At 40.0% G+C, this 72,089-nt stretch overlaps 1 long non-coding RNA gene across 1 annotated transcript; it reads left to right on the forward strand.

Moving 5' to 3' along the window:
- The first annotated feature begins 23,539 nt into the window (after positions 1-23,539).
- Positions 23,540-44,353, forward strand: LOC142162701 (uncharacterized). The gene is made up of 2 exons (XR_012693982.1): positions 23,540-24,262; positions 41,274-44,353. It is a non-coding gene; the product is annotated as an uncharacterized LOC142162701 (long non-coding RNA).
- Positions 44,354-72,089: the final 27,736 nt, after the last annotated feature.

Raw genomic sequence — 72,089 nt, forward strand, 5'->3', positions numbered from 1 at the left:
GAAACACCAACATCGGTGCCGTAGTCAAAGCCGTCTTGAGCTTCTAAAAGCTCGCCTCTCACTCGTCTGACCATCTGAAAGGGGCACGCTTCTAGGTCAACCTAGTCAATGGGGCTGCTATAGATGAGAACCCCTCCAAAAAGCAACGATAATAACCCACCAATCCCAAGAAACTCCGGATCTCTGTAGCTGAAATGGATCTAGGACAGTTTTGAACTGCCTCAATCTTCATAGGATCCATCTGAATACCCTGTGCCGACACAACGTGCCCTAAGAAAGCGACTGAGCTCAACCAAAACTCGTATTTTAAAAACTTAGCATATGATTAGCTATCTCTCAGAGTCTAAAGAACGATCCGAAGATGCTGCTCATGTTCATCTCGACTGCGGGAATAGATCAAGATATCATCAATAAACACAATCACAAAGGAATCCAAATAGGGTTTGAACACCCGATTCATCAGATCCTTAAATGTTGCTTGGTCATTTGTCTGCCCAAATGACATCACTAGAAACTCTTAATGCCTATATCGAGTCCGAAAAGTTATCTTAGGGACATCGGATGCCCGAATCCTCAAATGATGGTAGCCATACCTCAAATCGATCTTTAAAAACACATTGGCACCCTGAAGTTGATCAAATAAGTCATCAATCCTTGGCAATGGATACTTGTTTGTGATGGTGAATTTGTTCAACTGACGATAATCTATGCACGTCCTCATCGATCCATCCTTCTTCTTCATAAATAATACGGGTGAACCTCAGGGTGAGACATTAGGTAATCTTGCAATAGCTCCTTCAATTCTTTCAACTCTGGCGGGCCCATACGGTATGGTGGAATGGAAATGGGCTGAGTTCCTAGGGCCAAATCTATGCATAAGTCGATATCTCTATCAGGTGGCATCTCCGGTAGGTCTACAGGAAGCACCTCTAGAAATTAACGAACAACCGGTACTGAATCCATGGAAGGATCCTCCGGAGTAGAATCGCGTACATAAGCCAAATAAGCTGGACACCCCTTCTCGACCATATGTCGAGCCTTCACATTATAACCCTGCTAGTAAAATAGTTAGGAGTCCCTCTCAACTATAATCGAGGAAACCCCGGCAAAGATAATGTCACTGTATTGGCGTGGCAATCCAATATAGCATGATAAGGTGACAAACAATCCATACCCAAAATGACATCAAAATCGACCATATCGATAAATAGGTGATCTACACGAGTCTCAAGACTCCCAATAGTAACCACACACGAACGATTAAAATGATATATAACGATAACATCTCCCACAGGGGTGGACACATACACAGGAGCATTCAAACAAACACGAAGCACAACCAAATATGAAGCAAAATGAGATGACACATAGGAATAAGTAGAACCCGGAGCAAATAAAACAAATCTTTACCGCAAACTAAAACTGTACTTGTGATAATTGCATCAAATGACTCAGCCTCAGTTCTGTCTAGAAAGGCATAACATCAGGCTGGGCCCCACCACCCTAAACTACATCTCGAGAATAGGCCCTGGCTGGCTGGCCTCCACCTCTAGCGGCCTAACCTCCACTTCTAATGGCCTGACCTCTACCTCTAGCTACCTGACCCCTACCCCTAGATGGCTGAGCAGGTGGTGAAGCACATGGTGCCGGGACCATGGCACGAGAAACCTGATACTGAGAACTGATTGGCGCTCGAGGGCAAAATCTAACAATGTGCCTCGGATCACCACAAGTATAATAAGACCTCTACTGTTGTGACTGCTGACCCTAAATCTGACCCTATCGCCCTGACTAACCACCCTAAAAAATCTAGAGTGGAGGTGCACTAATAGGAGCTGGTGGTGCATTGTAGTCTAGCTGATTGGAATAATGTATATAAAGGCCACGACCACCTGAAGCACCGTAGGATGCCTGGAGTGCTGAATGAAATGGCCTGGGATTATGGCCTATACCAAAAGTACCCTACCTCCAGATGAGGCACCACTGAATCCACCAGAATGATGAGGTATCTTATCAGATCCCTGACTACTCCCCTTAGCTAGTACCATCTCGACTCACCTGGCAACATTGGCAGCCGTCTGAAAAGAAATCTAACTCCCAGTCTCCTTGGCGATCTACAACTTGATAGGCTAAGCAAGCCCCTCAATATACCTTCTCACCCTCTCTCTTTCAGTAGGAAGCAAAAGAATATCATGATGGGCTAAAACTCACAAATCGGGTCTCGTACTGAGTGACATTTGTCGCGCCTAGTTTTCTCGTGAAAGCATGTTTCGACGTCATAACAACTCCTTTTGGATGGGAGATAGAGTGCAAAAGGAGAAGATTCACCACCTCATGATTTTTAAGGTGCGTTAGGGCACCTATTAAGTAGGTAACTCTGTTTGACTAGTCAACGCCACCAAAGATTGGGTAAGGGCTCAAATTACCTCAAAAAGAAGGTGTCAGAAACTCTTCAAGGTCAACAACTGTGGGTCCCGGCCAAACTTAAGATTATGTGGATTACAATTAGGCTATGTGATCAAATAAGCAAAGGGAATATAAAGGTCAAAGAATTTCATTATAACACGATCAGTACAGATCTTAGTACGAATTTAGGGATACAACTATTTAGATTTAATAGCAACATATAAAGGAGGTGGGGTCCTAAGTTTTTTAGCCTTAAGGATCACCCCGTACAACATAAATAATACTTTGCAACTCCCTTGAGTTAAGGAGTTACTCATTGTTTACCTCAAAAAATGGGAGTAACAATTAAATGTAATTTGTGGTTCTAAAGATATGTGATTTATTCTAATACTAGTGAATATACAAGTAATATTAAATTTAAATAAGAAAAATTGATGAACCAAACTAGTGTTGCTACAACAATGATAACCTCGAGCTTGACTTTCTTGGGGGTCTCGAGGTCAACTAAGAACAATAAAGTATGAATAATAGAGTAAAGGCAATAAAGCCGAAGAACACGTGTTGAGCACGTTAAACAAGAAAAACAGAGTAAAATATTCTATTGTAGTGAATAATGTGAGATACAAATGATTGGAGTCCCCTTTATATAGGAGGAGAAAATCCCAATGTAGTACATCCCTAATTGAGGTAAAGAATTCTATTGGTACAGGTGAATAACAACCTAGTACGGACCTGTACAATTTCATATAAATCTTATCCTTTAATTTATACCCAGATCCACATGTCCTTGAGAAATTCCCGCTCTTTCTTGATTGCCCTCGGGAATGTACTATCCTCTATGTAGGTCATGCTAGGCCTTTGATCTGCTTTCTCGAGGTGTGTAACCTTTAGCCTGGTCCGACCCCCACTTCGAGTCGCCCAAACTCGGACTCACAACCTAATTTAGGACTTCAAAATCGAGCTCCTTGGTTTCGACCGTACACAGATAGTCCCCGCGTTTCTTAGAATAAGATGATAAAAACCATTTGAACCTCAATTTTCCTGAGCCTCTCGCGATGATGTCATGCTCCTGACATGGGCGCTTGAAGTGATCGTAACATCCTATCGGTCCATATCCCCAAAAGCATTGAATGTCCCGCTGGTCTATTTCCCCAAAAACATTGAATGTATGCCAGTGTTGGTCAGCCGCTAGTGCCGCCGAACCGTCATTAAATTTCTATAAATAGGGGCTACTTGGCTGAACAATTACTACATTCACTCCTTCTTCATCAACTTTTAGCCCTTTCCCTTCTCTATATCTTCCTCTAATCACCTATTTTTATGGTACAAACCTGTGAACACAAGGTCACATGGTAGCAACTTTACCAGTTACGCTAAGGCTCCCTTTTTTAAAGCTTTACCCCACTACGTGGGATTATACTAGGTTGTTATTGTTATGGCTGTTGTTTGCTTGAAACAATGAGATAAGGGCATCAAATTCTTCCCGCGTCAGAAAGTTCAAGCCCGACATGAGTTTGAAAATCAAGGAAGAAGTCACTAAGCAGGTCAAAGCTAAGGTTCTAAGGGTAGTAGAATTCCCAACATGGTTAGCCAACATCGTGCCAGTGCCAAAGAAGGACAGGAAGGTCAGAGTCTGTGTCGACTACCGGGAACTCAACCAGGCCAGTCCGAAACACGACTTCCCTTTGTCGAACATACACATCCTGATTGACAATTGAGCCAAGCATGAGTTGCAGTCATTTGTATATTACTTCGCTGGTTATCATCAAATATGGATGGATGAAGAAGATGTAGAGAAAACGGCTTTCATTATGCCGTGGGGAATGTACTGTTACAAGATGATGTCGTTCTGCCTAAAGAATGCAGGGGCCACCTACATGAGGGCAATGACTACCATTTTCCATGATATGATACACAAGGAGATAGGGGTATATGTAGATGATGTTATCATCAAGTCCAAGAAGGCCACTGACCACATGGAAGATTTGAGAAAGTTCTTCAATACATTGTAGAGGTACAACCTGAAACTGAACCCCGCAAAATGCGCATCTAGGGTTCCTGCTGGGAAATTGCTTGGGTTTATTGTGAGTCGCCGATGGATAGAACTAGATCCATCAAAAGTCAAATCCATTCAAGAACTGCCACCGCCAAAGAACAAGAAGGATGTGATGAGTTTCTAGGGGAGACTTAACTACATCAGCTGGTTCATAGCACAATCTACAGTTATCTGTGAGCCAATCTTTATGATGTTGAAGAAGGACGCTGCTACCAAATGGACCGATGGCTGCCAAAAGGCCTTCAACAGAATCAAAGAGTACCTGTCAACACCACCAGTTTTAGTCCTGCCCGAGCCAGTAGACCCCTATTACTGTACCTTGCAGTATTAGATGGAGCTTTCGGTTGCGTTCTGGGCAGCATGATGGAACAAGGAGGAAATAATAGGCCATTTATTACCTCAGTAAGAAGTTCACCCTGTACGAGGCCCGATATTCTCTATTAGAGCGCACCTGTTGTGCTTTGACCTGGGTAGCTCAGAAGCTGAGGCATTACTTCTGTGCCTTTATTACATATCTCAAATCAAGGATTGTTGGCCCAAGAACAGGTGAAGTTTTGAAGATTGACAAAAGAACTCAGTCATGGACCAAGTCCATCTTGTGAAGCAACAGTCATGATCAACCTATACATGTGAGATGCACGTAAAGGAGATAAGTCCTACTAATCAAGCAGCAATATTTCCTTATCTGATCGAAAAGGTTGCATATTGGATAAGGGGAGAATGTCTCCTTATATGAAGAGAAAACAATCTAGGATGAAGATAGTGTTAGAGTTTGAGATCATCATGAACTCTTCTACGATAGAAGAGCAGCAATTGAGTTCCAATCAAACTCTAATTACTAACCTATTAAATGTAAGTGTTGTTCTCTTTTACAGGCAATGCACATACACAGAAGTTAAACTAAATTGAGAGCAAAAGAGCAAGGAGATTTTGCAAGCAATTTATGTGTGATTTGAGTGTGCACTCCTGAAGCTACTTTAACAAGATAGAAGAACCAGTTCGATTGTGTCTATCTTTTATTCTAGTTCAATTGTAGTAGATGGTTTAAAATTGTACATTTCAGCTTTCCTAGAAGCAATTGTATTAGGTACCTAGAGTATTCAAGTTATAGCTAACTTAAAGTTATCGCAACAGTTGATACTATGTGCCACAACGGGATTAGGGTTAATCCTTAGGTTTACAAAGAGTTTTTGTAAATGTTGTTTTGGCTTAGTGATTTTAGTGGATGTTTGGGAAAATCCTACTGAGTAGTAGGTCGTGTTTTTTTCACTTTTTTGAGCCAGGTGTTTTCCACGTAAAAATTTCTGTGTTCTTTATTTTTTGTATTTATTATTCCGCAAACAGTAGTAGTTGGAACACCTAGAAGAACCAGGTTCTTCTATAGTTCAGTTAAGCGAAAATTAGGTACCACACAAATCACCCCCCCTCTTGTGTGGTATTGACGCTTAAAATATCAATTCGTATCAGAGCGAGTTGTCCTTGAAGAGGCTAACACCTTAGGAAAAGATCAAAATGAGTGCACCACCTGAAAACTGGGAAGGGCAATCCACTGCTAGGCCTTTACTCTTTAATGGTCAGTACTATTTTTGGTGCAAGAACATGATGAGAGATCATATCGTAGGAGACGACTGAACTCTGGGAAATATTCACTGATGGTCCTTTGGCAACTACAAAGAAGAATGCTGAAGGAGTGGATGTGCCAAAGACAAGAGCTGACTGCACTGCTGAAGACTTGAAGAAATGGGAAAAAATGTCAAGGCCAAGAAATGGCTTGCGTGTGGACTGGATCCATACTAGTACAACATGATTCAAAGATGTACCACTGCAAAGAAAATATGGGATACTTTACAAGTGTCTCATGAAGGAACTCCTCAAGTAAAGAGATCAAGAGTAACACTGCTATATTCTCAATACGAGAATTTTAGTATAAAGGAAGGTGAATCTATCCAGGAGATGTACACAAGATTCACAACACTAACAAATGAACTTAAATCTCTTGGGAGAATAATCCTTGAAGAAGAAAAGGTTAAGAAAATCTTGACAAGAGTCTTACCAGTGACTTGGGAAAGCAAAATCACTGCTATTCAGGAATCAAAGAACATTGCTATCCTCAAGCTGGACGAACTGATTGGAAACCTCACTGCCTATGAAGTGATAAGGAAAACCATGAAAATGGATGCACCCAAGAAGGAAAGAAGTCTGGCTCTCAAAATAGCTGAAGGTGCAGATCTGGAGGATGATGAATGGCCATGATCATAAGAGATTTCAAAAAGTACCTGATGAGAGGAAAGGGTTCTTCAAGAGGTAAAACCTTCAAAAAACCAAGGGTTCCTGAGAAAAATACCAACGAGGGTTGCTACAAATGTGGTAAGACAGATCACATGATCAAGAACTGTCCTCAATGGGAAATTGAGTGGAAGAAGGAAAGGGCTGAATGAAGGAACAAGAAGAAGGAACAGGTTTAACCCAAAATGAACAAAGGATCAACAAAGGCTATGGTTGCTGCTTGGGAGAAACATCAGATGTGGACTCAGAAGATGAAGCTGGAGATGAACAAGCACTTATAGCCATCGGAGAATCAGATGATGAACAAAAGGTAAGTGTCCTTCATCTTAAAGACAAGATTAAATTCCTGTCTAAAGAAAGGTTGTCTGAACTATTGCTAGACTTCATCGGTGAGTCTAAGATAATTAACAATGAGAAGGAAGATCAGTATAGGGAATGTGTGATCTTAAAAACCAAGTGCAAAAATCTAGAATCTATGGCTAATGAGAGTAATAGTAAAAAAGCTGAGTTGAAGAACCAGGTTCTTGAACTTGACATCAGTGTCTTAGAACTTAGGTCTGAGAACTTAAAACTGAAACTAGGAACAGGTAAGAAGAAAGCTGATCACACACATCTCACCCTAGAAGAAAACTTAGGAAAAATAAAAGATGAGTTGTACATAAAGGATGAATAGATAAAAGTCTTAAAAGAAGATCTAGGGAAGGTAAAACATGAATTATACAAAACTTGCAAATGGAACAAGGCTTCTGATGCACTTTCCTAGCTACAAGAACATCACAATAGCAACAAAAGAGGACTTGGCTATAGGACTCAAACACCTAAGTGGGATCCCAAAAGAAAGTACCTCACTCTTCCTGAGAACGAAATCTGCACACACTATGGCATGACTGTCCATTACAAAAATGAATGTAATGCAAAAAAAAGGCCAGTCAAAAGAACAAAGCTTTTGTTCAAGAGAAAAGTAGGCCGCCTGGGTGGGCTAAAAGAAATTTGATTTATCCCTTTGCCTATAGAAAGGGACCCAAACTAGTTTGGGTTCCTAAGACTAACCCTTGATTTCTTTTATCAGGTCCAAGTGAAGGGAAGTATCCAAATATGTTACACGGATAGTGGCTGCTCAAAACATATGACTGGAAGCAAGAACCAGTTCCTTTCACTTGAGGACTTAGAAGGAGGTAATGTCTCCTTTGGAAATGGGAAGAAAGGTGAGATTATTGGGGTTGGAAAGGTAGGTAAGATAGACTCACACTCCATTGAGAATGTCTACTTCATTGATGGCTTAAAATATAGCCTAATCAGTGTGTCACAACTGTGTGACAGAGGTAACCTTGTAGCATTCACCTCTACCAAATGCTTTGTGATTAACCTTACCACTGACAAGACTGTTTTGTAGGGAAAAAGAGTTAACAATATTTACATTGTAGATTTGTCTACTCTTTCGGAAAATGAGCTCACCTGCCTAAGTGTGTTGGATAATGATCCCCTCCTGTGGCACCAAAGACTTGGTCATGCTAGTATAAATCAGCTCAACAAATTAGTCTCCAAGGACTTGGTGATAGGCCTACCTAACATCAAGTTCAAAGAAGACAAAGTTTGTGAGGCCTGTGCAATGGGGAAGTAGGTAAGATCATCCTTCAAAATCAAGAAAATGGTAAGCACAACCAAGACGTTGGAACTGGTCCATATAGATCTCTGTGGTCCAATGAGAACCTTGAGCAGAGGTGGAAAGAAATATGTGATGGTACTTGTTGATGATTATTCTAGATTTACATGGGTACTATTTTTAACATCTAAAGATAAAGCATTTGACATGTTTACTGCTTTTGTTAGAAAAACTCAGAAACAATTAGGTAATCAACTTGCATCCATTAGGTCTGATCATGGAACTAAATTTGAAAATGCTAAGTTTGCTGAATTTTGTGATGAGCATGGTATAGATCATAACTTCTCTGCCCCTAGGACTCCTCAACAAAATAGAGTAGTTGAAAGAAAGAACATGAATCTTGAGGACATGGCTAGGACTATGCTTCTTTCTAGTAAACTGCTCCACAGCTTCTGGGCAGAGGCTATAAACACTGCATGTTATATTATCAATAGATGCATGACTAGACCTCTTGTAGAGAAGACTCCCTATGAGTTACTTAAAGGGAGAAAAACAAATATATCCCATCTTAGGGCATTTGGATGCAAGTGCTTTGTGTACAATAATGGAAAGGACTCCCTAGTAAGTTTGATCCCAGAAGTGATGAGGGAGTATTCTTGGGATATTCTTCATATCGCAAAGCATATAAAGTGTTCAATAAAAAAACTTTGTGTGTAGAAGAAAGTGTGTATGTAGTGTTTGATGAAACTAACATTCTCTCTGAGAGACAGGAACATAAAGATGAAGCCATTGGACTGGTAAAGGATTTGACTGAAGTCTCAGCACAAGTTAAAGTGGCACCAAAAGAAGGAAAATGTGATGGAACATGTTCTTCCATCCAGGGCAACCGGACAGGGGGAACTGATCAAATAGGAATTGAAACTAATCCTCTAAAAGAACCTGTTCGAGACCCTATTCCTCAGCAACAGAACATGGGAGAAACATTTAGCAGAAATCAGTTGGTTGTGAAACCTCACAATTATTAAAGTTCTCATCCTATTGAGAACATAATCACTAATCCAACATCTGGAGTCCAAACTAGATCACAATTAAAGAATCTGTGTACTTTTGATGTCTTCTTATCTCTTATTGAACCTAAAAATGTTGTTGAGGCTTTGCAGGATGCAGATTGGGTGAATGCAATGCAAGATGAACTCAATCAGTTCGAGAGAAGTCAAGTTTGGCATCTAGTTCCAAGACCCAAGGACATGTCAGTTATTGGAACAAAATGGGTCTTCAAAAACAAACTTGATGAATATGGAACAGTTACAAGAAACAAGGCAAGACTGGTGGTCCAAGGTTACAACCAAGAGGAGGGTATAGATTATGATGAGACTTCTGCTCCAGTTGCAAAACTAGAGGTAATAAGATTCCTCAAAGCTTTTGCAGCACACATGGAATTCACTCTCCATCAGATGGATGTCAAAAGTGCCTTCCTGAATGGCTACCTGAAAGAAGAAGTGTTTGTGAAATAACCTCAAAGGTGTGAGAGCAAGGAATGTCCTGAGCATGTGTACAAATTAGACAAGGCTCTCTATGGAATCAAGCAGACTCCTAGAGCATGGTATGAACGACTGTCCAAATTCCTGCTTGAACATGGCTACAAAAGAGGTAAAATTGACAGTACCCTATTCTTAAGGGAAAAAGGTAAGTGTCTCCTTGTGGTACAAATATACGCTGATGACATAATCTTTGGGGCCACCACTGATAAACTAAGTAAGGATTTTGAAAAATTAATGGGGAGTGAGTTTGAAATGAGTATGATGGGTGAGCTTAACTTTTTCTTAGGCTTACAGATCAAACAAAGCCAAAATGGAACCATGATCCATCAAGAAAAGTATGCAAAAGAGCTGATCAAAAAGTTTAAAATGGATGAATCAAAGGAAATAGACACTCCCATTGCAACTGCCACTAAATTGGACATAGATGAACCTGGTTCATCAGTTGATCAGAAGTTGTATATGGGTATGATTGGTTCACTCTTGTATGTTACTGTCAGCAAACCTGACATAGTTTTCAGTGTAGGGCTTTGTGCTCGCTTTCAGGCTAATCCAAAAGAGTCTCACTTGACTGTTGTCAAGAGGATACTAAGATATTTGAAAGGCACCACTGATTTGTGTCTTTGGTATCCTAAAGGTGGTAATTTCAATCTAGTAGGATATGCTGATACTGATTATGCAGGTTTTCTTGTGGATAAGAAAAGCACCTCAGGTATGGCTTACTTTCTTGGTTCATGTATTGTATCATGGGCCACTAGAAAGCAAAATTCAGTAGCCTTATCCACTGCTAAGGCTGAATATGTTGCTGCTGCCTTTTGTTGTGCTCAATTGCTATGGATCAAATAGCTGCTAGTAGATTTTGGCATTGATGTTGGTTGCATTCTTATATTCTGTGAAAACACTAGTGCTATAAGTATGATAAAGAACCCTGATCATCAAAAGAGTACTAAGCACATAGATGTTAGACACCACTTGTTAAGAGATAACTATGAGAAAGGATTGATCTCTATAGAATTTTGTGCTACTGATAAACAAATTGCTGATATCTTCACTAAAACACTGAGTAGAGAAAACTCTGAGAGGAACATGTTGGAATTAGGGATGATTAAGATCACCTAATAGGTCCAGCTTTAGAATGCACAATGAAAAAAAATATGAAAAAAATTGAAAAATGAATAAAAAGGATTTTGGCTAGGAATTCTGAACTTGTGTAAATATCCAGATTAATTCTTACTCAGCTTCATACTTTAATTAGTATACTACTTTGACATGTGTTTATATGACTCACTGATATCTTACAAAATTTTCTCTATTATGGCATTTGAGGCATGTTCAAGAGACTTCTAAATGAAGAACCTGGTTTATCAGTATGAGTTCATATGAAAGCTAATGTATGTTTTCTATACTCTGCACAATTAGAAAGATTAATAATCATGAGTAGAAGTCCTATAGTTTTTTAATTCCTAGAAAATTCTATCTGTTAGCTTTGAACCAGTTCCGTCTGCCTAGAACTCTGAACCGAATATTTTGCCTAAAATCTAGGGAAGATAAACCGATCATTCAAAATCTGGAATTTTAGATGGATTAGACCTCTAATTGTCCACTGCTAAAAGTTGCTGTTACCTATTAAATGTGTATTTCTCTTTAAATACACGTCATTTCTCTTGCCATCTTCATAATTCCAAACTGTCAAAAATTCTTCTTCACTTTCACTTGCCCTCTTCTCCAAAAATCTAATTCCCAAATTCTCTCAAGAAACCAACGATCATGACTAATGCATAAGACAATCCTGGAACTCCTCCACCACCAATTCCCTCAAAAACATCCACACCTCCTCCACCCAGTACATCTCCAAAACCTAGACTGCGAATGGTGAAAATGCTTGCTCGAAAGACTATAGCGTCTGGAGCTCTAAGGAAGAAATTAAATGAGAAGTTGAAGGCAATCTAGGCCCAAAGCTCCGACTCCAGATCTGATTCTGAAATCTATCAATCCACTACTAAGGGGGAAGAACCCGGGTCTTCTGACTCGAAAAGACTCAAGAATCTCCATCTAAGGTAATTTCTTCTGTGTCTGAAAATCTAGAAACTAGGTTTCTTCTGGTTAGGTCTGTTAAGGATGTAGAATTACTAGGGTCACGAAGGAGTGGAGGTAAAAAGAATTCTGAAAAAGAAAAAGAGAGAGGGTGTATGTGGCAAAGAGAGGGGAAATGGGAAAAGGGTTGTGCCTGCTATCCGTGGGGTTGTACAAGAAAGGGTAGAAGAGAGTGGCATGAAGTCAGGCAGAAGTGGTTCTGGGAAAGCTGTTGATGGGTTGGTTTATCTGAGCACACAGAGAGATGAACCTGTTTCATCTACTGAAGAGACCCTAGCAGACCTGCTAAAAAAGGTTGGGGCAAGCTATGACCCAAAGAAACGCAGAACTCCCATAACAAAAGCCCTAAATGTTCCTAAGCCTTCCAAGAAAAGAAAAGCTTCATCCCGAACACCTACTGCCTCTTCATTGCCAAAGGGTAGAGCCACAAGAAGCAGGGTGAAATAGAGTGAAGCTGATCTACAAAGGGCTTTGGCTGAAAGTAAGAAAAAGAAAATGGATAAAGGAAAGGGAAATATTGTAGAATCTTCAAAGGATGTTGAGGAAGAGGAGATGGAACTGGTCCATCAAGAAAGGGGTACATCAGTGGAGGTTCCTACACCCAAGCCCTAAAAGCCCAAGACTTTCTCCAAGAAGTCTTCCTCTATGTCTGAGGCTGTTGAACCTACACTAGCCAAGAGGACAAGATCTGCAGTAAAAAACAAATAATCGAAAATTTCTGAAGATGATGACTGGAGTGGAGAAGACGAAGAAGAAGAAGAAAATGATTCTAAGAAGGAACATGGTAATGTTGCCATGTTTGGCAAAAGAAAGATTTTAAAGTGTAGACTGTTGAAAGACCTGGTGGAACCAGGAATGATGAGATTGGTGGATGTTTTAGCTGCTCAGGGATGGAAGGACATGGTCCTTCAGATGGATGGTAGGCTAGCTAGAAATGAGCTAATTGAATTTATGGCAAATGTTGCGGTTAAGGATAGCAATGTTAGTAGCCTGGTGAAAGGAGTTCAAGTGTAGTTTGATGCAAAGAAACTGGGAGAGATCCTGGACATACCCTCTGAAGGGTTTGATGACTATACAAGGCAAAGGTGGCCCTGCTTGGACTCTCTCCCTACTGCTCTTGCAATCACCAGGAGGTTTTGTGATTTAGAAGATGTAAATGAAGCCAGGGCTGTGCAAAAAAGTGAAATGAGGCCTAAGCATAAGGTCTTGTTTGAATTTGTCAACAAGTGTTTATTGCCCAGACAGGAGAGAAGGCACATTGCAAATTACATGGATCTAGTTCTTATGGAGTGCCTGGAGAGTGGAAAGAAAATTAATTGGCCTGCCTTCATTATCAAGTTGCTAGACAGGGTCATAAATGGCTCCAAGGCTCATGCTACTCCCTATGGCTTTATTCTAACCACAGTTCTGGACAGGCTTAATGTGCCTCTGAAGAAATGGGAAATGGCCTTGAGCAAGGATCACTTTGGCATCAATACTTTTCTTGCTTGTGACTATGCAGTCAATGCCATCCCAAATGAACCTGGTTCATCCCAGAAGGCACCCATCAACAACAAAGTTAGGACTATGGTTCAGGAATGTGCAGTCAAGGATGCTGAAATAGCTAGGCTCAAGGCTCGTGTGACTGAAGTGGAATCTAAGAGAGATGGTCTCAGAGCTGATCTTGCCAAAGAAAAGGAGAAAAATGATGGAATTATTCACAACATGCTGAATCTTCTCCAAACCCAAACCCAACCCTGTAGTTCTTCCAAGCCTTAGGACTCTTAGCTTTTGTCTCCCGAACATGTTTAGTGCCTCAGTGACCCAGATTAGGGATTTTTTCTATCTTTTGTGTTTGCTCATGGTTTGGATGTTTTTCTTTCTTTTTGTGGATTGTTGGTGGAAACATATCTCTGTCAATGATAACTATTGTTTTGCTCTTGTTCAATGATTAATCTGTCCTTGATAGTTTAAATATGTTTGCTTGATTACTAATGATTACACCATGATTGCACTTGCAGTTGCCCCAGTGGCCATGAGTACTTATTAAAATATGGGAATCACACTTTGTATGCAACTTTTTGATGATGCCAAAAGGGGGAAAAGGCATTGTGCTTTACATATTATGAAATAAGTGATATTTATAACCTAATTAACCTGGTCCTTGATGATAAGTGAATTTTCTAAGTTTAGTATTGATGGTTAAGCTGAGTTCTTACAGGTTCCAAATCAGTAAAAAGCACAGAGTTTGTCATCATCAAAAGGGGGGAATTTGTTGGCCCAAGAACAGGTGAAGTTTTGAAGATTGACAAAAGAACTCAGTCATGGACCAGGTCCATCTTTTGAAGCAACAATCATGATCAACGTATACATGTGAGATGCACGTGAAGGAGATAAGTCCTATTGATCAAGCAGCAATATCTCCTAATCTGATAAAAAAGGTTGCATATTGGATAAGGGGAGAAAGTCTCCTTATATGAAGAGAACACAATCTAGGATGAAGATAGTGTTAGAGTTAGAGATCGTCATGAACTCTTCCACGATAGAAGAATAGCAATTGAGTTTCAATCAAACTCTGATTACTAACCTATTAAATGTAAGTGTTGTTCTCTTTTACAGGCAATGCACATACGCAGAAGTTAAACTAAATTAAGAGCAAAAGAGCAAGGCGATTTTGCAAGCAATTTATGTGTGATTTGAGTGTGCAATCCTGAAGCTACTTGAACAAGATAGAAAAACCGGTTCGATTGTGTCTATCTTTTATTCTAGTTCAATTATAGTAGGTGGTTTAAAATTGTACCTTTCAGCTTACATAGAAGCAATTTTGTTAGGTACCTAGAGTGTTCAAGTTATAGCTAAGTTAAAGTTGTTGCAACAGTTGAGGCTGTGTGCCACAACGGGATTAGAGTTAATCCTTAGGTTTACAAAGAGTTTTTGTAAATGCTGTTTTGGCTCAGTGATTTTAGTGGAAGTTTGGGAAAATCCTACTGAGTAGTAGTTCGTGGTTTTTTCACCTTTTGAGCCAGGTGTTTTCCACATAAAAATCTCTGTATTTTTTATTTTTTGTATTTATTATTCCGAAAACAGTAGTAGTTGAAACACCTAGAAGAACTAGGTTTTTTTATAGTTCAGTTATGCGAAAATTGGGTACCACATAAATCACCCCCTTCTTGTGTGGTATTGACGCTTAAAATATCAAAGATGGACCCCTTGAACTACATTTTACAGAAGCCCATGCCCACTGGCAAGCTAGCCAAATGGCAAATCCTGTTAAGTGAGTTCGACATTGTTTATGCAACTCAGAAAGCGGTCAAGGGACAAGCAATGACATACCACCTTGCTGAGAAACCTGTGGATGGAGAATACGAACCCCTGAAAACGTATTTTCCTGATGAAGAGGTATCATTCATAGGAGAAGATATTGCAGAATCATATGACAGTTGGAGAATGTTCTTTGATGGAGCAGAAAATTTCAAAGGAGTTGGGATAGGATCAGTTCTAGTATCAAAAACCGTTCAGCATTATCCAATGTCCGCCAAACTCAAGTTCCCGTGCACCAATAATATGGCTGAGTACGAAGCCTGCATCTTAGGGCTTAAGATGGCCATTGACATGAACATTCACGAATTGCTAGTAATTAGAGATGCAGACCTACTCATACATTAGGTGCGTGAAGAATGGGCAACCAAGAACTCCAAGATACTCCCGTATCTACATCATGTATAGGAACTGAGGAAAAGGTTCACAAAGACGGAGTTGCAACATGTTCCAGAGTCCAGAATGAGTTCGCCGGTGCATTGGCTACCCTATCATCTATGATACAGCATCCAAACAAAAATTTCATTGATCCCATTCTAGTAAAGATCTATGATCAGCCAGTTTACTGTGCCCATGTTGAAGAAGAAGCATACGAAAAGCCTTGGTTTCATGACATCAAGGAATATTTGGCAAAAGGAGAGTACCTAGAGCTTGCAAATCCTACTAAATACGCACACTTCGGAGATTGTCCAACAACTTCTTTCACAGCGGAGGAATCCTGTATAGAAGGACTCCTGATTTGGGACTATTAAGGTGTGTCGACGCAAAGGAAGCATCCAGGCTACTAGAGGAAATTCATGCTGGGACCTACGGTCCACATACGAACGATTTTGTCTTAGCAAAGAAGATACTCCAAGACGACTACTTTTGGTTGACTATGGAGACGGACTACATCCAGTATGTCAGGAAATGCCACCACTGTCAGATACATGCAGACATGATAAAGGTACCTCCTAATGAGCTCAATGCAACGAGCTCACCATAATCGTTCGCCACCTGGGGAATGGATGTTATCGGACCAATCGAGCCTGCCGCTTCAAAGGGGCACAGGTTTATCCTAGTAGCAATCGACTATTTCACCAAATGGGTCGAAGCAGTATCTTACAGAGCAGTAACTAAGAAAGTCGTGGTATACTTTCTCCGCGACCGCATTGTTTGTCAATTCGGGATTCCATAGTCGATCATTACTGATAATGGCTCCAACCTCAACAATGACTTGATGAAAGCTATGTGTGAAACCTTCAGGATCAAACACAAGAAATCCATAGCCTATAGGCCTTAGATGAATGGAGCTATAGAGGCTGCCAACAAGAATATCAAGAAGATACTGAGGAAAATGATAAAGAAGCATAAACAGTGGCACGAGAAGTTATGATTTGCTCTATTGGGGTATCACACCACAGTCCACACATCAACCGAGGCAACCCCCTATATGCCGGTTTATGGTACGGAGGCTGTCATTCCCGCTGAAGTATAAATTCCTTCCCTAAGTATCATACAAGAAGTTGGGCTCGACAACGCAGAGTGGGTAAAAAGTCATTATGAACAACTAGCACTTATAGACGAAAAGAGAATGAATGCAGTTTGCCATGGTCAACTCTATCAGAACAAAATGTCCAGAGCCTTCAACAAAAGAGTCAAACAAAGATAGTTCACACCGAGGTAGCTGGTGTTAAAGAAAATATTTCCGCATCAAGATGAAGCCAAGGGGAAATTCTCTCCCAACTGGCAGGGTCCATACATGGTTTACCGGGTTTTGACAGGAGGAGCCCTCATACTTGCAAAGATGGACGGAGAAATCTGGCCAAAGCCAATTAACTCAGATGTAGTCAAGCGTTACTATGTGTAATCTTTATGCTTCCCTTATATGATGTAAATTGAACTACGCCTGACCTGATTCCCGTTTAAGAGGGGATACGTAGGCAGCCCTGTGGGTTCGGTCACAATGCAATAAAAATTTTCATTTCCCCCACAATTGGAAACTGAGGTAGAATTTTGAGGAGGACCCTCAAAATTCCAAAGTAATTTCAGCCAATCGCCACGAGCAGCAGTCAGAAACGTCAACTCATCAAACTGGGGAAGAATTTTGAGGGGGACCTCAAATTTCCATAGCTAGAGAGGTTGCAATGTCCCGAGCCACGTCATAGACATCGGTTCATCTAAAAGCTATTTCTGAATTATACACTTATGTCATATCTTTACAAAACCATGCATGTTTATTACTGAAATTGCTTTGTTTATCAATGCTACACCAATGATACATACAGTATCACCAGATCAAAGCCGAGCAAGACAAGCAAAACCAGCGGAGATACGAGCAAACCTCCCCCTCTACAAAACTCACAATTTTTTTGGATGCAGGAACCAGGATTGCAAAATCATTAAACATACTACACACTCATGGACAAACATTATTCAGGAACACGACTCTTCGAACCGTTACACTTGCAAACATTTGCTATCAACATACACTAGTGACGTTCCGTCTATCATAATGCTCTCAGTAATCATGACATCGCAATATGCTCTCAGTTAAGAAAACTCTACTATCATTCGTTATTTCATTTTTGCATAAGGCTACCATTCTGCCTTTCGAGACTAAACGTTATCTCCATCTGCACTCCTGCATAAGGCTACCATTCTGCCTTCCGAGGATAAACTCTACCTCCATCTGCATTTGCATTGCATAAGGCTACTATTCTGCATTCCAACTTACATAAGGCTACCATTCTACCTTCCGAGACTAAACGCTGTCTCCATCTGCACTCCTACATAAGTCTACCATTCTGCCTTCCGAGGTTAAGATCTACCTCCATCTGCATTGGCATTGCATAAAACTACTATTCTGCCTTCCAACTTGCATAAGGCTACCATTCTGCCTTCCAAGGTTAAGCTCTACCTCTCTCCACATTTGCATCATTGCATAAGGCTAGCATTTTGCCTTCTGAGGCTAAGCTCTACATCCAATTTTCTTTGGAACTAAGCACTATCTCAAGCATCGTTTATTTTGTTTCTTTTACACGCTAAGCTCTGCCCTTCAATTCGCAAGACTAAGCTCTGTCTTGTCCGCATCATGCTACTGCATCTCATGGGTTGAAAGATTGCCTCATACTGTATCTCATGGGCTAAAAGATCGCCAAATTATCCAAAGGCATCATCATTCGGAGGCACCATCTTCAGATCCCGAGAACACCATGTCATGGCCTAATGATCCTTTTTAATCGTTTGCATATCATTATTCAAAGGCACCATGGTTCGGAGGCACCATACCCATAGCCCGAGAGCATCATTTCATGGCCTACGAATCCTTTATTGTACGCTTCATGGCCTAGGACATCATGGTCTAAGGACGTCATCCTAACCGTCCGAAGACAACATTCATGGTTCGACGGGAATCTGCATCATGTTTAAATTTATGCACGGTATACGCTTGTATTGCTTCTAATTACAGGTACACCAATTAGCAATAATCATCCCGGTAGGAGAAAACCCGCTCCAGTTCCCACAGTCATATCAAACATTAACCATTCCCACAAGCCGCCCACTCACCCAGCCCTAGATATTGCGTCCGTTCTTGAAAAAGCCTCCATCGGCATACTCCACCGATGGATTCTGAGCTACATATGGCCTGATTCCAGTTAAACCAGGGATATGTAGGCAGCTCAGAAGCCAGGGTGCGGCCTATCTTCTTCAAATATTTTCGCTCAATCAAAATTGGCCATCATATCTTTACCCGACAACTCTTTCATCCTTCCCGGGTAAAGAAGGGCAATTGTTGATACCCAATTTTTCCTTATATATTTTCAATATGGAAAAAATAATTTCAAAATAGCATATATATGCATATGTAAGCATATCCAAATGTCTTATTATTTTTTCATAATTTTTAAAGGTTTTCAAATTAATTTATTTCCCTCTTTTATCCATAAAAAACCCCAATAATTATTTCCAAAATTATTATTTTGGTAATTCATTTGTTGGAATTTTATATTTATGCTAAAATATAGCTAAGGTAATTTTTGCATATTTTAACAAATTTATTTAGTATTTTTAAGCTAAATTGCATATAATTGCAATATTAGCCCTTTTAAGATTCAATCGTATTTTATATTACTAAAATTAAGTCCTGTATTTTTAAATTGATAATTATATGTTATAAATTATTTTACTGCTATCAATTTATTTTCAGAAATTTATTTACTATTTTTTATAATTTAAAAAGGGGAAAATTCGCTATATAAATAATAGCCCATTGGTATTTAAATTCTAGCCTAAATTAAACGTCAAATCAGACCCAATTTCCCGGCCCAATTTCAATTAAACTCGAACCCAACCCAATTAAACCAACCCAAACCCAGATTCCCCACCTACCCTTTTAAATCTAGGCCGTTGATCATTTGGATAAATGGCCACCTTTCCCCCTTACCATTTTAACCTTAAACGACCCTTTACCCTACCTCATTCTTCACCAAACGCATCCCTTGAATCCCCCTTGTCTCTCAACTCTCTCTGAAATCCCTCATGAACCCTAACCGCCGCCATCTAATCCCACCCTAATCTACCTCAACCCCTGCCTAATCTATGGCCGCTCATGGTCATTTGAAATGTGTATCAGCCTCCTATGGCTCTTGGGTATTTTTTTCTATGGTTTCATGGCCAGACCTCGAAGGGATCTGGTCCAATCCTTGCTTGACTTCTATTCATGGCCTTTCTCCGGCCATTCATGGCCTTTCAAGGCAGGTCCTTGACTTTCCTGGTTAGATCGGTAACTTTCAAGGTCTTTCTCACCTTTTCTGGGTTTTCCGAAATCCTAACCTTTAAGGTCTTTCAATTTTCTTTCAGATCTACCTTAGATCTGTACTTACTATGAATTTCTTAAGTGCTTTCTCGAAGGTTCTTCAAACTTTTCTTTCAAAATGACCCTTTATTTTTCGATTAGGGTTTCTCTTAACCTCTCTTTTAAAGATCTCTTCCCTGATTTTGGTGTTGTTTCATGATTTTGCTACGTTACCTGTTTATGCTTTCCTTCTACTTGAGTCAGCATGTTTAAAACCCTAGTTCCTTTTAGTCTTATCTGAGTTCTGAAATTATTTGTTTAAATATGTACTTGTTCGATTAAGTTCTTCGTTCTTGTTTCACTTATTTGATTCTGAGTTTTACCATCTTTTAAACTCGATTATTGTGGAAAACCCTAGATTTTTTGGTCTGAGACTGCTTGTTTGAATTTATACTTGACTCGATTAAAGATTCCTTGTTTCAGACCCTCTTTTCTTTATGTGACTTATCTGATTATGAGTTTTACTATCTTTTTAACTCGACTATTGTTGAAACCCTAACTTCTCAAAAGGTTTCCTCACCTTGTACTGTGAGACCTTTACTTGTTTTTGACTCTCTTCTTGGCTTTGGCTAATACGTGTGAGCCCCGACTACTTGACTCTGTTCACTACTGAATCTTGGCTTATTTTTGCCACTACTGTATGTTTGTGCTATCTCTATTGGCAATATGTTTGGCCTTACATGTCTGATGTTCCTGTTCGCTCTATTTATATGCTGAAGTTTCTTCCTTGATTGATCTCGATTTTGTGACTGATTACAAAAGCTTTTCTTTTATGAACCCTAATTTCACTCGTCTGTTTAAAATTAATTGATTCCTTTCCCTTTACTGTGATGTTTTACCTTGCTGAATCCTTTCCCAAAATAAGCATATTTTGTACTTAGACTTGATTGTTTGTTTCATGCTTTTATTGCCCCTTTTATGGCAATAATCAATATGTCCCCAAACTGATTTTCTTTCCTTAAGTAAACCTGCTTCTACCCGTTAAACAGGGATTCCTTAATTAAAGGGAATCACTTGTGGTAATTGATTCTGACTTGTGATTGTTTCCATGTTTGTGTTAAGAATTTACTTATTACCTTACTCTTCACCTGTTTTCACAATTATAAATACCCACCCTCTTTTCTTTCAAAGACACAAACAATTGAGTTCAAGAACTCACACTTACACTCAAAAACTTTCTCTCTTTTCTCTACTACTACTTGTGCTACTACTTTGTCTAGCCGGCTGAAAGCCAATGCTAGACTGTGGAATTTTTGCTTACTTTTCCTTTCTGAACTTTGTTTCTCTATTGGTATGTCCTAGTTAATCTTCAAGAATCAACAACAACATGTTTCTTTAGCTGTTTCAGTTTCCTTCACCCTTGCCTGCTTCTGCTTATGTTTATGCAATCAAGTTACATTACTAAGCATGTTGTAATCTGCTCCCTCCCTTTCTAAATTAATGTTTTCCCTTATGTATGCACTCTGTCAGTCAATTGTTGTGTGATTTACTGACTTATGAATCCCAAACCCCCATATACCCCTATGTGTTTGTGTTCTCTGGCTAGTTTGTAGGCATGCCAGCATCATCTATTGTTGTACATGACCAAACCTGACCCTTTCTGGGGTCATATGCTTTGTGCAACGTATTCCCAAAACCACTGACCCCTTTGTGTAACTGCTGATTCTGTGTAGTTTGAGTTTTATTACTACTATTTTCAAATCACCCTTACCACTTAATATTCTCAATCCAGTTTTAAATAAATCTTTGTGTTCTACACTTCCACTATACTCTTAGAACCTAGGTTCTGCCCCTCTTATGTGAGCCTTGCCTTAGGACCCTTGAGCTCCCTCTGAACTTGGACACATAAGGGATGGCCCTTCCACACTACACTCATCTCTATTTGGTAATGCAAACCTAGGTGTAAGTACTGCTCGGGGTCCCTTGAGACCCTTAGGGAACTTTGACACACTCAGGTCTGAAAAAGGCTTTGAAACGAGTGGCATTTGATGTGGTTTATTCCATAACTCATAGAGGAAGTCAGAATCAGGCTTCCTATCATTGTAACTTCTTACTTTACACTTTTCTGATGTAATTCAGTATTTGGTCTGTAATTTTGTAACAAATATTGAGGTTGGCTAGTGAAAAGGGATGGGGTAATTATGCATGTTTTAGCTATTAGAAGGGTAGAGAACATGCCTATAGGATCTGCTCTATTTTAATTCAAGTTCTGCATGCTTTACTTTCACACAAATAGAGATCATGCCCATAGGATTAAAGTTCATTTTAATTGAAATTATGCCTATAGGAATTTCGCTTTAATCAAATAAATCCTGCCTACTTCACTACATGTTCAATTAGATACCATGCTTATAAGATCAAAATCAGCCTTTAATACTTAAATACCATGTCTATAGGAATTAAAATCAGCTATAATAGAGATCATGTCTATAGGATCTAAAACCAGTTTAGTTAAAAAATCAGGTTGACTCATACTGTTCTGAATCAGTTTAAGCAACATACTCCTTTTAGTTAATACGGTTTAGAAAGAATGCCTATAAGATCCAAATCACCTGTTTTGAAATTAACCACTGTTCTGCTTCCTTCTTAATTAGTAATAGATATCATGCTTATAAGACATCACCAATACACACTTAGGCAAGCCATAGGTAATTGCTTGATAAAACTGAACTCGCCTTTGTTTAATTAGCACTGCTACAACCAGCAAGCAAGCCTGATTCGGACTTCTTATCTGAGTTATGTAATAAATTGGTCTGCTTCAACAATTAAAGCACCCTGCTTTAGTACCTTTAAATTCTGACCCTAAATGTGTTTAAGTCATGCTATTTATGTGCTTTATTTGAGGAGGTATATATGAGCCTCTTAGTTGTTTATATGTTTTCCCTAATATACTGTCCTACATGTTTTGTATGTCGCCTTAGTCTTTTTACCTTTAAAAACCAAGAGTTAGCCTAAAATCCTCCCTCTTATAGGAATAATAGTCCTAAATCCCTCCGGGACTGATAGGAATGGGATGGGTAATAGCATTCAATAGAGGTCGAGACCAATCCACGCTTTAATATCTTAACGGGGTGGGAAGGGTAGATATGGATATGACGATCGCTGCGCTAATACCATGTGTATCCCCTCTTTTGAGGAGTGTCATACCGGGTATCGCATTTATGTGATTCATATTATAAATAAACCTGGGACTCCCCTCCTTTTTATATTCTCAAGTATTTGTAGAACTGCAACTCCTTTTCAAAATTCGCCTTTTAATAATTTTTTTTAAACTCTTATGTGTTCAAACTTTAATCCCCTACTATTTGAGCCTATATTTGTCTATCTGCTACTTGTACAAAATTCACAAAAACTGTTTGGTCGGGAACCACACTAGTGGATCCTGAAGGATGCCTAACACCTTCCCCTTAGGATAATTTCAAGCCCTTACCCTATCTCTGGTTATCAAACAAACTTAGAAATGAACCTTATAGGTGTCCTAATGCACCTTAAATCATTAGGTGACGACTCTTCAAATGCAAATTCAATTCCCAAAAGGAATGAGTTATCCCATATCCAAAATATCATAAACCTGATTTTCCGATGCAAAGAGGGAAAAAGGGGGCGCGACAGCAGGCAGCTCAGATACCAGGGCTCGATCACATTCTCCATTTTTGAACAAAAGAACCTGAAGACCAGCACATTCTTCTCGATGAAGACAACCAAAGAAAAACCTAGACCTAAGGGATAGAACCAACCGTTCCTTCAGTTTTGGACAAAAGACCCTAAGCTTCATCATCTTTCTTTAACACAAAAACCATAGAGAAGAACAACCAAGACCAGATCCAGCGGTCATCTTCTCCAAGAAGCAGCCCCCTTTTCTCCTTCTAAAACCAACCCAATCCAGCACCAAAATCGGAACTGAAACTCAGCTGAAAATGTTCCAAAATCGCCCCCAAAGTTTTGTCCATTTTCGAGTCTGCCGTCATCGATTTGAGGTGATACTGGTTTCGAAGTCTGAGTCGTCGTTCGAGTACGGTTCGTGATTCTTGTTTAACATTTGTTGTTGTTTCCTGTATTGCCGAGTTCCCATTGCCGAATTTCTTGTCCCTCGATTAACTGTAAGTTGTTTTGGAAAGCGTTACTGTCGAGCAAGCTGTTTAAAGGTACGATTTCTCCACATTCTATTTTTGACTAAGAGATTTCCACATCTCAGTGTTTTATCTTGTTGTTCTTTTAACACCTGCGTATTATTGGCTGATGGTTCTTATTATTGTTCCTATTATTCAGTGTCACTCTATTTGCATTCTGCCATTCTTACATAGACTTTTTCATGATAACGTTACTTCATTCTTTAGTATTAATGGGTCATATGCTTTCACTTTAAAACAATGATGATTGGACTTGGGATTAATTCTTGGTGAAATTGTTTCGATAAGGGAATTTGTTGTCTTTCGTCTAGGGTGATAACATAATGAATTCTACTAATCATAGTTGGGTCTAGCTATAGCTAGTCTACTTTAAATGAGGGTTCAGAACCCAATTGTATTTCTTTTGGACTCAAAATACATAGATAGGTCGGAAAAAAAGATGACATTTTTATATATAGTGCCACAATACTTGACGCTATACATTAACGTTAACTGTGCCGTTAATATATAGCGCCAAGTATTGTGGCACTATACTAGAAAAGCTGACACGCTCAGGTATAGCGCCATAATACCTGACGCTATACCCTTTTAGATAGCATATCATTTGACGCAGATTACGAGGTTCACTATAGTGTGGTACTCGATATACACCTGGCGCTATATCCTTTTAGATAGCATCTCATTTGATGCAGATTACGAGGTCCACTATAGTGTGCTACTCGATATACAAGGACAGGTATGCATTAGTATTACCTATTTTTAACTATTTATCCAAATAAATTTATTTCTTTTTGTAACATTTACAAAAAGGATACAATGTATCGCCACATTTCAAATTATTTACATCCACGACCTACAATGTTATGTCTTTTGATCAACAAAGTGTTCTTCTGTGTAAAAGGAAAAAAAATAACAATAAGCACTCATGTAATATGACGTAAATGAGACACAAATTTTACATTACAAAATTATGTACAAATATTAATTTGAATAATATTTCATGTACAATGCGATACATTTTTTATGTTACAAAATTCTATACAAATATTAATTTGAATAATATTTTCATGTACCGGATTGGTAATTATATTCGTAACTAAATATATTAAAATAAAATTGTTATTATTAAATTATACTTAAAAAATAGATACTCCTTTTATTCCAATTTATGTTATAACATATTTGACTGAGTATAAAGTTTAAGATAGAAATGAATATTTTAAAGATTTGTGTTCCTTAATAAGCCATAATATTTGTGTGGCTATAATTATTTTTTAAAAATGGTATTAAATGTGCCAGAACATTTATATTACTATTGAAGTTTTTAATTGAGGGAAGAATTAAAAATTTATATTTATTTATTTCTAAATTTAGATATAAATTATTTTTTTAGAACAGATAAAAAAAATAGATTCTCGTAAACTGAATGAGATAAGAGTGCATTATTTTGTTGCCACTCCTTCCATTAAACTGAAGTTTGCAATGAACGAAATGGATGATCAGAACACAAAACCTTATTATTATTATTAATTTTTTTTTTTAAAGCCAAGTTAAAAATCAAACTTGATGGCTAACAACAAACTTCCTTCAATATTTGGGATAAATTGTCAACCTACATATTGAAGTAGACGTGCTTTGGGTTGAAGTTATTGGTGCCTAAATTAAATGGCCCTTTGCGACCAAAGGACGCGAAGTTGACAATTGCAAGCCACCATAAATGAATCAATATTTATACTAAATCAAATGAAAATTGAGGTAAAATATATACTATTAAGTAATCTTGATTAAGTAATAAAAAATAAGAAGACATATATCATACATTAATTAATTTGTAAGAACATCTGAGTTGTAGATTTTTTTCATTTATAGACATCATATGGTTGATTTAATGTTTTGGTGTCGAATCTATCTTAACTCAATATTTTCGATAAAAAGCATAAATTTACGTGTAAAACTATTAAAATGTAGAAAAATAGAGATGAACTTATAATTTTTTTTAAAGGTTAATATTGTAAATATTAAAGATTTCATCCGAAAAGCTTAAATCATGAATCCGTCCCTATGGTTAATTTTTAAGCATGGTGAATAGAACATGAAAGAAAGAATTATAACCACCTAAAAAAATCATTATAGCAATCCTAGCCAGATGAAATCAAATTTTGGTTGGAAATTAATTTAAAGCAATATATTTGTTATTCTTTTTTTACAGAAATGATGAATATACTGTTTAATCTAAAATTTGATTAGTAGACTAAAATAATTAAATCTATAAAATTAGGCCGCAAGTATATTTCAAACTTCATATTAATAGATCTCTGTGAATTGAAAGCAAATAATTAAAAATGAGAATAATATGTAAACAATAAAGGAGTAAGAGCTTCTTATGATGTTTAGCGTAAAACTTTGAATTCGTAACTGTTCAGGAATTAATACCGAATCCCAAATATTTCCGAACTGATTAATTTACCTTATATGGACACTTTATGACTTTTCGGACAGTCACTCCAGAAAAAGGAGTATAGCGCCAAAATACCAGGCGCTATATATAAAACTTAATGTATAGCGCCAGGTATTATGGCGCTATTTCTGTGCGTGCCAGCTTTTTCAGTATAGTGCCATAATACTTGGCGTTATATATAAACGGCACAATTAACGTTAATGTATAGCGCCAAGTATTGTGGCACTATATATAAAAATGTTATCTTTTTTTTCCGCCAATTTATGTTTTTTGAGTCCAAAAGAACCACAATGGGGTTCCGGACTCTTTAAATGAGTTTAATAACCTTTAGTATCGAATCCTACACCTTCCCAATACACCTCCCTAATATGTTGGCTTCACACTGAATCCCGAATGTAGAAAATATTGATAAATATTCGTAGTTTGCTTTAGGTAATCATCACAATTACGAGTATGGTTCCCATGGCGTGGTTGTTATATTTAACCTCAAATTAGTTTTTTTAAATATGAATATCCGTAGTTCACTTAGTTGAATGTTTTTCCTTTAATAAAATTTAGGTGTGCCATACAATCACCTAGTCTATGGCCCTCACATCGATATTTTAACTAATGTAGAAAAATGTTTTAAACTCTCGTAGTTTTGCTTTAGCCGCGTTAATTAAATAAATTGTCGTAGCTACGGGTACAGTTCCTGTGACGTAGTTGTGATGCTTAATTTCTAAAATTCGGGGGTACATTTATGTTACCCGGTCACAATTTAATCTTGTTAATAAAATAAACATGTTGTAGATCGTGGGTATGGTTCCCGTGACATGATTCACAATGTGTAATCAAATAATTAATTGTATGACAATCGTGGTTTTTTAAAAGTGGTAGAAGAAATAAGATGCACAATGGGTTTAAAATATGTAATTAATCAGATAATTAGACCAATAGCAACAATTGAGCGACCGTGCTAAAACCACAGAACCCGAGAATGCCTAACACCTTCTTCCGGGTTAACAGAATTCCTTACCCGGATTTATGTGTTCGTAGACTGTAAAACAGAGTCAAATCTCCTCGATTCAGGATTCTAAATCGGTGACTTGGGATACCATAAATTATCCCAAGTGGCGATTCTGAATTTAATATAAATAATCCCATTTCGATTGTCACTTAAATTGGAAAAAACTCACATATATCCCTTTTCGGGGGTAGTAAAAAGGAGGTGTGACACCCGTTAGATTTTTCGAAATCTCGACGTATCAGAATCTTATTAGTCATTTCGTTTGCATAAGCATAATCGATACCTCTGAAGGTTTTTCCGAAGGCCAGTGTTATTGAGGCATTTAGATCATTCGAGGGTTAATTTATCGGAGCCCTTAGATTTTTCGGGAGCTGAATTTATCGAAGCCCTTTATATTCTGCTTTTGCCGAGGGTAGCCTGATTTAACCGGTTTTTTAATAGTTTAAGGACTTTAATTTATACCAGAAGTCGGACGTCTCCGAGGTGCATTTTTTCGGCTGTAGCCTTTTCATATGACCATAGTCTTTTATATGACCGTAGCCTTTTATATGGCCGTAGCCTTTAGTCCCCGAGGGTGATGGACTTGGTCTTAATAATGAGGGGATGCCTCTTCGAGGTCTTGTAAGTTCGAGTGTTCGACAACTCGGTATGTTGATAGTCAATAACAATCCCCGAGTATTCGGGTGCATTCAGGGTTTCGGCCCTTGAGCCGTTAAATGTGAAGATAGTGGGACTTCATTGAGGCGCAAAGTGTTTTGATACAATAAAAAATGTTTCTTCAAATAATTGATACATGCGTACATGTTTTGCCATTGGGGGCTCGACTATTCTATGTTGACAAGTTCTTTTGACTATTTGGCCCATTACAGCATTCCCTATTGAGGCCCTCCTTGGCATCAATTGCTTTCTTCAAGGATATAACCTCCGAGGGTGATGCCCCCAATATTCGAGTTTGATCGAAAAGAAGCCTTGAATACTTTGTTGAATGTTCCTTAGGTAGCATATAGGTTTTGCCTCGTTAAAAACCTTGCCGGTAAAACCCATTTGGGACAAAATCCGAGCCAAGGAAAAATGAGTGCAACGCATGATTTAAAGCCTGCGAACTTCGTGTAAGAAGGGGTGTCTTCGAGATCGCGAGCCTTTGAAAGTTCCTATCTTCACTAACTTGTAAGATCCTTTACCAACGACTCTGAGGCCTTGCTATTCGTGATCATGGTATCATCGAGAGCCTTGACCTGGTCAGGGATGATTTTTAATGCCTCGATTTGACACCACGAGGCCAAGAAATTCACTCAGGCCAACTCCGAAAGCACATTTCTCTAGGTTGAGCTTCGTGCCACATCGCCCTGAAATGTTGACTATTTCCTGCAAATGAATTAAAACGGTCCTCTGTGCATAGGGACTTAACCAGTCATATCATCAATATAGGTTTTTGTTATTTTACCTATATGTTCTTCGTACATCCTCTTGATTGGATGGTGATATGAAATTTTTCAAACTGGGGCCCTCCCTTTTTGTTTTATTGGTTTAAACGTGGGACTATTGCTCAGTCCATGTGTGGTGATTTAAGGCTGAATCCCTGTCATATCTGAACGGGGACAAGCAATGCAATTTATACCATCAATAATAAACTAAATCAGTCTTCTCCTAAGTTCGGGGGTTAATCCCGTTCCCAAGTGTACCTTTCTGTTGAGCGGTTAACTTGGTAGCATCTGGCTTCTCGGGGACAACGAAGGTTCGAGGAGCTAGGGAGTTCCCTTCTTCACCTTCGGTTACCTGTTTATCCTGCTTCCGTCTGGACTTGGAGGGGCTCGATTTCTCCGAGGTCAAGGGTTCCGGAATCGGCACCACTTCCTCGATTGCAAATATCTCTTTTGCAGCATGTTGTTCTACGTAGACTACTTTCACTCCTTCCTTTGTTGGGAATTTCATCATCTGATGGAGGGTCGACGGTACTGCCCTTTTGTTGTGTATCCATGGCCTTCCGAGGAGTGCGTTATACCTCATGCCACCTTCGATGATATGGAACCCGGTGTCTTGTATGGTCCCGACTATGTTTACTAGCAAAATAATTTCTCCCTTTGTTGTTTCACTTGCCATGTTGAAACCATTCAACACCCGGGATGCAAGTACAATCCAATTTTGCAGGACGAGTTGTTTCACGATCCTCGATTTGATTATGTTTTTAGAGCTACCTGGATCCACTAAAACACGTTTAATCTGAACTTAATTTAAAAGGATAGAGATTACCAGGGCGTCGTTGTGAGGTTGGGATACGCCCTCCGCTTCCTTGTCACAGAACTATAGGGCATCCTCAGGCACATAGCTTCGAGTCCATTTCCCTTTCGTGATGGATACTTTGGTACGTTTGAATATAGGTCCATGTGGGACGTCGACTCCACTGATGATCATGTGAATGACTTGTTGAGTTTCTTCAGGTTCATTCTTCCTGTTCGCATCTCTTTCTCGGAAATGGTTCTTAGCCTGGTCATTGAGAAATTTATGAAGATACCTTTCGTTGAACAATCGGGCTACCTCCTCCCTAAGCTACCTACAATCCTCGGTCCTATGCCCGTGAGTACCATGATACTTACATATTAAGTTGGCATTCCTCTAAGAAGGGTCGGTCTGTATGGGGTTGAGCAATCTAGTATCTTTAACTTTGCCAATGGCTGAGACAATACCCGAGGCGCCGACGCTATAGCTATTTTCTAACAATTTGGGTGCCTCTATCGGTCCCGAACGCTTGTCGAACCCGATTTTTCTCATGAGCCCTCGAGCATTTTGGCCTCGATCTACTCTTTGATCATTCCGAGGTGTATTAGGCTTTGAAACTTTACTTCTATCTTCGACGTACGGTTGATATCTTTCCTTGCTGGATCTTGATCCTCGGTCTGCGTCCCTCGGGGGCTTGGTTGCAAATCTATTAGGATGAATTGAGCTAGAGAAGGCTCCCAACTGGCCGTCCTCCACCCTAATTTTTGACTGATAATGATTGTGCACATCCGACCATGTCACAGTAGGATATTCAATCAAGTTCTGCTTCAGATGTCGAGATGCAATCGAGCTTCGTTCATTCAAACCTTGCATAAATGCCTAAACTACCCAGTCATCGGAGACTAGTGGTAATTCCATCCTTTTCATCTGAAATCGGGACACGAACTCCCTTAGCATCTCGTCATCCCTTTGTTTTATTTTGAAGACGTCCAATTTTCTCGTGGTCAACTTTATAGCCTCGGCATGTGCTTTCACGAAGGCGTCCGCCAATATAGTAAATGAATCTATTGAGTTAGGAGCTAAGTTGTGATACCATATCATATCTCATTTTGACAGTGTTTTCCCAAACCTTTTCAATAATACTGATTGGATTTCATCGTCATTCAAGTCATTCCCTTCGATTCCACAAGTGTAGGAAGTGATATATTGGTTAAGGTTAGTTGTTCCGTTGTATTTTGGTATACTATGCATCCGAAATTTCTTGGGAATGGACATCGGAGCCACACTTGGGGGGAAAAGTTTTTGTATGAATTTCTTGGCATCTAGACATTTCAAAACTCCAAGTTCTCCCGGTATTTGGTCTACCCTGGAGTTATATGTTTCTACTTTTTTATCATTGTCTTCTATCTTCTTTTCTCCTCACTCGATTCTTTTAGTCAGTTCCTTGAGCATTTTCATGATTGTGGGGTCAGTCCCAGAGCCGCTTTCGTTGGGCCTTTCTAGCTCTGGCTTATGCTGGGCGCTTACTGGTTCGACAGTGTTAGGAGTTCTATTCTGACTCTGAAGTTGAGTGATGGAAACTTGCTAGGCTTGCAGCATTTCAAATATCACTTAGAGGATGACTCCTCCTTCTTCCATCTCTCGTGTTTCCTGGCCCCATGCTCGGCCTTCCCTATGTGCGTTCCTTGAGGGGTCTGTGCCTGCGCCCGTGTTCAGAGCATTGTGCGAACTGATATCAACTGGCTCCACATTTGGCACTCCCTCAGGGTTTATGAGTGGTACACAGACCCCTATACCGTTGTTTTCTCCAAGACCTTCATCCTCGTGAATAGGTGCATTATGTGTGCCAAACATGTTTAATCCTGAAACCAAAGAATCTTTGACAAGACGAATTATAAAGAATAACATGTGTTATCAGAAAACTAGTACTAAAACAATCACTATAATATTTAGCCCCACGGTGGGTGCCAAACTGTTTACCTCGAAAAATGGGGGTAACAATTAAATGTAATTTATGGTTCTAAAGATATATAATTTATTCTAATACTAGTGAATATAAAAGTAATATCAAGTTTAAATAAGAATAATTGATGAACCAAACGAGTGTTGCTACAACAATAAGGACCTCGATCTTTACTTTCTTGGGGGCCTCGAGGTCAACTAAGAACAATAAAGTATGAATAATAGAGTAAAGGCAATAAAGCTGAAGAACACTTGTTGAGCACGTTAAACCAAAAAAGCAGAGTAGAATATTCTATTGCAGTGAATAGTGTGAGATACAAATGATTGTGGTCCCCTTTATATAGGAGGAGAAAAACCCAATGTAGTACATCCCTAATTGAGGTAAGGAATTATATTGGTACATGTGTATAACAACCTAGTACGGACCTGTACTATTTCGTACAAATCTTATCCTTTAATTTATACCCCGATCCACGTGTCCTTGGGAAATTTCTGCTCTTTCTTGATTGCCCTTGAGAATGTACTATCCTCGATGTAGGTCATGCCAGGCCTTCGATTTGCTTCCTCGAGGTGTGTACCTTCAGCCGGGTCCGATCCCTACTTCGAGTCGCCCAGACTCGGACTCATAGCCCAATTTAAGACTTCAAAATTGAGCTCCTTGGTCTCAACCATACACACTCATATTATTCAGTGGGCACAGACTATCATCTCCTGCTACCCAATTATTAGGTTAAATTTGTTTACCTAGAAGCGTTCTAATTCAATTCTAAGTCGTGCTCAATGCGTGCACTACCGGTCCCATACTTATGATCCAGGAGGCATTGGACCTCTATTTGGGTAGTTCTCAACCATTCCTAGGCTGCTCAAAAATGTTAAAACTAGGCAACATACAAAAACACATTGGCCTTCAAATATGGGCAGCTAAGGGCTTAAGTTAGCCTCCACACTTAAGCAATAAATGCACGCGAAACAGGTTTTCAGGTTAGGCAGTTTTAGAATTAAGAACCTTAAGCCCTATGGACATGATTTCTATGTGACTTTGAATTAAAACTTATAGGTAGTTTTAGATGCCAAGCGCTGCTCATAGACAAGATTACATAGTTGTTACATGTTGATTATTAAAATTACATGTTTCAAGTTATTAAACCTATAGGTGCTACGTCTAAGTGATTTACGCAGTAAAAGGACAGTGAAATCTATTGGGGAAAAGCCCAGAATTACTCATGCTTCCTGACAGTGACATAAATAAGCAGTAAACAATGTTTGAGAAGTTCAAAATTTACAATTTGGAGCAAGTAGTGATACCCAATAGGCAGGATCTCTAACAATTGGCGATTGGAACCAGCTTTATTATTTTTAGCTCCTATAGGCATATTTTCCAGATGAACAGAATGACACAATAGCAAATGGAGTAATTAAAATCCTATAGGCATGATTTCTGGTGGATATGCGGCAGTTGTGCGAATTTAAAGAAATTTCAGTGATATTTGTTTCCTATAGGCAGGTTTTATAGTAACACATACCAGTAGGAATGATTGAAGCATTTGAACTCATGTTTTGCTAGTAGACGAGTAGTGTGAGCATGTGCTTCTCCTAATGACATTATTTCTACAGTGCACATAGATATTGAATGACATATATAGCAAGTAAATCATTGAATTTTATGGGCATGTTTTCTACCCTTGCATGCAAATATCAGAATCTACCCATTCCCCATTTTTACTAACACCCCAATTGTTCATTAGAAACTTATTACAGGCCCAGTAATGAATATGATTACAAATATTATACAAATAATGACAATTGGCCCATAACATCCCCAAAAAGAAACACTCAGCATTACCTGGGCCTTTAACAACTCTCACGTAGCATACCCAGGAACCGTATTCATCAGCACAACCCAGAATCCATATAAGAACTTAAGGCAGATCACACAAGCATAGATTGACCAACCAATTTACATATTTAGTAGACCATAGGAAGAAAAAGTTGAGTGTCAGGAATAGTTCAGGTCTTAGTAGTAGAGGGAGTGGCTAAAAGACCCTAAATCCTAGTGTGTCAGAGTTCACAAGGGTCTCAAATGGACCCCGAGCAGTGCTCATACTAGTGGGGTTAGTAGTATGAGTCTTGGTGGCCTTGGCTTTCAGCCGGCCAAGAATGATAGGTTCAAAATAATATAAGTAACAAATGAGAGAAAAAGTGTACAATGGTTAAGGGACAAAAGTTGAGGAAATACACTTATAGCTTAAAGTAGGCATAACAAAGTTGAGAACATAGAGCAACTAATCAAACAGGTCATAAGACTTAGAAGCAGGTTCAGCAAGACTGAGAAGCAGGTTCAACACTTAGCAAAATAACACATAGGCAGTCACATATTGAAAGAGTTAAGGGAGAAACAAGTTTGCAGGATTAACAAAGATGATCATACACAGGTGCATAATACTAAACAAGTGTAAAACCTAAAAGGTCCAAATTATGCTAAGTATGCATCCTAGTATCACAAGACAACCATGTTGACTTTTATCATGAAGCAGAAAAATGTCAAACATGGCATGGAAACACAAACTAAGGTGGCTATTCTAAAGGTTTCAAACAGTTTCCAAGGATATAGGACTAAGTAAAACAGGGATATGTTGTGAGATACACTATCAGGGAAGAAGATCATACTTGAGAAGGCCTTAACATAGATTAGAACACATTACATATGCAAGACAGAGATTCAGAACAGAGTGGGAAAGTAAACTCATGTCAAATAGCAAGCGTAGTCATTCAGATATTGACCAATAGACTAATTAACTAAAGAAGGCCCAAATTTTTTAGATGAAGCACATTCAAATAACAGAATTGATAGCCTTTAGGTAAAATTAAATACTAAAGAGGTCCAAACAAGTGTAAAGCTGACAAGGTCACACACAGAAGTAGCCCATAACACATTGGCTAAACGGACTTAAGAGAGCCCAAATTATTCAAATTAGGCATAAGCATGTCTCAAAACTGGCAACATTAAGTGAAATTAAATGCTAAAGAGATTTAAATAAGTGTAAATCTAACAGATTTGCACACAAAAGTAGCCCAAAAACACATTAAGCATGAATTTCCGAAGTGATAATATATGCAAATCATAGACACATAAAAACGAAATCGCAAAAGTCAAGTGACTTACCAGTTAAATGGACAACGCTAAAGAATAAAATTCCACAAGAACCCAAAATCTTACTGCGTCAAAGTTCCCAAGGGCTTCAAAGGAACCCCGGGCAATGCTCGCAACAAAAAAAGGTCGAATAATCGAATGTTAGTGGCCTTGGCTTTCAGCCGGCCAAGAACCAAGGTGTAGAACAAGAGAACAGTAAAGTGATAACTCAAAAGTTTTTAGTGAAAATCTAGCGATTAAGGTCTGTCCTAAAAGGGATTGGGGAGGGGTTTATATAGCAGTAAAATTGGACGAACAAACAAGAAAACAATATAAAGCAAACCTATAATAAAGAATGAAAACATGCAAAATCGATTCAGAATCAGTTTAGGAGAGTAATCGGGTAAATTCTAATTCAAGAAGGAGAACACAAATTGACAGAGATCTCACTAAATCAGACTCACATAGCATGGCACCGAGTGTATATAGACGAAATAATGCTCAAAATCAAAGGTTCAAAACACTTTAGTCCGATCTCAGAATATATCACTTGCAAACCTTAGGCAAGCACCTAAGTAACACCACAAATGGACGATCAGTAGTGAGAGGTGACCAATTAGGTAAGTTAATCAATGATTGAGTCCATTTTAGAGCCGGATTTGGACAGGTTGAGAGATACAGTAGCTAGGGTTTCTCAAAGAAGAAGAGAGAGTAGAAAGGATTTAGGGGCAGCAGGTTAAGAGAAAATAATAGGGTTTGGGCAGGTTTGGTTAATTAAAGAAGGAGAGTGAACGAGGGTCGTTGATCTTGAGAGAACAACGGTTTGGATTCGAAAATGAACAAGGCGGGTCATAAAAACGGGTACCGACCGGGTATTATATAAGGGTCACCTGGTTTGGGCTTGGGGTCTATTTGGCTAAGGTGATGGGCCATTTTGGTCCTAAAATTGGCTCAAAGTTTGGGCCACCCTTTTAAATACACATAATTTATCAAAATAATTTATATAAATGATTAGTAAATAAATAAAAAACATTTTTATGCACTAAAACGATTTAAAATAATGATTTGGTATTATAAAAATATAAAATACTATTTTGACACAAATAATATGAATAAGGAGCATTTGTGTATGAATATAGACTATTATTGCAAAATTAGGTAAATAGCTTAAAAATACAAATATAATTATATGAAATAAAGTGAAACTATTTTGAAACATATATAGGAATGCAAAATAGTAATCTTGAATGACTAAGTCATCACAAAGAATTTAAAAGGATAATTACTAAATATTTATGTAATTTAAATGTAAGAAAATTAGTTTTAAAGCTCTAAAAATTATAGGAAATTCTAAAAATATACTTGTATATATCTGTAAACTAGATAATGACGCAAAATGATGTTTTGAAAGTATATATTTTATTTGAAAAAATATGAGGGCAAAATTGGGTATTAATAGTTGCCCCTCTTTACCCGAGAATGATGAAAGAGTTATTGGGTAAAGAGAAGGATGGGAAATTTTGGCCGAATAGAATGAGGAATGATGTGATTTGAAAAATGGAGGCCGAACCCTGGTTCTTGAGGTGCCTACATATCCCTGGTGTTACTAGAATCATGCCATGTGTAGTTCTGGATCCAACAGTGAACGAAACCGATGGAGTTGTTAGAGAAATGTTCGCATGTTTCGGGGAGGGTTCTTTTGGGTAGGATAGTATTGGATGAATTTATGCGGAGTCATGCTTGTGAATCTGAAACGTTATGGATATATTACTGAGCAAATATCCAAACGGTCATAGAGTGAAACACGAGTAATTGATGGTGGTCGGTTATGTTTGAAACAATTGCAGGATGTCAATGTTGTGAAAGGAAACCGGAGTGAGGATTGCTTCTGTTTGTAGAACGGTTACTACCTGGATTACCTAAAAAACTTAAAATACGATGCATGCAAATATATAAGGGTTATTAAGAAAATTTAAACATGATGCAAATTTCCCTTGGACCATAAAGGTTGTCTTTGGACGGTGAGGATGATATCCTTAGACCATGATGTCCTAGGCCATGAGGTGTATGATAAGAGATTCGCAGGACATGAGAATAGTGCCTCTGGACTATGATGCCTTTGAATAAAGATGTGCAATTTTGAGAGATCCTCAAACCATGGAATAGTGTCTCCCGGCTATGAGGATGATACCTTCGGACTATGACACCTTCGGACAAAATGGCGATATTTTATCCTATGAAATGCAAAGATATGATGCTTGGTCATATGCGAGATGGGACATGACAAGGCTTAGTTTTGTGTAAGATGAGGGCAGTGCTTAGCCCTAGGTGAACAGAGGATAGTGCTAGATCTTTGATAGCATAATAGAGATAGTATTTGATCTTATGCAAGGACAAGGCAATGCTTAGCCTCAAACAATTAAGGAGGCAGTGCTTAGCCTCATACAAGAAGGGGAGGCAATGATTAGTCTCATGTAAATAAAGGAGGCAATGCTTAGCCTCATGCAAGAAGATGAGACTTTGTTTAGTCTCATGCAAATAAGGGAGACAGTGCTTAGCCTCATGCAAATAAGGTAGGCAATACTTAACCTCATGCAAGAAGAGGAGACAATGCTTAGTCTCATGCTGGAAGGGGGGAGGGCAATGCAAATAAGAAGGCAGTACTTAGCCTCATACCAGAAGGGAGGCAGTGCTTAGCCTCATGCAAAAGAGGAGACAATGCTTAATCTTAACGCAAGGAAAGGCAGTGCTCGGCCTTATTCAATTAGGGAGCAATGCTTAGCCTCATGCAGGAATAAGAGACAATGCTTAGTCTCGATGCAAATAAAGGCAGTGCTTAGCCTTATAAAATTATGGAGGCAATACTTAGCCTCATGCAGGAATAAGAGACAATGCTTAGTCTCGATGCAAAGAAAGGCAGTGCTTAGCCTTATGCAATTAGGGAGGCAATGCTTAGCCTTATGTAGGAATAGGAGACAATGCTTAGTCTAGATACAAGGAAAGACAGTGCTTAGCCTTATGCAATTAGGGAGGCAATTCTTAGCCTCATGCAAGAATATGAGACAATGCTTAGTCTCGATACAAGTAAAGCCAGTGCTTAGCCTTATGCAATTAGGGAGGCAATGCTTAGACTCATGTAGGAATAGGAGACAATGCTTAGTCTCGATGCAAGCAAAGGCATTGCTTAGCCTTATGCAATTAGGGAGACAATGCTTAGCCTCATGGAAGAATAGGAGACAATGCTTATTCTTATGCAGATAAGGGAGAAAATGCTTAGTCTCATGCAAAGAAGGAGGCAATGCTTAGCCTCATGCAAGAAAAAGATGAGTGACCGGGAGAAAGTAAAGTATTCCTTAGCTGGATAATTTGTTGTCTTGAAGGCGGTGACTTGATGTATCTGCGGATATCATTGTCTTTATTGTGCCTGCATCCAAAGAAAAATTGTGAGTTCGGTGGGGGAATGTTGGTTTGTGCTTTTGTCTTCTTGCTTTGCCTCTGCTATTGTCTTGAGATCCTGTTTGAGTTACCCTAAAAAACATCTGGCTGTCATAGAAACAAAGTTTTTGAAAATAATGCATGCGCTTGATAAATATAGTTATTTGAAATGTGGTAGTATGCGATATTTAATAATTTAGACGAACCGGTGACCGTGACACATTTTAGAGACATTGCGACATCCTTGCCTTAGAATTTTGAGAGTCCCCTCAAAATTCTACCCCAGTTTAAATGCATACTTTTGACAGTACTTTTGGTTGTTCCACATATAATAAAGTTAGGTTGAACTTGCAATCTTGCCCTAGTTTTTGATCATGGAAAAAATGAAGATTTTTTTAGGATGTGACCAAACACACAGGGCTGCCTACGTATCCCCTCTTAAATGGGAATCAGGTCAAGCATAGTTTAATTACATCAATTAAAGAAATGTAAACAATCCTAAACATAGTATCTCTTAAGAGCGTCTGAGTTAATAGGTTTTGGCCAAACCTCTCCGTCCATTTCGGCAAGTATGCGTGCTCCGCCTGTTAGTACTCGGTGAACCTTGTAGGGGCCTTGCTAGTTGGGTGAAAACTTTCCCTTGGCTTTATCATAAAATGGGAAGATTCATTCCCGTACCAACTGCCCTAGTGTGAATTGCCTTGGCCTGACATTTTTGTTAAAAGCTGTTGCCATTCTGTTCTGGTAGAGTTGACCGTGACTTACTGCATTCATTCCCTTCCCATCAATGAGGGAAAGCTATTCAAAGCAGCTTTGTACCCACTCAGCATCGCTGAGCTCGAGTTCTTGTATGATTCTTAGACAAGGGATTTCTACTTCAGCAGGGATAACCGCTTCAGTACCGTAAACCAATAAGTAGGGAGTTGCCCTAGTTGATGTGCGAACCATGGTAAGATACCCAAGAAAAGAAAATGGCAGCTTCTCATGCCATTGTTTGTAATTATATACCATTTTCCTCAATATCTTCTTGATGTTCTTATTGGCAACTTCTACAGCTCCATTCATTTGTGGCCTATATGCTATGGAATTCTTATGCTTGATTTTGAAGGTCTCACACATAGCCTTCATCGGATCATTGTTAAGATTGGCGATGTTGTCAGTGATGATTGACTCTGGAACTCCGATCCGACAAACAATGTTATCCAGAACAAAATCTATAATGACCTTCTTAGTTACAGCTTTGTAAGATGCGGCTTCAACACATTTTGTGAAATAGTCTATGGCCACTAGAATGAATCTATGCCTATTTGAAGTAGCGGGTTCGATTGGACAGATGACATCCATGCCCCAAGCGGAGAAAGGCCAAGGTGAACTTGTTGCATTGAGTGTATTGTGTGACACTCTTATCATATCAACATGTATCTGGCATTGGTGACACTGCTGGACATACTTGATGCAGTCTGTTTCCACAATCATCTAGAAATATCCTGCTCTTAATATTTTCTTGGCTAATACAAAGCCATTCATGTACAAGTTCTGGCTTATATTTGCTCGAGCAATCTGGATGCTTCCTTGGCATCAACATATCATAGTAACCCCAGGTCAGGAGTCTTTCTAAACAGAATTCCTTCTCTTTGAAAGAAGTGGTTGGCTAACCTCCAGAGTGTGTGTTTCTGAGTATGAGTTGCGTGCTCCGGATACTCTCCTTTTGCCAAGTATTCTTTGATGTCATTGTACCATGGATTTCCATCACTTTCTTTTCCAACATGAGCATAATAAGCTGACTGCTTAATTCCTATTGGGATAGGATCGGTGAAATTCTTGTCTAGGTATTGCATCATGTAAGATAAAGAGGACAATGCATCTGTGAACTCACTTTGAATCCTTGGAACATGTTTGAATTCTATCTTCATGAACCTCTTGATCAGCTCTTGTACACAGTATAGTGTACGTGGAAAAATCAGAGGACTTGATTTCTCGTTGTCAAGTCATTTCGGAAGAATGCTTCGAGACCCCAAGGGCGGGAAGCCACGACCAAGTTCCCAACCTCGGGGCTCGTCGAGGCCCGACTCAGAGAAGATGAGGATCGAAGCTAGGACAAAAGGGGAAGCTCTCAAGGGATATGACTAAGCCTGATAAGGCCGGCCTCTCTAGAGCCTATGCTGAGGCGTCACGTCAATCCATCCCATCTCCATACTTTGTAATTAATGCCCATATGCTTGTAGCTGAGTTCCCCTCCTATATAAAGGGGACTCACACTACCTTGTAACAGAATGATGTTGATCCATTTTCTCCACAAGTGCAATAATATTTCTCTCTCTCTCTTTTCTTTCTAACTTGTTCGTTCTCACTGGCCCGAAATCGCCTTAATATTCGTTGCTTTCTTACTAGTTCTTCATCGTATTGCTTAGTATTGGCCATGAAGAGACTTGTTTGATTATATCCTCAACTGTTATCCCATCCCCAACTATCCCCGATAGCTCGAGCTCGACCCTGACGTCGACCTCGAGGTCCCCCATCGACCAGACCTATACCCGGACAGCAGGCCCCTCGGTTCGACTACTATCTTGTTTTAGCTTGCATTTTGTCATTAAACTCCTTATTACTAGCATCAACTGCTCTAACAACTAGCTCGGGAATAGATCACGTATTTTTAGAATCACATTTACAAATTTAATTATTGTTACCATTTTCATGGTAAATAGTTTGGCACCCACCGTGGGGCTAAAAATAATAGTGATTATTTTCTTGCTAGTTTCATTGCACAAACACACATTATCTTTCACACTTTTTCTTGTCTAAGATCCTTTGATTTCAGGTAAAAATGTCTGGCTCGGTAAACGGACTCGAGAACGACAACCTCGAAAATCATGGGGAATATGGAATGGATGTCCAAGCTGCCGGAGCACCACTACAGAATCCCGATAATGCGACGGGACCGATTCTAGCAAACGCGGACTCACAGTATGCACAACAAGTCAACGAAACTTCTCACACCGATGGGAGCATTTAGCATATCGACCAACAGGAAGCCCAACAAACCCTGGCTTGGGAAACACAGGAAGTTAGTCTTCATGACATTTTTGAAATATTGCAGGCACAACAGTTGGCTATCGCTAAATTGTAGAGCCATCCGGGGATCCCCAACACAGTAGCGCAGGAAACGGCTCCCTGCGCCGAACGATTACCCAAAAGATCAAGAGACAACAAATCGATAATAGACCCCCCCACAACGACGGCGCTGGAGGACAAGAGAATCGAGTCAGGTTCATGGAGGTTCGTGCAACAGTTATCTCCCATCGAAGCGGTCCCGGAACCCGCTTCACGAAAGTCCGTGTTACAACCCATATCCACATGTGTTAGTTCATGCCATATATTAGTTAACATAAATCCAAGAAGGAATTATCTTTGAGATGATAATAAGTCAATCCTATTGGTATTAAGTGATACAAGAGTGTATAAGGGTGATTAACAAGTATTAGAAGTTAAATGAATCAAGAATGTTGTAACTCGTATTTTTAGGTAAATCTAGCGGTGCTTAATACACTCAAGAGGTCATGTATTAAGGTATTTTAATCATATAATATCCGTATCATAAGTCTTGAAGTCAAACGAGTTATGAAACAAAAGACGACTAAAGTTGTCGCAACTTAGGTTCATAATTTTACTTAAACATTAGGTCAAATGTTTCTAATCTTTTCTCCTAATTTACAAGGAATTACGGGGTGATCTACCAACAAAATTAAATATCTATGAGTCTAGTTTCCAACTCATTAAACCGTTTATCGATACGATCTAGGAGTAGAGAGATATTCGCATTTTCGCGAGACCGTGCCAAGCACCTCTCTATGGGGCCCACTAAGGCGGTTTAAGATATTTGGACCTATATAGGATGCCTCCAACCCGTTTTAAGTCATTTCTTCTCACTATTTTCAGAACTTAGAACCCTAGGAACATCATATCAAGGTTCTCTCAAGATTCAAGACCCAAAAGGGGCAAACAACACAAATCAAGTGTCGGGAATTTCGTGGCGCTAGTAAGTCTCTTGTTCTTCATGTTGTTGCTCATTTTTGTGTCGTTCCAGCTCGTGTGGGAGGTTGTTTTAAAGGGTTTATGTTCTATAAATACTCCCTCATGTTCTTAATATCAATCCTAGGTAATTTCAAGCTTTCTAAAGTGATTCTAGTGCCGAAAAACACTAATTGATCGCTAGTTTCGCTTTTTTGTTGTTGTGGCAGCATTGGAGGGATATTTCATGGAACTTTAAGGTCAAATTGGAGTTTTTATTTCTGTATAAAGGTAATGAAACTCTTACTATATATGTATTTAAGATTATCCAAGTTGCGGCTAAGCCATTGAAGCTAGAACTTGTGAAATATATATCGAAAGGCTTGGTAGTAATGTTATTGTTTTGTGGACTGTTTTGCGTTGCTGTTGGGCTGCGTATTTTACTACTGTTTTGTGGAGTTTTGGAGGAGGAAGGGTGTGGAGAAATACCATATATATGTAGGGTTGTGGTATGATAGTTATTCGTAACATTTCCGGGTCGTTTGACATGACTACGGTGGTCGTCGTAGGTATGGAGTGATTAGGCTGTGCGTGGACTATCTTAGGAGGCTCAATATGTTTATTATTGATGTTGTTTGGGCTTTTTGGTGATTGTTTTGAATGGTGTGAAGTCATATATATAGGGGAGGTGTTGTCCGTTTCATCGTAAAATAGGTTGTGGCCGATACATAATAGTTATGACGCCTTAATGATAATGATAATATCGTTTCCCTTATTGTATACTAAGGAGTTTTGGCAATTGCATAGCTTGAGATTTGGGCAGTATATACAAGGTATGCGAGGCTATCCTTTTTCTTCTTTTGCACGACTCCGATTATACATAATGTAATGAATGAGCTTCCAAGATACTTTACTCTTAGAAGCTAGTAGTACTTACATTATTTTCCCTCTTATGGAACGATTGATGTTAATGTTGCTTCTCTTACTCTTATGTTATCAATGTTGTTGGTACTTCCTGATTCTTATAAGGTTCATAGTGCAGAGTTAGTCCTAATAACGTGTATAGAGGATACCGACCTTACGTCACTCCGAAAGGTTTAGAATGTGATTCCATGAGTCGAGCATGCATTATATATATGTATCTATTTTACTCTACCGAGCCACACTATAGTTGGCCGCGTATGGCACCTATTATGCAACCACTGATCAGTTGGGTTTTACCGAGCTCCACGTGGCCAGGTACTATTCTACCGAGTATAATGATGGCCGGGTACATTTTTTACCGAGCCTATTATGGCCGGGTATGATATGATGATGATGATGCCCACAGAGGCGAATGTTTTAAAGGTTTATGTATTTATACATATGTATCATGCATTTCATGTCAGTAGCCCTCAGAGGTACTAAGATGTTACAGGTTGTATATTCTCTATCCTTGCTTACATTACTGATCGTATTTATGGTTCCCTGCCTTACATACTCAGTACTTTATTCGTACTGACGTCCTTTTATTTGTGGACGCTGCATGTCGTGCTGCAGGTCCTGATAGACAGGCAGGTGCAGCTCCCCCACCACAGTAAGCTGTCCAGTTCAGCGGTGATTGGCGAGATCCCTTCTCCGGACTTGCCTTGGTCTTGGTATGCATTTTTGTTATAGACATTATGTCTATGTCGGGGCCCTGTTCCAGCTATGTTGCAGCACTTATGTTCATTTAGAGGCTCATAGACAAGTGTCGACTCATGTATAGTTTGGTATGCCTTGTCGGCTGGTTTTTGTTATATAGTCTTTCATGGTAGCGTGGTAGCTCATACCTTATATGTAGTTTCTTGATTGTCTGGTCATCCCCTGCTATGTATGTTCATGCCATCATATTTTATTGCTGGTTGTCCATGATCCAGGTCTACCATTTATATTGATCTCGTCAGCCCTAAAAGATAATAATGAAGGTTAGATGAAATGTACGTTGGTGCTCGGCAAGTATGGTCGGGTGCTAGTCATGGCCCTCCAGTTTGGGTCGTGATAGTTCGGAACGCCGGAACTCCCAAGGTGCAATAGGTCCTCGGATTCTGACGAGTTCACCACCGCTTACACATGTGCGGAAAAAGACAACGACCTTCAAAATGATGAGTTTGAGTCCGTCCCGTCGAAGAAGTTTGGGGAAACACTCTTAAATGGAACTATGATGTGGTGCTGCAGCCTAGCGCCTGACCTCACAAACTCGCTTACCATATCAGTAGATCCCTGCGCAGGAGCAAACACCGATGCCATCGAAGTAGTAACGGAAGAGCCTAGTACACCTGGGGATGAACAAAGAGAGAATGAAACATCACAAGAAGTCGCTTCTCACTCCCTGATAGGACGAATGAGATCGCTCCCGGTTTTGGATGACTGGACAACCCATGCCTTCGCCCGAAGTTTAAATGAAACATGCCCGATGACTCCAGGTCTTTTCAAATGACGCTTAGTCTAATACCCAACTAAGAGCTGGCCATGTGCCCGTACCCGACACCTGCCACGAATTAGGGCCATGTACAATCGTCCCGAAGCCTCTACGGGCCCGGTATACCCAAGCAGGCTCCCAACAAAGAAACTAATGCCAAACAGATGGAGGTACCATCCATGCACCGCAAATGGGAGGAACGCCACAAGATGCAACCTACCTCGCAATGGTAGGGAAATAGTTCGAGGGCAACATCCTCGAGGAACATTCAGAGGAACCAAATCTGACGAGGAACAACCAGCAGAGGAACCCCACCCAGCAGAGAATGGTTTCAACATTGCTATACCAAATAACATGATCATCATAAGCGAAACCAGGGACACTGAATGACTCAGGACTATTCGACCAAGACCCTTTCAAAGGAACAACAACCTGGTGCGGGAACCGCAGGGCACGCGCGTTCATGGGGTCAAAAATGGCCACCATCTCAGAGAGACGACAACCATGTTATTCAATAAAAATTACCGCCGAGTACCATCGAGTGGTTAGGCTCGAGTCCAGCCCTAAGGAAGGAAGGCAACCGGGAAGGATGAAGTGAACAAGCCATGACATATTACCACGACAGTGAAGGGGCGGCGACACCCTCCGAGGACTCATAACAGGGGAAGTGAAAATGTTCACCGTCAGGGCAAAGCGGGCCCAGGGAAATATTTTGGTAGACACCCATACAACCAAGGGAAAGGGCACACGAGACTCCACCCCGGCGTCACACTGACGCATTGGTAACCCTCTCCCTCATTTGATTTATCTTATATAAAACATGTGTTGTGAATTCAGGTGGTTCGGTCACATACAACAACGATGTCGGACCAAAGTCAGTGGGGCGGTCCGAACTAACTGACCAAATCTCTCCCGCTCCTGAATCCCTGGCAAATTCCAAATGACAAATCACCATAAAGACCATTCTCTTGATACGGCCCATCTGAGCTCGGGCCGGGATGTCGAGCTTTGTACCACCGGATAAGGTGCAAAGCACGGACGTCTTATTAGGCGAACGCTGGCACACCACCCGGAGACATCGTCGGCCCCATTTCGCCAAAAGCATGACACCCCTCGCAAAGGGCAAGACTAAGATAAGTCGACAGAGAATGATATGCGACAAGAGGAAATTCTTGACCATCTGGCGCGTTGCCGGCATTAATGCCCCCACCCTCGGAAGGATCAAAGGGTAAGTAAACCACATCTTCTGCCAAGCTTGATAAGACACAGCGGGGGGGGGGGGGGGCATCGGGACTCACACCTCGAAAGAGTAGGAACATACCAAATCTCAAAAGGTCGCCTAAACATCTCGCGGGGAGGAAGAACTGCTTTACTCCCTTGTTATTTTTTCACTAACCTATATGAAGACAACTGGCTAGGATATTCAAAAGTTTTAACTCTACCCGGAGATCCCTAGGCTCTAAAAAATGGCCCACTGCGCTCTTTCCCCTCAATCGGAATTCCGCCCCGAAGAGGGCCTTGTCAGCAAGATTATTAGCAGAGCAGCGTACCCCTAGAGGAGGATCCAATAAGGTCGCTGGCCTTCTTCTACAGTCCAACGACGAGGGGTGATCTTCTTCTAAGGGCACCGTCCCCTCGAGAGGAACGGGAAACGGCAGACTAAGTCTCTATAAGGAATTATGTACTGGACCAAATGGTCCGAGAAGTCGAGTCCGCACAAGCCGAGCTCACGACAATGAAATAATGTATGTCTACACCAAGCAATAAAAGGATATTTTTTCAACATCTTATTCTCCAAACAAGGAAATCTCAAGAATAGCCCCGACAGGGGCCTCTCTACTAAACGCGTCCCGAGATACTCGGAGACTTAGCGTCAGCAATTCAACACCCGCACGACCCCAGGGTCGAAACTACGAGCTCATAAAGCCCCCACAAGGCAACTCCGAGCTCACGAAAAGTGGTCTTTATGCTTAAACAAATTCGATGACTCGGAGACTATCATTCATCGCCAATCGCCATGCGCTGGAAAACACGAAACTGTAAGACCCCTAGAGGGAAGACTCGGCGTAACCAGATCTATTCTACATTACAAAAACTGTAAGACCTCAATTGGCATGATAAATTGTAAGACCTCAACAGGCATGAAAATCCCGAAGTTCAGGTTATACGCCGCATTTGTAAGAGTCCCGAAGGGGTATACCCTCGGTGTAGACACCTGAACTATCATTCGGGATCAAAAATGGTTCCGGCCAAACACATATGACTATGGTCAAAATGACTGATACAACCAAACTAACGCGACTCGGGGACACCCAACCGTCGCTACACAAAAATCGCAGGCCACTACTCCGAATATACTTCGGAAAGAACCCGTTAAAATAGGCTTCCCTCAACAGGCAAAACGAGCTTCGACCATGTCAACTCCAAATCACAATGCTTCGACCTACTCAGCCTACGAGCTATGAACCTTTTGAGGTGCTCGAAACATCGCCGATAACGACTTGAAATTGAGGTTCTTCTAGAACCGACGATGGGTCAGGCAAAACTATTTCAAAAGACCTTAACGAGCGGAAAACAAAGCCTACAAATAGCCCACGAGGAAAACACCGTAAGAGCCATTGTCGCCAGCAAAATGAGCCTACGGGCCGCACACAGAAAGGTATCTACGACCAAAATAACATAAGAGCCATTGTCGCCAGTTTGAAAATTGACATCATGAGGAATAAAATGAGCTCGAATAGTAACCCGATTTGGAGATCGTATCCAAAATAATTAACTATGCAAGCCTTCGGGCCACATATTAAAAGGTCCCAACGACTAAAACAACATAAGAGGCACTATCGCTAATCTAAAAATTGAAAATACTTAAGGGTCAATTAAAGCGACTGGACCAGAAAAAAAGTTGAAACACCGGACACCCGATGGCGAGAAATGAAGGCCACCATCATCCGCCCATGTAGGCAGGAAAGAACTTGAGGGTCAATTGAAGCTCCAATCGCAATGCGACTTGGAGACTGGACCCGAAATGGCTAAACTACAATATGCCTAAGGGCAAAACATAAATGCCGCTGTCGCCAGCTGAGTGAGTCTCCCGGCCACCCACCTGTAAGGTCACTTCGACCCGAAGCACAAGAGGTCATCGCCGTCCGCCCATGTAGGCAGGAAAGAACTTGAGGGTTAATTGAAGCTTGAATCGCAACGTGACTCGGAGACTGGACCCAAAATAGTCAGAACGACAAATGCCCAAGGGCATGAAATGGGAACAATTACTACCTGCCCACACGAGAATAAATGATTTAAGGGCAGAAAGGCTCGAGTCAAAGCCCGACTCGGAGACTAAGCCTAAACAGCTGGGCAAAGCACGGAGGCCCCAACACCTGTTCAAGTCAAGGATCGCACTTAAGAGCCCTCGAGCTTGTCCGATCAGTTCCGGATGTAAAAGGATCCCGCCAAACACCGAAACCAACCTGCCTGGTCAAAAGCAATGACAGAAAAGAGATGCAGAAGAAATAAAGCTTCAAGTTTCCTCTTATCTTACATACATAAAAAAAGGCGCACTCTCCATCTACAGACATGCTCTACGGATATCAAATACAAAGCGACAAAACGGCAAAATCTACGCTCCGCTCCAAAGGGCTACAACTTGCCGGTTTTGCTCTTCGCCTCATCAGCAAGAATTGACCGCGTGTCACGCTCGTCTGCCCTTGCGCGAGCCAATTCCTCTGAGAGAACGAAGCCCCTCGCACCAATATCCTCAAGTACTTCTCTTTGGGATCTACAACGAACATATTCTTCGATCCTCTTCTCCCGGTCGAGGGCTCGCTTCAGCTCGGCTTGAGCATCCGCAACGTCTTTCATACAAATCACCATCTCCTAATATGCCTTAGTTCGGCTTAGTGTCACTTCAGCCTAGGAATCAATTATCTCAGTTATGACCTTAGAGAGATTAGATTCAAGTTTCTCGATCATACCCGCTTGAACTTTGGCATTATCATGAGCCAAGCAGAGTTGGGCTTCGAAGGAGGGGACCTTGGCCAAGACGCCTATCTCATCTAAAGCTTGAGCTTGCACCTGAGCCCTTAGCTCACCACAGGTAGTTCTAACGCGGTCTATGTCGCCTTTGAGGTACTCTAAAGCCTCTATCTTTCTCTGCAGCTAATATAACAAAAAAGGGGTTAACCTTCAATTCCAAAGAAAGCAAAGCGCAAGATGCAAAAATTACCTACTCCATCAAATAACTCTCGTAGTTCGAGCTCCGGTACGCCTCATATCCCCAATGCAGCAACTCGTCCTCCTTCTCCTCGCTAAGGAGCTTAAGGGACTCACCCTTGCCCAGAATTTTCTGAAGCCTAGCCTCTTGATGGAGCAGCTCAGACATAAGCCTATCGCAGGCCTGCACAAGGAAAGCTCAATAGGGGGAGGAGGATGTGGAATATAGGAAAACTGTGCCTAAACTCACCACGAAGTGAAGCCGATGAATTTCCTCGAAGTCAGAATACACTCATGTTGATCTTACCTCTTCGGCCCCAGAATTACCAACCTCAGGCAAAGCATATTCACTCGGAGGAACCGCCGCCCGGGAATCAAATACTCTGAGGGCAGCAGACTCGGTGCCAATCCCGTTTATCGCTGTCGTCCCTTGGCTCGGAGGCCGACGCCTTTTTCTCCCCTTCGGGAGAGCACTGCATCATCCCAAAGAACCGCCCAATACCTACAAACGGCAAAGCCGATACAAAGGAAAGGAGGGAAATGTTACCTCGAATATATGAAGGCCAAGTCAAAGGCAGTGTGTGCGCATACCTTGATATTTCGCTCCCTATATGGCACGGAATACAACTCGCCACCGACGCTTGTCGCAGGACGATAGGTCACCAGCCTCCGGACCCAGCCAGGCAGGTCAAGGACTTCGCCCGACATCCATGAAGTTGCTGCAACAAAGGAGACAACATTATTACTTGACTGATTTCCACTATAGGCAAAATTTGAAAAAGCACCAGACGCTCCACTCACGTGCATAATTCTACCCTTCGGGAAACGGAAAAAGCTCCACGAGGATAATGTCGACCATCTGGACCCGGATAAACCAACCGGCCCACTCTCGATCCACGTCCTCTTCGCCGTCAACTAAAAAAGGCGTGGACGAATGGTAGCTCAGGGTTAGTGGGCCCTGGTGATAAAAGGGTCGGTATAGCCTAACGAGATGGTTAAGTGTGAATTCAAGCCCAACCTTCTCCGCAAAGAACCTCATCTTCAGCACCACCCACCAAAATGACGGATGTATCTGCGCCAAAGTAACACAATACTTCAAGCAAAAATCAAGCACAACCCTATCAAGAGGACCAAAAGCAAAAGGATATAGGTATACGCTTAAGAATCCATCAGTAGAGTCTGTAATACTCTCATCCAGGGGAAGTACCTGTAGGGCTATCCCCTTGCTCCATCCACAGTATTTTCTCACCATCTCTAGATGTTCCCCTCTTATCAAAGACACCGTCTTCAGAGCGAACTCCCGCAATTACTGAGCGCTGAGAGCAGCACTTCCCACTCCCTGCCAGGCCAACCCCAAAGTGGTTGCCATTACTATGGTAAGACTAATAGATCAGAACAAGGGCATGCAACAACACCTTTTGCGCCTGAAGAAATGAAGAACCCTATGCCAAAGCGGAAGAGCAGCTATCTAAAAATAGTAAGGTTTTGCAAAGAAGCCGAAGCCGCCTCACATATATGCGAGAAGCAGCAACGACTCACCTAGCAGGAGTGAGCCTTGAGTAACCTATAGCCTCGATGCAGATCGACAGGGTGATACCCGATCCCGGAAGCAACCTTCGATGAAAAGCCAAGGCTTGAAGAATTGTCCGTATTATCTCCAATCTCAAGGCAGTGCTCTACCCTAAGGATCCCCGCCAAAGAGAAGTCAAACTTTAGAAAGCTTTCAACGCCATCACTCGACGCGAGGCAGTACCTGATCTCATGATTCCTTTTCTAAAAAAGATGAATAAACACAAGAAGCTCCGACCATGAAAGCTCCACGAAGGTTCGAGGTAGCGCCCGAGTACAGGCAACCCCTCAGCATAAGTTCATCCTATACGTTTTAAGAATGTTATCTATCTCAAGATAAAAAGGGGACCCTCAGGTACCCGAAGCTGACCTTTATTTAGGATAACATCCTTGAAGGCCCCGGAATTAGGTGTATTATCCCCATACAACTCGGAGGTCCCCCACAGCACGGGCCTATCAGATCAATTCAGTATTGGTCCAAGGTAAGATGATGGTTTCGGAAGGGAGCTATGTCGATCGGCAGAAGAGCAGAAAGAACATTCATGCCTAAGTTAAATGTTAGCGGTCAACAATAAAGGGAGAGATTCAAAAAGCCTCGAAGGGCGCGGAAACATGCAATTACAAAGTAGGAATTGAAAGTAGAAGTCAATGAAATATATTCATATTCATAAAGATCCATGTACAATAGCCCTCGAGAGGTCATTACATACAATTACAAAAGACTACAGAAGTCTACACCTAAAGTGGAAGAGACAAAGGGATGCACACACAAAGTAAAAGCCTGAGGACTGGTCCACCTTCGAAGGTTCGCAACAGGTGCCTCCGGATGCACATCCTCGGAAGTTTCATCCCAACCTTCCACAATGATATCCCCAAAAGACAAGGTGAGTGGCAGGGAGGGATTAAAAAATGCCATAACTCTCCGAAGCTCAAGGACCCTCTTTGGCCAAGGGAGCCTCAGAGAGACAGCGGACCGAACAACCCTCGGTCCCACTTGCATGGCTACTTAGAATCAACATCGTGGAACGTCTAGCCGTGCAAGCCCCCAACTCGGAGCAGAGCACCACATCGAGCCAAGGTATAAAGGTGAGTAGCAGTGTATAATTTGAGCCCCCTTTTAAGCAGTAGTGCATAATCCGAAAGACTGTCTACAAAAGGGGGAAACCGATTCCCCGTCTTTTATCATCTCGGGACAACAACAACAGCAAAGGCCAGCATATCAACGGCTAGAACAATAGCAGGATAGCGCGATTAAGCCCCGGCAAAGGGCCACAACACGATCTAAGGGAGCTCCTCCAAACGGCCTTGAGGCCTTGAGCCCCAAGCATGATGTTCAAGGATAGAAGGAGATGATAAGAAGGAATAGGCAAGCAAGCCAATGAAGGCACTGGGATAGGAAAAACAATGCCAAAACACCCCCATTTATAGGGGGTTATGACATGGTCATTGAGGCTTTAAAAGATTGATCGACGGACCCAGTTAATGCACCATTGGAAAACCGAATCGATGGCGGTACCTTCACCTTGGTGAGTAGGAATCGGTAGTGCATTGAATGAAGTCAAAAATACACAAGCCCGTGGGTGCCTGGTTACCAAAAACTCACGCAGGGAGTTGCATCATCGGTATGGCATCACTGAAAGAAGCTCGAGAAGTCAAGTGTCAGAATCATTTCCCATCACTTCATTATGAGAAACGCGGAGACAATCTGTACATGGCAAAATCAGAGGACTTGATTTCCCGCTGTCAAGTCATTTTGGAATAATGCCTCGAGACCCCAAGGGTGGGAAGCCACAACCAAGTTCCCAATCATGGGGCTTGTCGAGGCCCGACTCAGAGAAGACGAGGATCGAAGCCAAGAGAGAAGGGGAAGCTCTCAAGGGATACGACTAAGCCTGATAAGGCCGGCCTATCTAGAGTATATGCTGAGGTGTCACGTCAAGCCATCCCATCTCCATACTTTGTAATTAATACCCATGTGCTTGTAGCTGAGTTCCCCTCCTATATAAAGGGGGCTCACACTACCTTTTAACGGAATGATGTTGCTCCATTTTCTCCACAAGTGCAATAATATCTCTCTCTCTCTCTCTCTCTCTCTCTCTCTCTCTCTCTCTCTCTCTCTCTCTCTCTTTTCTTTCTAACTTGTTTGTTCTCACTGGACTGAAGTCGCCTTAATATTCGTTGCTTTCTTACTAGTTCTTCATCATATTGCTTAGTATTGGCCATGAATAGCCTTGTTTGATTATATCCTCAACTGTTATTCCATCCCCGGCTATCCTCGATAGCTCGAGCTCGACCCTGATGTCGACCCCGAGGTCCCCCATCTACCAGACCTATACTCAGGCAGCAGACCCCTCAGTTCGATTACTATCTTGTTTTAGCTTGCATTTTGTCATTAAACCCCCTTATTACTAGCATCAACTGCTCTAAAACTAGCTCAGGAATAGATCACGTATTTCTAGAATTTCATTTACAAATTTAATTATTGTTACCATTTTCATGATAAACATATAGATATGGCAATATTTTGGTTTTGTTTGTAGCCTATTCTCCTAAAACCTGATGCACCAAGAGATCGGAATCACTGATAACCAGCAACTTATGAACATTCATGTAAATGGCCAAGATGAGTCCCAAGATGCAAGCCTCATATTCTTCCATATTGTTGGTACTTAGAAACCTGAGTTTTGCTCGGATGATGTTGGCCTGTCTCTTACACTAAGATAGCTCTGATACCCACTCCTTTGAAGTTTGCAGCTCCATCGAAGAACCCTCTCCAACCATTGTATTCTTCTATGATATCTTCTCCCACAAACGATACCTCCTCGTCGGGAAAATATATTTTCAATGGTTCATATCCTCCATCTACATGATTTTCTGCCAAATGATCAGCCAATGCTTTCCCTTTGACCGCCTTCTGAGATACATAAATGATGTTGAGCTCACTCAGCAATATCTGTCATTGTGCTAACTTCCCCGTAGGCATAGGTTTCTGCATGATATATTTCAGTGGGTCCATCCTTGATATGAGATATCTAGTGTAGGCAGAAAAGTAATGCCTCAGCTTTTGAGCGATCCATGTCAAAGCGCAATAGGTGCGCTCCAGCAAAGAGTACCTGGCTTTTTAGGGTGTGAACTTACTCTGATAATATATGGCCTTTTCCTTTCTTCTAGGCTCATCATGTTATCCCAGAACGCAACCAAAAGCCCATCTATTACGGAAAAATAAAGCAACAAAGGTCTTCATGGTTCTAGTGGGACCAGAATAGGTGGTTTAGATAAATATTCCTCGATCTTGTTGAAGCCATTCTGGTATTCTTCAGTCCAGCTTGTTGCAACATCTTTCTTCAGTATTTTGAAAATTGGCTCGCAGATCACGGTTGATTGTGCTATGAAACAGCTGATGTGGTTGAGATGCCCTAAAAATCTCATCGCATCCTTCTTGTTCTTTAGAGGTGGCAAATCATGGATAGCTTTGACTTTTGACGGGTCCAATTCAATCCCTCAGCGACTGACGATGAATCCTAGCGACTTTTCGGCAGGGACTCCAAAGGCACACTTTGCAGGATTAAGTTTCAGATTGTACCTTTGAAGCCAATCAAAGAATTTCCTCAAGTCTGCTAAGATCTGTGCTTCTTCTGGATTTGATGATGATGTCAACCATGTAACACCTCTATTTCCTTGTGTATCATGTCATGGAAAATGGTTGCTATGGCTCTTATATAAGTGGCTCCAGCATTCTTCAAACCAAACGGTATCATTTTATATCAATACATTCCCCATGGAGTGATAAAGGCTATATTTTCGGCATCCTCTTCATCCATCCAGATATGATGATATCCTGCGAAGCAATCCACAAAAGACTGGAGTTCATGTTTGGCACAATTGTCGATCAGTATGTGTATACTGGGCAATGGGAAATTATCTTTGGGACTCGCTCTATTTAAATACCCATAATCAATGCATACTCTGACTTTCTCATCTTTCTTCGGGACCGGCACGATGTTGGCCAACCAGGTTGGATACTCAACCAGTTTGAGAACCTTGACTTTGATTTTCTTGGTGACCTTCTCTTTTATCTTCAAACTCATATCCGGATTGAATTTTCTGAGCTTCTATTTTACAGGTGCACACATGGGATCAGTAGGTATCTTGTGAGCCACTATGGATGTGCTCAAACCCATCATATCATCGTAGGACCATGCAAAAATATCTTCACACTCTTTTAGGAACCAGATGTATTCTTACTTCTCTGACAGTGATAGGTAAATGCTTATACGTGTTTTCTTGACTATTTCAGAATCCCCTAAGTTAACTGTCTTAGTATCGTCCAAATTAGACTTAGGCTTATTTTCAAAGCTTTCCATTTCTTTGACAATTTCCTCAGGTATTATATCATCTTCTGATTCTTCTGAATCACTATTCTTATATTGTGATGTCTCATTACATGTCACAATCGTGGGTTCATCGGGATAAGTAATAATAATACTATAGAGAGAAAATTTAAAGAATAATAATAAATACTAAAAATGTCAATGCATTAATAAAATCATGAAAATATCAAATAAGTATAGCTCGATGACTCGAGCAATTATTTCAAAACAAAATACATTCAAAACAAAATACTGAAAATGTCTTAGATGCTCATGAAATTGCTTTAAAAATAATTGATGCTAATTGCTAGGCTACCCAGGAACTCGATGGGCCCGGGATGGTGCAATAGTCCAGCTCTTGAGAACAACTCCTTTCTCCATGGTTTGAATAGTAAGGTCTTCTTCCTCCTCCTCCTCCTCCTCAACTATCGCACTGCAATCCATGTCTTCATGATCCAGAATCAGCTTCCTTATGCCAACTAAGACTTCATCTTCTTCAGACCCCCACATCATATCAGCTTGATGAAATGTCTGTTGCTAATGTGGTACCAGTTGTTACAACGGATAATAAGGACCACACCATGGCGGTGACCAATGCTGGTATTCATGCCAAGTGTATTCGTACCCAAGCCCAAAGGATTTACCATGATGCTTCGGATGTACCAGTTTGGTGAAACCTTGGACATTCTTGCCAAGATACCCTTGCTAGGCTCATACCCTGTCCATAGCAATATGCTTTATATCTTGTTACTCCACCATTTTTCATTTCAATTGCATTGATGCGCTCAATGCGATGGTATGTTTATCCACCCAACTTCTTCCTATTCTCAATGACTGGAATAGTCTAATTGGTATAAATGGGATTATTCCCGTCTCCATGGATGATCACTTCCTGATGGTTCCATTCAAATTTCACAGCCTAATGTAGAGTAGAAGCTACGACCCCAGCGACATATATCAAAGGCCGTCCAAATAATAGATTGCAGGTAGCAGATATATCCAACACTTTAAATTCAACATCAAACCAGGTTGGTCCCATATGTAGACTAAGGTTGATTTCCCGGATTGTGGCCCTCTAAGATCTATCAAACGCCTTTACATTTATGCTTCATACTCGTATCTCGTGCATGCCTTTATGCAGCCTCTTTAGAGTAATCAGTGTACATATGTTAAGACTCGAAAACCCATCAATTAGGACCCTAGTGATGAATTTGTCATCAAATTGCACTGTGATATGTAGTGCCCTATTGTGACTTAATCCTTCCGGTGTAAGCTCGTCTTCATGAAAAGTGATTTTGTGGCTTTCCAATACCTGCCCGACCATGTTGGCCATTTCCTTGCTAGTGATGTTGGTCGGTACATAGGCTTCACTCAGCACCTTAATCAAGGCATTCCTGTGTGTCTCAGAGTTTTACAGTAGTGATAAAATGGATATCTGAGCAGGAGTTTTGTTCAAATGGTCAACCACAGAGTATTCTCTCGCTTTCACTTTCCTCCAAAGGTCATCAGGGCCAGTCTTAATGATAGGCGGCTTAGTTGTAGCTTCTTTTCTTGTTCCTCCAAAGTGCTCGAGTGTATAATCCCTACCAGTTCTAATCATGCCTTGTGTTGCACTTTATCTTCCATTTTTTGCTTTTTGTTTCTTTCTTGTATCCGCAACATCATCCCATGGCATAACATTATACTTATAAGAAAGCATCGATGCTACCATCACAGTGAAGGGTGTGGTCACCTCAACTTTAAATGATGTTGGTGCGGTTACCTCAACTTCAATCGGTGCCTGGGTTTGTACCACAATGGGGTAAGGGTGATTGGAGATGTTGTAGGATCATCCCCCTCCCGAATGAGTCCAATTGACCCTTCCTGATCTCATTCTTCATCGGTCTCTATCATATTTACTCTCTCACCTCATCGAGGAGAGGATTGTTACGAACATTGGGTGCAACCTCCTTTGCCTGTATGACTTTATGCCGATTAATATTTGGATCTTGTCCTTCAGAGTGCGACACTCATCAATGGTATGACCCTCCATGCCTGAGTGATAGGCACACGTCTTGTTTGGGTTAATCCACTAAGAAGAGATTTCTATAGCAATAGCGGGAATGGGAGTGACATAACTGGCAGCCTTCAGTCTCTAATATAGTTGGTCTATGGGTTCAGCAATTGGAGTGTATTGTTTGGGTGGTGTGCATTTGAAATTTGGTCTTGGTTTTTGGTAATTTTGGCGGACAGGTATTGGTGAGTGGTAATATGCAGGTTGGGTGTTATAAGTCTGGTAGGTGGCAACAGGTTGTAGGTATATGGGGGTGAAGGTCGGTATGTGGGTGGAGGTGTTTGGTATGTGAGAGGATACTTTGGACCTTGGGCTACCATTACTCCACCCACTTCTTTCTTCTTAGAGATGATTCCTGACTACAAAGCTTTATTTGTGGCCTAGAATTCTTCGAAATTTGTCACCATTCCGCTCCTGATCCCTTCTTCTATTCTTTCTCTCAGCTTGATGATGTCAAAGAATTTATGGTTTTCAATAACCATCAGCCTTTCATAGTATTGCGGATCTTGAGCTCTGACGAAGAACTTATTCATATGTTCTTCTTCAAGTGCCGGCCTTACATTTGCAGCTTTAGATCTCAATCGAGTAGCATACTCGCCGAAGGTTTTCGTTGGTTTCTTCTTGAGATTTAGAATGTAGAAAATGTCTGGTGCGTTTTCTATGTTGAACCTAAATCGATCCATCACCCAATTAACCCCCTTCTTTGGGTTCTAACTGATGTACCAAGACAAAGCATCTCCTGTGAGGCTTCTCATGAACAACTTCATACAGATTCGTTCATCTTTGCTAACTCTTACAAGTTTGTCACAATATGTTCTTAGATGCACTTTCAGATCACCAGTTTTGTCGAACATTTCGAACTTGTGAGGTTTGTAACCTTCTAGTAGTTCTACATCTAGTTGAATGCACAAATCCTCATAATTCAAACCTTAAATTCCCTTGCCACCTTCGACTCTCTAAACTCTGCCAGTGAGCTTCTTCAGTTATTCCGCTATGTTCTTGATGAGCAGGTCCTTCTTATTATATTCTGGTATATATAGGGTTTGTTGTGGGGTGTGGGGTAAAGTTTCCACATATATGGGATTGCTTTGGTGGACTCCGGGAATCTAGGCATAATAGTGGTCATTGGTTGAGTTTTGGGGATTAGGAGTAGGTTGTGGTGCATTATGATGAGTGTGGTAAGTGGTAGTTTATGGGTATTGAGTTGGATAGTGATAGTGTAGTGGAGGAGTAGGTACCATTGGAGGGTTATGGTTCTGAGGAGGTGTGGTGTATTGATGTGGTGCGGGAGGGTTCGACAGTGGATTTTGGTTCTATGTGTTTTGGGGAGGTGTCGAGTTTTGGGTGTTTGGGTTTTGTTAGTTGATATCAGGGACGTTTAAGGTGAGGGAAAGGTTTGCTAAGTTCCAGACCTGCTCAAGTTCTCCTTGTAGCTCTAGCATTTTTTTTCCAGGCATAGGATCAATTCGTTCTATGCTGGAGTACTTCGACCATTCGAAGTTTCAACGTTTTCTGTATTGTCTTTTCTGATACCACTTAAATTGTCCATCTTTCCATTCCCTTTGATTCTGCCTTTAGGATCACTTGGTGGAGGAGGAGGTGGAGGACCTTTTGATCTAGTGTGATATGCGGACGATGCCAGTATGCACGAACTAACTTTCGGGAATGGGAATAATCAAAAAGAAAGAAAAAAAGGTAGCAGAGTGAGTAAGGGATATTGAAATAACTCTTGCATGCTTTGAAAAATTATGTAATAAATTTGCATCCTAGTTGGGGAACCTCGTTGTGCCCAAGGTAGGCCTAAGCGACACATAGGCTTGGAGAAAATTGATGCCAATATTTGCGTCATTTCATTAATGTTATAATAAATCAAATCCTTACTAAAACGACAATAATAAGAAAGTTACTAATAGCATTTGCCTTATTACAATCGAAATCTAAAACTAGGCTAGATAGTGTAAAGAACATCATTTCCTAATCTACTTGGTCCCAGAAGGATCCTCCCCATGCTTGGCTCTCTTGACTCTATCAATCAAGTTCCCCAGGTCGCGCATATCCAACAATAGGTAAGCCCTTGCTAGATGTCATCCTTCGTTGCGATCCGTGTTCTCACAATCTGAAAACCTCTTCCTCATTTCCCTCAAGCTCTATCAACCCTCGCTCCAAATACTCCAATCTCTCTGTTGATTTAGTGGCAATTTCCCTCCATTCATTGATCGCTTCCATATCCACTTTGTGTTGTTCCAGATGCCTAGCTTCAGACTCCAAGACCTCTTGCGCAACCTCCTGTACTTGACCTGTGCTTCAACAATGTCATCTATGATTCTATTTTTCAAAATAATTCCCGGCTTGACATCTCCTGCTATATCGTTCACTAACCATGATGGGTATAAATACACATGGTCGGCATGATACCTGCTGGCTCAATAGTATCCTTTTCCACAATGACCTTCTGATTCCACATATGTTGTGCCTCGAATTTGAATAGAATAACGTCCCCTTTTAAATCTTCTTTGTACTGGACCATGTTGGAAACCCGAGGTATAACCTGTTTTCTTCTCGCTTGTCTCATTACCCTTATATGAGCATAAGGATAAATGCCCCTTAACCCGATAAATACCATATGAATAGTCTCTCTTGACCTGATGATGAAATCAGTGCTAGGAAACCATTCGAACATCCAATGTACCTGCTCGTCTGTCAGATTGCTGAAGAAACATACCCAACTTACAGCATTCCCAGGTTATGCAAACCTCTCTGGGATAAATGTCATTTTCTTTGGGTAATGGTAAGCTATATAGTCATTCAGTGGCCGACGAAGAAGCTCTTGGAAATATTCTCCCATTTGAAAATGTTCTAACAACCAGACTTGTAGCAACAAATTAAAACCTTCAAAGTGCCCGAATCCCTGTTTGCGCCGATTTAGAGCACGTTAAATTTCAGCTAAGATCATGGGGATAATAGTATAGTTTTGTCCCTCGATGCGTTCCATCAAAGTCATGGCGACCATGGCTAGGAGAGTATGGATCCTTTCCCCTTTTATTGGAAATATGAATAACCCCAAGAAGCAGATGATGAACACATAAACCCGACGGTGCATCCAACCCAAGGAAGTAATGGCGAGTTCCTCATAATTAAGACGATATGACTTACTTTACTCGCCACGCTCATAAAGGAATTCAAATGGAAGTATGACTTCTTCAAACAAAGCAACTCATCATTTTTCTTGAAACGTAGCATTTTCAGAAAATCACGAGAGGTGCGATTCTCTAGCACTAATAACCCTAGACTATCCCATGGCTGCTTAGAAACCTCCTATTTCCTCTAAGAGAGGAGTCATTGCTATGTCACCAAAGCAGAAAACGACCCTTTTATCATCCCAAAATATAGTAGCGGCCTCAATCGATGCTCTATTCGGTCGAATGTCCAGCAAGGACGGCAAATTACCAAGGACACTTCTCACATGATTCTTGTCGCTGGGCGCGAGATTTTTCCACCAATCAAGTAGCAGAGATGGGATGTTTTGGACCATGCCAAACCTGGGGACTTTGTGCTTTATTTTCTGCAAACAAATAGAGCTAGCCCTTTCCCCCTCCAGATTCGATTATTTACACAATAATGATCATCATATTGGCATACTTTCTCCAAGTAATGCACATAACATGATGGTGTCCATTGGGATTGTGGAAATCCTGTCAAACTTTATACTTTTTGGTTATAATTGCAACAACTTTGTAATTATAGACCATGCATATATTACTGTATTATTTTACCAGAAATTAGTCCATTATATTTTAAAAATATTGAATAATTATTTTGAAACATTTCTATGCATGAAAATTATTTTTTATAATATGTTAATTATTTTATAAAATATTTTTTATAAATTGTTTGGGTATTTAACAAATAGCCTATTTGATTCTTAATATTTTCCGGACCTAACCCCTCAAACCAGCCCAAAAACCCCTGTAAAATTGGCCCAACTCCCTTAAGACCAAATACATATCTGCCCGATCCAATGTCCCATCCAATCCTGACAATTTGATCAATTGGATAAACAGTCCACAACCCTCTAACCTTAATTAAACCTAAATGACCCCCCCCCCAAGCCCTCCCTTTCTCTCCCTCACACGTCGTCGTCATTTCCCTCTTCTCTAAAAACTTTCTCGACTTAAACCAAGATCTAACACGTCGTCACCGGTGTGAATCTTCTCCTTATGAAACTTCCATGGCTTCTCCGACCAGCCCTAGCCTTTTACACGCCATGGCTCCTTGATTTCTTGGATCCTTGAGAAGTTCTCAAAGATCCTAGTTGGTTCTTGTTCAAATTTTGCGTGTTACCCTGTCTCAGGCTATTGTTCGACCATGAGTAAAAGATTTATCTTTATTTTTGTTACGAATCTATGGTTTCTAAACTTACGCCCTCATCTCTGTTATGTTTTCTAAAAACCCTAGTCTATTACCTTCGATCATTTCCATATCTATATAGGTCTGAGATGAATCGAGCACTATTACATGGTTTTCTCTGAAATTTCTGGTTTTAATCGACTATTCTTGCTTTTCCCTAAAACTATGGGTTCATTTTGAGTTGTTTTTCAAAGTCCTTCTAATTTCTAAATGTTTAGTCGATTCTATTTTTCATCTTCTTGACTGATTTTTGCAAGAGAACTCGAACCCTAATTGACTCTGTGTAATATACTGATTTTTCCAATCCTTGCTGCGATTTTGGGTCTTTCTGTGTTACCAATCGTATTAATTTACTTTATATTTTTGACTTAAGCATTTTTTTACTTGTTAAATCCAGTACTTTTGATTCTGCCCTAATTAATCTCTCTTAAGGATTTGAACTTTCTTTTTCTGACTAAGTTCTATATTTCTATGAGGTTTTACTTAGTCTGATTTATATTTATGGAAGTCGAGTAATTCTTTCCGGAAATCATGTTTTCTTTTGAAAAGGCTTACTGATTACTTTACTTTGTTAAAGATTTGTACGCATAGACTTTATTTGTTTCCTTGTTTGTAACCTTAATTGGTCATCTATACCTTAATTACTTGCCCATATAACTTTGGAATTCTTACTGATTCTTTTTTTGGTATGGTTTGTTCTCCTTTGCCTTAATTAAACCCCTGCTGTTACTGTTAATCAATTACCCCAAATTAAAGGGTCTATTCCAAACTCCCTTATATTAGTTGATTATGCGACCCTATTATTGCCCTTAATTGACTAATTTCTGATACTTTTACATTATTTGTGCTGCTCTTGAACTGCTATATAAACACTCTTATTTTACCTCTCCAACATGAACACTAAGTTCAGAATACACACACTCACACTCAAACTCTCTCTTCTTTCTCTGTTACTTGTGATAACTATTGGTCTAGCCCGCTGGAAGCCAAGGCTAGACATTGGAACTATACATGCTTTACATTCTGCACTTTCTTCTTTAACTGGTACGTCTCCAGTTAACTTTTGAACCTCAAACTCCATGGTGTTCCATTCCTGCACTAGTTCAATTGGCTATGTTATTCAATTTGTTTCCCTGTTTACTGCTTTATTGAGCATGTCTAAATTCTATCATATCTTGTTCAATGTATAATCAGCATGTCTAAACTTCACTTGGTTATTTGATACTTGTTCAGCATGTTTACTTAGTCCCTGCTTAACCCCTTCCCCCTTTAACTTATGTGATCATGTTAGCAATTTAGCCTCTTAATGAACTTTATTGACCCTAATTGTATGACTAATCCTTTCCAATGCACCCTTTTTTTAAAAATGATTTTTGCATTCCTGCTCTATTTTCCCACATCCTATTATCATGGCTAAGTTGTTGAGTCTCTGAGTCAATAAACTCCTAAGTGTTCTATGCATTTATTGTCGATGTACTTTCCCCTTCATGAATCCCTGACATAAAATCTATATGTTCCCAAACCCCTTCACCCTTGTGTGAAAACTGTTTGTTAAATGGTTGTGATTCTAAGTATTCTAAGTCTGTGTGATTGTATCCTTGCTCTTTTCAGAACTATTTTCCTTTCTTAGCATTCTCTTAATCTTTTTTCTGAAAATCTTTCCACTCCTAAAGGTTATCTCTATATTGTTTTGTACTAAATCTTTCAAATCCATGTCTAGCACTCTCACTTTACTCTTAGACTATTAGGTTTTGTCCCTCTGGTGTGTGTACTGCTTAGGGATCCTTGAGATTCCTCTGAACTCTAGCACACCAGGGATAGCCCTTCTACACTACACATAACCAATCCTCTATTTGAGAAAGGTCTTGGTGTGAGCACTTTCCGAAATCTTTGAGGTCCTTAGGGAACTCTGACGCACCAAGACACACTATTGGCTGTGAGATCTTTGGCTTCTAAGACTCTGTTGAAGGCCTGGCATTCCCATGATTACTTTAGGCCTGATGCAGGCTCCCTATAGTATAGTTTCATTCGTTTATGTAGTTCATTTGATCCTGGGTTGTAATAATATTCATTGTAAATAGATATTGGGGTAATTAGTCAAAAGGGAGGGTTCCTATATGGTTTTTATAGGGAAATCGGGCAGAAATCCTGCTTTAGATTTATATTATGATAGAAATCATGCTTTTGGACTATGCTTTGCTTATCTGAAAATTGGAATCATAACTTAGGTTTGTGTTGTTTGCATTAGAAATCTTGACTTAAGGTACTCACATTTATTATTTTGCATATTAGAAAACATGTTATACGTTCATCAATTCTTTTATGATTCTGCAAAAGTTGTTATTACCCGGGAATCCTATCATTAAATTACTGCAGTAATCACGCTTAATAAAATGACCATCTTTCTCTATACATTAGAAATCCTGCTTTAGGACTCGACTGGCATTTGCTCTAAATCATGTCTACGTCGCTTAAATTAATAACTGTCTACAAAAAGTTTTTACAACAGTCCAATATACAGATATCATGTTCTAGTATAAATAAGCATGAAACCACCTTTTGTAACATTAATCGCCTAGATCAGCATGCCTATAAGACTGAATAACTTCAAGTTGTTTTAATTAGTTCCCAGAATTATGATTGCATACAAACCTGTGCGTAGGCTTTCCTTAGGTAATTAATGGTCTAAAACTGTGAAAATATGCTCTGGTTGTTTGTAAAATTGTCCGGGTTTAACAGGCTTTAAAATCAGTAGGCAAACTGATTAGGATTCTACCACTTCGCCTAAAAACAAATGCTGCATATTGTGAAACTCATCTAGATATCATGTTCTAGGGCCTTCTGAAATTCTTTGAAATCAGCTGTTTGAGACGTGCTACTTATTTGTTTTTGTGTGGAGGTAAACATGAGCCCCTTAAGTGCTTCACTATTTGACAGTCCTATATGTTATTTGTTGTCGCTTAGATTTTACCTTTTTAAATACCTTAGAAGGGTCTAGTACTTTCTAAATATAGAAGTCCTAAACACCTCCACGACCACAAGGAAGGGACGAGTAAAGAACGCTTAGAGTTCGTTAATTAAACTCGCTTATATAACCGCTAAGGGGAGGGTAATGGGTAGTAAAAGGATATGATGACTTGTACGCTAATGCCACATGTAAACCCTCTATTTGAGGAAGGCATGCCGGGTATTGTACAGATGTGATCCTATAGGCTAACCAACTTAGGATTTCCCTTCCTCAATTTACATATGTGTGCTTAGATTGTCTAAACTCCCTTAATTTGCATATGACTGTCTAAACTCCCTTAATTTGCATGTGACTGCCTAAATTTGTATATGTGTGCTCGGAATACCTAAACTTCCTTTATTTGCAATTGTGTGCTTAGACTGCTTACCTGTTAAATAACTAATTCACAAGAGTGAGTTCCGCCAGGACCCACCTTTGTGGACCGCGAGGGGTGCCTAACATCTTCCCCTCAAGGTTATTTCGAGCCCTTACCCTAATCTCTAGTAATGCAAACTGGTTATTTGAGTTAATTGCTCTAGGTGCCCTAATGCAGCTTAATCCGTTGGGTGGCGACTCTTCAAATACCCAATTCTTAAAAGGAAACAAGTTGTTTCTAATGAATATCGAAACCGGACTCTGCGAGGAAAAATGGGGCGCGATAGCATGACGACTCTGCTGGGGATATTTTAGGCTCTTACCATAACAAAGTTATTTTGTGAATTAGTCTTAAGCTTGCTTTACCCTGTGCACCCTCCCCCTTATTTGGATTTAACTACTTATTTTCAAGCATTTATGATTTTCTTTATTTCTTGAAACTGACTTGTCTTTTTGTTTTCTTTTTCATAATTGACTTTCAATTATTTAAATACCGCATTTATCATTTTAATGTGCAAATACTTGACAACATGCTATTTATTGTTGTATAAATTATGCTCAACATCATATTCCACTCGTGTGTAATCAACCCTATAGCAACGCTTGATGAGTGTTTGCACTCATCCTATATATCACCCTTTAAATTCGGAAAGGCGTATTTGCAGTAAAACTAGTCGATCAGCGGTGCGTTTGATGGTTCAGTGCCTTTCCCCCTCAGGTTGTCCGCTTGGGGGTCCTAGTCTAGACCTTTATAGAAACCTTACTCCGATTAATTATGCATGTATCATGGTTAAACCTAGCTGGGTTAATATGTTGTCCACATAATAACCCTTTAAGACAAGCCTCGCCCAAAAGTCCAACGGATTTTCCACAATCCCAATGGACGCAATCACGATTGTGTGCATTAATTTGGAGAAATATGTGTCGATATGCTAATTATTGTTGTATAAATAGACGAATCTGCAGGGGGAAAGGGCCTAACCACCTTTTGTTTAGCAGAAAATGAGGCACGAAGTCCCCAGATTCGGTATGGTCGGCAGCATACCTTCACTTTTGCTAGATTGGTGGAGGGTGATGACGTCCAAATCCAATACTAAAAAGTAAATGGACATAGTCACATGCAATATAATTTACCCAACTATGAGTCGGGGTCGAATCCCACAGAGAACAATATGTAAGCGATTAGGAATGTAAGAGAATTATAACTTATCGCGCTATGCCAAACACTTAGATTTTGGTTTAGAAAATGTTTTATACCCAAATGTGGAAATGTAAAATAACCTAGAAAGCAAGTAAAATGATCAATGGCTACAAGTATGAATGTATCAGGAATTACACTCAAGTAATGATCCAATGTATTTCACGATTTTACAAATATGAGCGAGTTTATGTTAATTACCCACGGATAATAATTCTATATTAGCTTCTTCCGAAGGCTAACAAGACTTCCTAACTGAATTATCCCTAAAACAATTAAGAGATTAAGCACACCCAGAATGACTACAAGTAGTTCAATCCTATCCCTAGGTAGAATCTATAAAATGAGGGTTAAAACTTGAAGTTCTTGTTAATTAATATTTCCCAACCCACATTATCTTTTCCAAAATTAATTCGGAGTTAATGGGCGAGTCCTAGGGTTAGTTAATCCCTTTGGAAACACTAAAGAACAAAAATAATTAAAGAAACAACAACTCACTTCATAAATAAATGAAGATCATTCAATACATAAGCACAACAAGGTATTTAATCCACGCTTTAACTATGAGTATTTCCATAAACAAGACTCAAGTGTTGGAAATAAATACTACACACTTAAATATTCAATACAAAGCAAGGAAATGAAGAAATAAACATAAATGGGTAAGAAATCCTTAACCACAAGCTTGAAATCTTCAAAACCCAAGTGTGTGTGCAAACCCTAGCTTCCAAAACTTGTTCTTCTCTAGTTTATGGAACTGAAAATAAGCCAAAGATTAGCCAAAGATCCCCAAAATATCTGCTAGGATGAGTATAAAAATGGTTTGGGGTTAAAAACATGTGAAATGCCTGAATTGCCCAGGTCTGATGCCCGTTAAGCGCACTTGTGGAAGAATCCTCGCAGGTGCGGCTCTGCAGATGCGGAGATTCCATCATAGAAGCGAAATGCCAACTAAATCTATGTAATCACAGATGCGGTTCACCAGGCACAGATGTGCCACCGCAGAAGTGGTAATCTAACCGCAGATGCAGTTTCTTGCATGCTCAGACAATTCCGCAGGAGTGGTCCTTTTCTCGCAGAAGCAGGGTCACTTCTACGACCATCCTTCCGCAGATGCAGAATCACAGGGGAGTTTTTGCATGGTTTCACCCCTTTTTGCTCAATTCCACTTAAATTGAATTCAAATCACTTCACGACATCATTTACCTGAAAATCTAACAATACACACCATAAACGACCTCATATTATAGTTAAAAGACATAAAAGCTAACGAAAAGAGACTATAATGAGTGGTAAAATCACCACTCATCAACACCCCTAACTTAAAGATTTTGCTTGTACTCAAGCAAATCAAAACCAACAATGAGGATTTACCATTTAAAACACTAGTAGTATTGCTATTATTTACAAATCACATTCTCCAATTAAGCACCATACTTATGGATTTGGTTGGTACTAATAGTTAGGCTCAAGTATGTGCATCTTTCCCAAATGACTCCCTCATTTTAAAACAACTTCAAGAATGTGCAAGGGAGTTTAAAATAATCAAGTGAAAAGAATAAGCCTCAAGAAGTGACTCAAAAGCACTAGTCCACTACATATGCTTAATTTACTCAATTTCACCAATCCTTCCTAATTCATGTGCCTTCACAAGAAAGAAAATCTCTAAATCACTATATTTATAATACAACATAAGGGACAAATTTACAAAGACACTCGCTCTCACAAAGAATTTCAAGTGTTACAACATCTCATACCATAAGCTTGCCCTTATTTTAATTCATCGCCTAATCAAGAACATTCAGTTGGAGATCCCATAAGGACTTTTTAAGGTTGTAATGTAGGTTTAGGGAAGGGTCGGATAAGCATTTGGATACAAGTGACTTCACCCTACTTGAACACTACTCACATTTGTCTTTCTTTTTGCACTTTGTTTCTTTTCAAATCACATAGCCTCATTGGCATCTAGTTACCAACATAGAACCACCTTAAATACCTCTCTAATTTTCTTCAAGACTATATATTTATATACATACATATATTTCTCTTTTTTTATATACATATTTTTCTTTTGGAGCTTGAATAATTTAATACGAACACTTTGAGGTATATGTTCCTACACTCAATGTACAACCTTACCAATTTCCACTTTGACACCACACCCCCAACTTAGGCTTTTAGCCTCATTCTCAATGTTCAAGGAGGGACGGGTTCAAAAGAGGGAATTATTTTACAAAAGGGGAAAGGTTTGTAATGAGGTGGCCAAAGAAAAGGTTAAAGGCTCAAATAGGGTACTAGTGATATTATTTATGCAATGGTAGGCTTGAAAGGCTAAAGAGGTTTTGCAAATAACACAAAGAATGCCTAAGATCATCCCTCCGACCAAACATACTATCATTGGCGTTGAAAGACCACCCGGACAAGTTCTAGATGGTAGAAGTAAACACAAGATTTATTTGTACAAACACTAACACATACGAAACATGAATTAATCAAGATGGATCAATTTCATTTTCTAATAAGAACATCTAGAGCAGTATTATTCAAACTAGTGGGCAAAGAGTCACTAAAAGAGCCAAAAATTTATCATGAAAATTATTCTTCACCATGCAACTTACTTGTTTTAGTTCAAAACCAAAATTCGGAGGGGTATTGTTAATTCACATTTCACATACAAGTGACTAATTTTATTAGTACCAAATAATCCAAAAGTCTCCTCCTAGCAAAACAAGACTAATTCCCTTATGAAAGTTGTCACACCATCTATCATAGGGAAAGGTCACCCGGTTCACTTCAAAAATGTTCCTTGGGAAAGAAAAGCGACTAATACAAACAAGAACAAGCTACTAAAGAAAATAAATAACGAAAGAAAGCTAAAAATAGACTAATCCAAACAAGCTCAGCAAGAGCACCTACTACACAAAATAGCCCGGCAAGGGCACACAATATCCATAACAACACCATAAGCCCGACAAGGGCACACAACATCCATAGCAAAAAAATAAGCCCGGCAAGGGCACACAATATCATAACATGAATACAATATACTCTTACAGCCACCCCCAACTAAAAACATTGCAGTGTCCTCACTGCACAGTATCAAATATAAAGCACAAATAGTTTGAGGGTCTCCCTGAGGTCTGCATCAAACTAGCAGACTGTGGGAGGACGGCTGATCAATTTTGTGCTGAACTCGTGGCCTCATCATCATTAGTCTCATCATCATCATCACCACCATCACCAGCAGCTTCTGACATGGAGGAATACTCCTCGCTATCATCTTTGTCCCCCACTAGTATCTTCTTGCCTGGCTGCCCCCATTTGAAGATGGCCTTTATGCCTCTCCACATTTTTATCATGAACTTGCTCTTCCTCTTGTTCTTCTCCTTCTCCTTCTTGAAGTCTAATTGGAGATCTGCATGCGCCTTGGCCAAGTTGTCGTAGGCTGACTCCAGTCTGGTAACTGATGCTGCCATCTTCTCATGAGACTCTTTCTGACTCTTCTGCGCATCTAAGTAACTCTTCATTTCTTTCCTAGAGAAGCACGAGGGCCCAGGCTGGGAGGATGAAGGCTCACTTGGAAGCTGTGACAATAATGATCGGATGGATGCAAGCTCAGATTTTAGCACCCCAAATGGTCCCTCAGGAGCAGCTGCCTGTGCGGATGACTTTGAACTAGCAGCCATGGTGGTGACTTTCCTTTTCTTGCTTTTGACTGCACTACCCTATCATATTACGCTTAGTGGATGAAAAGGTTTATCAGCTGGTAGCCATCGATCGGTGCTACGCACCTCAACCTCTACTCCTATGCATAGCTGTGTGATTGTCACGCCCCCTTTTTTTCCACTTCTATCGGAGAGGAGTTCCGGGTTCCGACATTCACTGGGTGTAATGACTCATTTCCTTTTGGGAATTGGGTATTTGAAGAGTCACCACCTGACGATTTTAAGGTGCGTTAGGGCACCTATATGGTTCATCTACAACTATGTTTGATAACCAGAGATAGGGTAAGGGCTTGAAATTATCCCAAGGGGAATGTGTTAGGCACCATCAGGATCTACTAGTGTGGTTCCCGGCCAGATAGTTTTTGTGAATTTGTACAATTAGCAAGTAAACAAATAAGGCTCAAGAAATAGGGGATTTTGGGTTTAAATACACAATTGTTTGAAAACAATAAAAGCAAGGTTTTGAAAAGAGTTATAGTCTAAGCATACTAATAAAAAAATAAAGGGGTGCCTTAGGTTTGTTTGCAATATGGATTACTTCAATGCAATACCCGGTATGACACTCATCAGAAGAAGGGATACACGTGATATTAGTGCACCTGTCATCATATCCATATCTACCCTTCCCACGCCGGTGAAGGTATTAAAGCGAGGAATGGTCTCAACCTCTATTGCATGTTGTTATCCGTCTCTCTCCTATCAGTCCTGGAAGAATTTAGGACTCTTATTCCTATAAGAAGGAGGTTCTAGGCTGACTCTTATGTTTAAAGGTAAAATGCTAAGGCGACATACAAAACAAGTAGGATTGCATTTAGAGGGGGAAACATATAAGTAATTATAAGGCTCATGTATACCTGCACAAATAATGCATATAAATATCATGACTTAAACATAGTTAAGGTATGAATTTTAAAATCCTAGAGTATGGTGTTTGAATCAGAACCGGATTCATTATATAACTTAGAAAATAACTCTGAATCAGGTTTGCCTGCTGGTTGTAGTAGTTGCTAACTAACAAAGGCAAATCCAGTTTCTATTTAAGTAAATACCTAAGGCTTGCCTAGGAGTAAGCAGTATTCAGTAGTTATTAAAAATTACTAAGACAGTTTGGAGATTAGTCTTATTACCTAAAGCATGTTGTTCTAGGTGTTCAGCACATAGAATTATGGCCAGTTGCTAGTAAAAATTGAGTTAAATTGTTTTATTCATTTTATGCGATCATAATTAGACTAGGTGTGCATAAGTGAATGAAAATCATAAATACATGGTATCTAATGTGCAAAAATGCAGAATCTTAAGCAGGATTTCTATATGCACAAATATTCAGCGTTTAAACATGATTACCAGAATATGAATAGATGATATGTTTGTTAATGTTGTTTAGCCTAAAACAGGATCTCTAAGTGTGCATGGCAGTAGGAACACGATCACAGAAAACACTAGTTGTTAACACATTTAACGCTGGAATTTCTAAGTGATATGATAGTGAAATGGAGATACTGAAGACAGTAAGTGTAAATCCTAAGAAGCATGATCTCCAATGCATGAAATGATTCCTAGGCATGGTTTCTATTGCGCAAGTAGGAATGTAAACCTAGTAACATGCTTTCTACCCTTTTAATAGCTAAAGCATGCATATTCACCCCTTCCGTTTTTCACTAGCCACCACATAATTGTTTACAAATTATTATAGACCAAATGATGGAATTACAAAAAAAGGTGGAAAAATAAGAAGTTACAACTATAGGAAGCCTGATCTTGACTTCCTCTCTGAGTTATGTAATGAACCACCTCAAAACCCAATATTGTTCCAAAACCTTTCTCATATTTGGGTGTGTCAGAGTTCCCTAAGGACCTCAAGGGATCCCGGGCAGTGTTCATACCCAGATTTGCATAACCAAACAGAATGAGTGCAGTGTGGAAGGACCAGCTCTTATGTGTCCAAGTTCAGAGGGAACTCAAGGGTCCCAAGGCGAGGCTCACACAAAAGGGGCATAACCTAGATTCTAAGAGTAGGTGAGAGTTCTTGACATAGTTTGAAAAAGAGTTTGTTTTTTGTAAACAAAAACTGGACTGGCAAGTCCATTTTGAAAATAATCAGTAATAGAGGTGATTGAAAGCAGTTGTAGTAGTGAACAAAACTCAAACTCCCAATATGGGATCACACAAAATCAATAGTCATACAAGGGGGTCAAGGGGGTTTGGGACACACATACATTTGACTGTAAACACATAACCCCATCAAGGGTCTTAGGACTAGTTGGATATGCACA

The sequence above is a fragment of the Nicotiana tabacum genome, chromosome 8, assembly GCF_000715075.1.
Source record: "Nicotiana tabacum cultivar K326 chromosome 8, ASM71507v2, whole genome shotgun sequence".
NCBI lineage: Eukaryota > Viridiplantae > Streptophyta > Magnoliopsida > Solanales > Solanaceae > Nicotiana > Nicotiana tabacum.